Raw genomic sequence first — 55954 nt, 5'->3', positions numbered from 1 at the left:
AAAAAAGAACGCTCTGGAAATTTTAAAAAAAAAAATGCCCAGGGCGGGTGTGAGGCGTTTTTTAGGAAAAAACGCTCCAAAACCCCACGCCGGGTGGTCTAAAATGGAATACATTTGGGGAGTTTGTTTAGAAGGGTGTACGTGTGTTAATGCAGGGTGTACAAGTGAGTGGTGGGAAAAAGGTGTGGAGTTTGGTAATGTGGGTGTGGAAGAAGGAATTAGGCGTATAAAGTAGAAGTCGGTGACACGTAGGTGAAGATGCCGATCTATGATTAGGTGAAATTAGTTGTGGTGTCCCTACCATGATACTCGCCTTAGTGGATGGGTTGTCGGTTTCGACTTTCGATTATTGGTAAGGCTGGCAAATCGTGTCTTAACAGGTTTAACAGGTTTCTGACGGCGCACACAACATAAGTTTCAAACATGATTACGACTCGTTTAACTACTTTCTACCTCATGTTTATAAAACAGTTTTATGTTTTATGTATAAAGATGAATAAGTGATAGATCATAACATTGTAGTTTTAATTATTTTAAAAATTAAAAAAGTCAAAGGGTGTATTTTTCAGTCAAACTGGTCTAATCGTATCTTAACAGGTACCCAATTGCCAACCCTAATTATTGGTTTGGGCTTCACGAATGAGTCTATTCGTTTGGTCCAAAATTCTTGGGCTGCTAAGATACAAACATTAATTTTTTTAAATGCCAAATTTACCTTCATATTAACTGCCCAAATCGATCGCTGTTCGCTACTGTCCAAATTGCTCGCTGTTTGCTTGGCGTTTACTCGAAAAATACTCATTTAATTTTCGGATCGGTTGTAAACGAGTCGACTGGATTGGTTCGGTTTGCATATGAGCCAAGCACGACCAACGCTCTGCTGGGCACAATTTATTTTCTAACTTATTATATATATACAGAAATATAAAGTTATATTTATGTTTATAGATACCACTAATTTGGATTTGGCCTAATATATGCGAACATAGAATTATATTTATACATACTAGCCCAATTAGTTAAATAAAAAAATCACTAAATTTAAAAATAAATCCTTAAGCCAATAAGAGAGAGCTTTTTTATTTCTTTCTCTTATTAGTCACAAGTCGTTAATTGTCTCTCGCTATCACCCTAAGGGTGAAGGGGGTGCACACCTAATAGGTGAGTGCCCTCTCTTACGCCAAACCAATCCCCGTGTGCCACGTCAACTCCCCTCTTAAACTCCCCTAACACCCCCATTTGATGGCGCCACTCCCCTATTAGGTGAATTGGTTTTTTTTTAAAAAAAAAAAAAAAATAAAGAAAAACTGTGATTGGTCCCCTCTCTCCTCTCTCCTCTCTCTCTCCTCCCCTCTCATCGGTGAGCCGCCACCTACCCTCCCTCCTCTCTCTTCCCCGATTTCACCCACCGCATCAATGGCGGCACCCCCCGATCCGGCGAAACCCCTCCCCGATCAAGCATCCCGAAGGTGCCCCGTACCCCCTAAGCCACAATGTGATAAATGTTTCTGCAATCTGCTCATCGCCTCACCGGCCCTTGAGCCAACAATCTATGGAAGTCCAAATCACTCGTCACTCGCTTGGAAAAAGTTTGCGCCCGGAAAGTGCTTGTTCGGTTTTCAGCTCAGTTGTAAATGAGCTAACCGGCTCGGTTTGGTGTGTAAACAAGCCAAGCAAAAATAAAGATACGTTCCGTTCAGTTTGGCTCGACTCCAACTAAATTACATCTATGATTCATAGTTCCTTCATTTTTTTTCTTTATTATTATTATTATTATTATTATTATTATTATTATTATTATTATTATTATTATTATTGTTATTATTATTAACCAAACGAAAATTATTATGGGATGATTTAAATAATAAACCAAGAACTTTTGTTACGTGACACGTTATTAAAGTAAAAAATACACTTCTTCAATTTGGAAACAGAACATTACAATGGAAATTCACCAAGTCCATAAACACACTTTTATTAACTGATCATTTATAATGATCTGTGTTTCACGATTACATTCATCATTCCATAAACACCTTGCTTCAACCCTCATTTCTTGCAAACAATCCCATTTCCTTGGAACAACCCTTTAGCAGAACAATCCAACGTAACCATCTGCTTCTCATTCCCTACAACATTACTCGAATCAAACACGCAGTTTGCGCAATCCGCAGCCAACAACGAGCTAGTTTTATACTTGTCTTCGCCTCCCACAACCGCCATTGCCACCCCAGGTTTCGCCGGGTTCTTGAAATCCGGCTGATACGTCCTCCCCAACACGCCTTCAACGCCGTCAGAAAGTCCAGCAAACCTGAACTGAACTTCCAAATGAGCAAAGCAATCATCGGATGGAACATTGTAACCGTGAATTCGGTCATCTTCAGCGGTCACAGGAACCACATTTGCCAAAATCTCCACAACTCCAGGAATAGTTACCATCACACTGTTCAAACCGGAAGTTCTCTCCACTTTTATTTCTTCCTCACGTGACTTCCACGTGGAAAGCCCGCCGATGGGTAGAGAGATCTCTTCTCCGTCGTATGCGAATTTAAGGTGGTCGATTTCGCCGTCCCATGTGGCGGATTTGGTTGCTTCTAGAGAGAAAGTGTGGGAGTTGAAGAGGAGCCCAAGAGATTGGATCCAGGTGAAGTCCCTGGATCGGCCTGCGGGCCTGTGGCCGATGAATCGGCCGTTGATTTGGAGGTTGGAGTCGGAGATCAAGGCGAAATGCTCGTTGACCTTGCCGTGAAAGTAGAAGACAATGCCGTCTCCACCGATGAATCGTGGGTCGTAGCATGCTGATCCCGGGCTGTTACAGTTTGGTTTGCGGTCTGCGATAAGATATAAGAGAAAAACAAAAAAAATAGTCATAAACTTACTATATACAAATAGATGTGCATAAATCGGGTTCTGGGCCCAAACCGGTTCGGGTTAGGCCAAAGAAGGTCAAATCAGGTTCTGAGCCCAAACCGGTTCGGTTCGGTTCGGGTCTAATTTTTAGGGGAAATGAATCGGTTTGACCAGTTTGAAACTGGGTTTTAACCGGTTCAATTAGGGTTTGATCTGTTTCTAACCGACTTTAATGTATAGAGTTACGAACCGGTCAAACTTGATTTTTTCCCATTGTCAAACATTTTTTAATAACCATAAGAAGCCAGTAAATTAACTCACGGAACCACTAATACGCTGCTAACAGTTAAGTCCTTATAAAGTGTTAAGCCGAAAATTAAAAGGAGATAAAAGAAAGTATTGTTACGTTTGCATTCGGCTTTGCATTTTGGAGAATAGCAGTCGATGCGGCAAACTTTAGCGTCAGGATCATTGGACTCACTAGAGGGGCACTCCGAAGGGCAATAAAGGGTTTGGTGCTCGCAACGGGACCCTATGCCACAGTACGAGCTTGAATAAGCTTTGACTTGTGTGAGTGCACCAGAAATAGCAATTGTTGCCAAAGTGACAAGAAACAAACTTCTTTTGCTTGCCATTTTTTTTTGGTGTTTTTGGGTTAATTTGTTGTAGAAGAGCGTGTTGTAATGCTCTTTTTATAGGACATTCTTTGTACATGACTTGCGAAGTATGTAGGGGGTTCATTCACTTCTTTATGTCAACGTTTTAGCTTGCGAATGCTTGTAACTTTTATCTCAAGATATGGAAAAATTGGTTCTTAATGTTCATTTATTTTATTAGAAAAGATTCATATAATTCTTATCCTTGAAAGTTGCAAAGGAGTCGAACGTTTTTAGTACATGTTTGATCAAAATAATAAATGAATCCAATTATTAAGTTTTTTTTTTTGAGAATTATGTATCAGGTAGGGGCTCTTTAACAACTTCTGAATGGTTAAGTGTTGAACGAGTAAGATGTCTGAACCATTAAGTGTTGAATCGTCTGAACCATTAAAAGCCAGTGTAATGCAGCTTAACCGTTTAGAGTCAAATGTCTGACCAATTCAGATTAGAGTTATTAACAATTTCAATATAATAATGCTTAACCATTCAGAGGCAAATGTTTGAACCGTTCAGACATCTTCTCGCGAAACAAACAGGTTGAACCAGTAAGATGACTGAACCATTAAAAACTTCATTAATAGCTAAACAAATAACCCCTTAGTATTTTTACGTGGAACTCGAGTTGATATTTTTATTAAAGGTAGATTTGATAGATATTTTCAAGCTAGTTGACATCTCCAATTGAACTAGCTTACTTTCTAATGGAATTTTTTTTGCATGATTCAGTCACTAGGGGTTAGCTTTGTCCATCTTCTACAAGGGGGTCGTCGTCACAACAAATGGCGACCGATTTCAAGAATTATAGTCATATTAGAGAATGTGAGTGTAAGAGAATCCGACTCATCTCCATTTGTTGCGACGACGAGTTTAAAAAAATTGAATCTTCTTCATTTATAGTGGCGATGAGTTTTAGATCGTCCTACCTGTCCCCATTTACAGTGGTAATAACGAACACACTCTTACAAGCTTTGACATGGCTATAGTTTTATAAACTCGTCGCCATTTGTAGCAGCGATAACCCTATTGTAAAAGGTGAACAAAGCTAACACCCCTAGTAATGAAGGGGCATTTTCTGCCCCAATCCTGCAAAAAATTGTTACTAATTAATGTTTTTGATGGATATAATCGAATTATTTAAGCTTCTGAATCAAACATTGACTTTCCGGTAGATCAAATGATTGATTCAATAGTGCTTCAAGGTTTTCGTATTATTTTGAATTTTGATTTCTTTGCTTATTGCATGGCTAATTTTTGTGTTTAGCAGGGTAGGATTTGCTATTCAGAAAGGGGTAGCGGCGCAGCTTGTTGCTCGTCTACCTACCATTAGTTTGTAATCGTATTGAGTTTGTTCAATTATAATAAAATTTTATATTGGACTTAAAAAAAAAAATTTAAATTTTTTTTACCTTCAGTTTGATTGTGTTTGGGTTTGTTTAGATGGCTAGGTTTTGTTTGTTTTTTTGTATTGTTTCACACCTCTTTCCCAATGGTTCATGTGGGAAATCAGGGAACCATATATTTAACACATTCTCTTAAGAAATTGGTCTAGTGGTAAATTGGTCTAGTAAAGGCGTATGTTCGATTCTTGCTTGTGCCATTTTCAAGAGACATCTGGGTGAAGGGACGCATCAGGACTTTAATCCCTGGTTCGAACCTGACGGGAGGCGAGGGTTTTTGGATTCCATCTGGTTCCCGCGCATCAAGGGGGCACAGTCTCATGACGGTCGATGAGTCGACCTTGGACATAGCCCCGAACAGGGTGAGTTTACACGTGAGATTCTTTGCCGTTCAAAAAATTATATTTAACACATTAAATATGTCATAAAAATTCAGCTTAGAATGTTAAAAAATACTTAAAAAAAATAAAAGCGGAGCTTTTGCATATAAAAATGTGTAGAAACTATTCTAATAAAGAAAATCATTTTTGTAAAACAAAACCCTTTTAAGAGTTTTTAAGCATTTTTTAATGTTTTTAGTTTTTGAATCTATCTATACTTTCTATAAAAGGAGAAATCTCAATGACATAAGAAAAGCTGATGTGGTAGCCATAGAGGATGTCCAACAATGTTTTTATTATGTTATTACTGCATCATAAAGCTTAATATATAAAATCACTTTAATTTTCAAACCTCTGGCCCACATCCAAATTTCAAACATATGCCCACATACAAAAGCGTAAAGCTCTGCCCACATACAAAAGGGCAAAGCCACACTTTAAACCTCTGCCATCAAAACCTCTGCCCATATTCAAAATTCAAAATCTTGGCTCCAGATTCAAAATTCAAACCTACGTATAAAAAGTTCTTTTTAATTTCTCTGAGCTTTATCAACTCTCAACTCTCTTTCTCTAAAACTCACTTTCTTTCTCTCAAATCCAGACATCTCTCTGCTTTTTCTTTCACTAAACCCTAACGATGATGGGTTATGTGTGTTCTTATCCATAGATAAATGTGTGATGCTTCACAGTTCATGTTCAACTGTTTATTACACTTCCTCCATTCGCCGTCATGAATGCTCAACCTCCGGTACAAGTTGAAGATGAAGATGAATATGCTTCACAGGTACAAGCTGTTTCTCAACTTTGCTTACGTTGGTGAAGAGTTGCCTAATTCAGTAATTTGAGAATATAAACAACATAATTGCTTGTGAATATGAAGGAATCAAGTGTCGGTGAAGTGGATTTTGAAGCTGATTGTAAGAAGGATGATGGAAATGCTAGGGCAACTTCTATACAGCGACTGTAGAAGAATGTGAGATTAACTTTCCTGAACAACAAATCTTGAAACAAATGGATGGTTTATCCCAAAGCCGGTGCTGACCAGGTTTGACTTAATCGATCTACCTAATCCCCTCAAATTCATCTTCTTTATGATATGATTTATGGTAGTCAAACACACTATGTTTGTCTAATTGTTGTGCACACCAACTATTTGTAGAAAGTATAGATTCTATCACGAAGAGAATGAGCAGTGGTTATCGTGAAAAATTCATATGAAGATTCTTCCGTAATAAGTGGGGTTGCTTATAAGCTACCAACAAGCCACAACCTCAACTCTCTCTCTCTCTCTCTCTCTCTCTCTCTCTCTCTCTCTCTCTAAATTCCATATGAAGATGAGAACTAACAACAGCTGAATTTTACAGTCAGTGATGTTTCATCTCCACATATCTCTGATTTACTCAACAGGTTTGTGTACGTGTGTGTCTGTAATTTCTGTAACAAGAGATTGTTCGTATTCTGTCATGTGATAGCGAGAGCATAATAATTGTGCATTGTACTTCGTGTGTTGCTGAAAGTGTGATGAGTTTATGGAACAATTCAGTTTGCTACTGGAATAATTGTTGATTATGCAATTTGTGATCCTGTGTGTTTATTTAATACTGGAGATCTCTCTGTAAAAGTTTTCTAGGGCTCCAAATTGACAGTGAGACTATGGTTTTGTTATTGATGATTGAGTTTTAATTTGTTAGGTTTAGAAGATGAAAGGATGAATATAATCTGAGTTCACTTGTGTAGCTGTGTCTTTGTTCTTTTAGAGGTTAAAGTTGTTGATTTTTAGAAGATACTATAATACATATGTCATATGTGGATCTATTAATTTTGGTAATATTCTGAACTTCAGTTTAGTTTGTATGGGTGTTATACGTACATGGAAATATGTCAAATGCATAAGGTGCCGCCTAGCTCAGATGTTGTATCATGGTTGAAGAAGGTCATATATACTTTGCCACACTGAAAACCTATCTTTTGCGATTAAAACTTTTGTATTTGAAGCCTAACATTTTTCTTTCCTTCTTATTAGGCCATGCTTCAGAAACTCACATTTGTATTTCCTTCTTATTAAGGTGAGGTTTTATTTTCATGATATATTTTTAAACAAAATATAAAGCTACCGTATTCAGGCTCTCAGAGCTTTAATATGCCTTTACACTTGATAGTTTACAAAATTTGATTAATCCTAAGATGATCACATCTTAGGATTTTATAAGTAAATAATTACTTGATTACAGTTAAACAAGTAAATGTGGGTGTAATCTGCTTCTTTGTCTTCTGGTACTTTTGGCCCCCTAAATCTGTTAAATAAGTAATTTTCTGTATCAAAAGAGGGATTTTGTATATTATGGGACAAATTATGTATATATTAGAAGAAATTATGTATTAAATCCTTGCTGCAGATGGCTCCGGAAAGTAATTGGACTACCGCAAAGTTTACTTTACCTGAAGATTGGTTTGTGGAGAAGGTACCACGTAAATCTGGAAATACTATTGGCAAGGTATATGAATTTGCTTTAAAATTATCGTGAGAATAAGGATCTGTTTTAGAGAGAGTAGTTGAGAGTGTATTGAGAAAAATGATACTAGCTGTTGATGAATAATTGGAAATAACATTTAGTTGTAATTAAATTGATATATTTGTAACAATATTTTGCAGTACAATAATGATCTAGAAACGGGACGGAAGTTTCGATCCCTAAAAGATGTCGAGAGATACCTTACAGATGGATCTATACCAACTAGATCAAAAACCAAGAGGCCTATATACTATGAAAAGGTCGTGTTATTCAAGCTTGTGGTTATCCAATTGTCCTACTAACTACTTTAATGATAATGCTTATACTTATTCATAAGCTTGACTAGTCGGCTCAGGTAACGAGTCAATTAACGAGTTTTGAACATAATTCTAATGATTTGTTACAGATGCAATATTTTGAAGAAGATCAAGATAATGAATATCGGTTGATAAATATGAACCCTGGAAGCTTTCTATCTACATTTCCCTTCCTCCCTAAAAGATGGATTGTGAAAGAAGTGCCTCGGAAGACGGGTGACCATTTCGACAAGGTGATTTCTTGAAGTATTTTTTTATAGATGATAAATAAGGTTTTATGTTGTTTTCTATATTGCAGTATTATTATGAGCCTGGAATTGGACACATGTTTAGATCTTTAACGTCTGTTAAGAAACATCTAGCCCAACTTGAAGAAAGTTCGCCTCTATCAGTAGTACTAGAAGAATTTAGAGAAGATGACGTACCTTTTTCCCAGGCTTTTAAGTTAGCCAGTCCCATAAAGGTTTGAATTTACAAATTGACATTGTGTTTGACTGAAAGTCAAAATAGAAACTATGTGACAACTCGTATTTTAGAGATTTTCGCTATGCTTAGATGTAACTTAGAGGTACAATACGTGACTAGTGGATGTGTTAATTCTTAATTGAGTGCTTATGGGTTGTTTATGTAATTGTTTCCTTTGCATGTTGTTATGTGACATAATCTGCGTGAACCTTGTCTAAGGTAACCAATGTGTTGATGAATGATTGAGAACATTCTAGAGTTATGTAAGTTATAAGACGTGACAACCCTGACGAAACATGTTCCTCATTAACTATAGAACTCGACGAAACATGAGCTTTGGACTCGACAAAACATGAGTTTCGTCGTCCATCTTCACGCGACGAAACATAGAGTTTCGCCAAAAAGGGTTTCGGCCTAGTTCTACTTCTCGGCCCAACCCACTAATAGGTGTATACATTCTGTTAGTCATCATTCGCCAACCCTAGTGTCGTGCCCCTTTCTTTTCAACTTGACGGTAGCCTCCCATTCCTACCCCGACGCTTCATCGTTGTTGGCAACCATGTCTCATCATCATACATGGTTAGTGCTTCACTTTGACTTATTTAGTAATGATCGCTGCATGTGCTGGTGGTGATAAATGTTAGACTAATATCAATAATGTTAGTTGCATGAATTCTAGATGTTGATTCTGTTTAGTGATGATTGATGAGGTGACGTGATGATGTGATCATCATGTATAAGCTTTATATTAATCATGCATGATGGTACTTAAGATGTGAACCGATGAACTGTCAACAATTATAATAAATAATTGGCTTGAGTGGGTATTAAATTGTCAAGCAATTGTGATAAATAATTTTCGAAAATTTCTTTCTTGCTTGACTAATGTTATGATCGAGTAATAGCATGTTCGAACCGTAATTCCGAATAGAATGATGATATGTACATATGGAGTTAATTGACAGTGTTTGATTCGATTTGAATAACAACTGTTACTTAATTACTAAGGATATTATGTTGTTGCTGTTTGTTTTATGTGCATGACTCCTAAGTCAACAGCCAACCATTGCCTTCTAAAAACCCAAAGCCCACTATGTCTGCATATTAATCATATTATTGTCTGCATGCTTGTGATGATGATGATCAACGTTATTGACTTTTGATGCCACCAAAAAAATCCTATGTATGCGTGTATATATAGTTGTCTCTAAAAGTCTGCATGTGTGTGTTGATATTGGCCGCCCTTTTGATACCTCCAACTGTTTAATGCATACTTTTATATTTAGAAGATGATGACCATGTGGTTGATTGAATGTGAAAGGGATAATTGTCTTATATGTTTGTGGGTATCTTGTATTGGAAATTGACGTTGGGTTTAGATGAAGGGTACAAGTGTTTAAGCAGGGGGTGCAACTAATTGGAATAATATGTGTTTGAGCGTAAATATTATAAGTTGTTATCCTTGGTATGCTAGTCGCCCAAGTGGTTAAATAGTCGCACACTTGCACTAACCTATGACTGATATGATACCTTGACGATTGTGAATACGGTTATCCTTGGTATAAACTGTTACTTGGTTAATACTTGTACACTAGTTGACATATACGTGTAAGGTGCTATTTGTTTTTGAAGAGGTAAAAGCTCTGCAGTCTGCGGACCACATCTGCAGGCATCTGCAGGAGAAGAGGTGGACCAAAGGTCTGCAGTCTGCAAGGAGAAGAGTGTTTGATTATCCCTCTTTTTAACCAACATCTGCAAACACCTCCATCTCCATCTTCCATCTCTATCTTCATCTTCATCTAGAAGCCACCGCCATAGCACCACCGCCATCACAAAGCCAGATCTAGAAGCCACCGCCATCAAAACCCACCACCGCCGTCGTCCAGAAGCCACCGCCATCGTCCAGAAGCCACCGCCATCTTCAATCTACGGTCTCTCTCTCTCTCTCTCACCGATCTCTCTCTCTTCTTTCTCTCTCTCTCTACGGTCTCTCTCTCTACGGTCTTTCCCTCTCTCTCTCCACCGATGATGATGGTGGTGGACGGTGTAGCTGCGATGATGAAGGTGGTGGTGATGTATCAGGTGGTGGTGGGCTTATGCAGGTCTGTGGAGAGTGGTGGTGGAGATGTGGTGGTGGCGGAGATGTGGGGGTAGAGGTGGTGGCGGAGATGTGGTGGTGGAGGTGGTGGCGGGGATGCAGAGAGTGGCGGTGGAGAGTGGTGATGTAGAGAAGAAGAGTGGAAGAGGTGGGGAAGAGGTTTGAAGACTTGGGTGTATGTCTGCTTGGGGAAGAGGTGGGGAAGAGGTTTTTGGTGAGAAGTTCTTCAAGAAAACAAACAAGTTGCAGGACCCAAAGGTCTGCGCGTGTCTGCGCGACGCAGACATAAGTAGCCAGAAGCTCTTTTATTCAAAAAACAAACAGCACCTAAGATACGTGTAGTCTTTACATGAATATTTAAATAAAGTCCTAACAAGGGGTAACCATAATAGGGTGTGGTTGACCAACTTAACACAAACGCTTTACCTACCGAGCAAAGCAAAGGTGGGTTCACACTCTTTATAAGGCATGGGATCCCGGTGGTTGGGAATGGGTTAAAGAACTAAAACGGAACCTACATATCCTCCTTGGGTAGGATATGTACCTCCATCCTCCATGGGTAGGATGCCAATATTAAACCTGCGTATTCTGTCACACCCCCAAAATCCACCTGCGGAGTATCACCGCTTGGGAGCGTGACTGACCAGGATCAAGCCACCAATCATATAGAACAATATATATATATAAAAGTATTTTGCCATTAAGCCAAATCAAATCCATATGAAAGGTGTTCCAAAACCATACGTAAGTTATCATTGTTTAGCGGAAGCGTATAATTAAAACCAACATAATAATGTATCAAATGTCATAAGGTGTCAAGTAAACAATCACGTTCCAATCCCACAACGACCAGCTTCTCCGTGTGCAAGCTCCATGTACCTAACGACCTGCAAGGCATGTAACAGAGGATCAACAACTAGTTGAGCGAGTTCACAGAAAGTAAATGCGTAATAGTATGTTCATATGTGACATGTGGCTCTACTGGGCCGATAGTATGATCTATTGGTGGGGGCTTCCCATGTTATATATATATCCACTAGACTATGCGTAACCATAAGTGTTCTTCACAACCGAGAACAGTAGCGCGTATGGGGTTTACGTAGGTTTTACGTAAGTATCCTTCGCAACCGAGGATAGGAGTACGCGGGGGTTTACGTAGGCTTTACGTAAGTGCCTGACACAACCGAGGCAGTAAGGAGTATAAGTTCACGTAGGTTTAACGTGAGTATCCTGCACAACCGAGGATAGTAAGTAGCATAAATATACGTAGGTTTTACGTATGCGTCCTGCACAACCGAGGACGATGGTATGGTAGTCTAGTAACAGTGTATCTAGTCAATCTCATTCCTTTAATCCCATTCCCAAGCCCTTGGGAATCCCATGCCTTAGTAAGAGTGTGAACTCACCTTGGTTTGCTCGGTATGCTAGGTTATGCACTCACAAGTAATCAATCAAAGCCTAGAGTATGCACGTGTTCACAGTCAGTTCATGTTTATATGGTTTCGCAAGCAAAGTTCATCACATAGCGTGTGTAACAGTTATCATCAGGATAAACAACAGTTGCATGCTTTACAAATCTGACGATTATGACACAGTTAACACTTAACAGATTCAATCATGCAATAACATGCTTTCAGCTTCTCTTTAACAGCACACAAAGTCAGACAAGGCCTTGCCCTATTCAAAACTCAGACATCCATGTTATGTATATGAAATTGGGACCGTAGGGGTTGTAAAAGTCGGATCATGGGCTTGAAGCCCAAAACTCGGACCACCTTTACAGTTTAAACTCGGGCCATGAATGGTTTTAAAAGTCGGACTAAGTGTCACCACCAAAGACTCAGACAAAGGGTAATACCCTTCACACCGACAACCTATCTGTCCACATGCACACTAACTACATGTAATTAATCAATGCTGACAAGAACTTTCATGCAAACAAGGCTAATAAAACATAAAAGACTTGTCTAAGTCAAGTAATAGCCGACAATTATATGACACACACTATTATCCATAAAGTTTTATTGAAACTATAATCCTGTCACGTGTTCATGCATGAAGTGGATTAGTTGCTGTTGTAAAATAATTGGCCGATAACCTATCCACATGATATCACAATTTATTATATTCGGACCCTACCCCTTTACATAATAGGTTCGGATTTTCACCTTACCACCAAAAAGTCGGTCAACCATATTATCACAAACCTCGGACTAGATCCCTCACTAAAACTCGGTCAAGAAGTGGGGACTTGAACTCGGACCAAGGTCTTGGGGTTAAAACTCGGACCTTTGTTAATTACAAACTTCGAACCTCATGAATTTCACAAAGATCGGACTCCTTGATCCTATGTGAAACTCGGACCCCTTGTGTTTTAATAAAAGTCGGACATGCTTTTAACTCACAAAACTCGGACCATGTGAATTATATAAGAACAATGACAAGCAAAACTCGGAAACATTATCATATATCAAAAGTCGGACTAAGTGGCAACATTACAAAACTCAGACTCTTGGCCACTAAAAAGCTCGGATAATATTTCATGGATTAAAAACTCAGACAATATTCTATATCATAAACCTTAGACAAACAATCAAACTCAGACTTTTGTGACTTCACAAAACTCTAACTGTTAACTCCGAACTTTAACATACGTGATTTCCAAAGCTAATTCACACAATCATTGGAACAGTTACATTCTTACACTAACACGATCAGGAAACCCTAACTTCATACATTTGCATTGCACTGATCAAATCAACAACCAATATTTCTAGCATATCATGCATCTAACACATCAGGCAATTGATTTCACAACCAATCAACATCATTATCTAAATACTCAGAATCAAATCAATAGCACAAAACATCATATGAAGAACTAGGGTTTATAAGGATTACAAGGATCAAGAATTGATAACAATCAAATAATCAACAAACAATAATCATTTACCTTGTGATGATTCTAGAGAAATGTGGAATCAAAAGTGATGATTAGCTTGTCAATGATGATGGTGATGATTGCTAGAGAGCCAAAGAAATGAAAGTACGTGCTTGGATTCTTGTGAGAGGTTTAGTGAATGATTTAGGGTTAAGTATAGCTTAAGTTCACTAATGGCTCTCTACACCCTTAACTAATATATTTTACAATAGTACACCATCTCAAATAGTTTCACAGTTTCACCACCAAGTTTATGCATTTGACAAGTCTATCACAATTAACACATAACCTTGTATAAACACACAATACACTTTATTGAATTAAAACGTATACAATTCCATAGCAATCAATTGTGCAAATAAACAACTAAACAATACAAGAACGTGCAATAATTGCGAAACAGAAATCTTGGAAATTCGAGTTGTCACATTATCCCCAACTTAAAAGAAATTTCGTCCCGAAATTTGGTACGCACTCACTGAGGAAGCTAGGTAAGCTGTAGTGTTCACTGGTTTTCCTGGGGTGTCACATCATCCCCCCATTGATTTGGAATTTCATCCCGAAATTCCGCAGTAGTAGCTTCAGTCTCAGTAGTGGTTGCACGGTTTTCGAATAACTGGGGGTACTTTTCTTTCATTTGGTCTTCGCGTTCCCAGGTGTACTCTGGGCCACGTCGGGAGTTCCAACGAACTCGAACAAGAGGGATTCTCTTGTGTTTGAGGACCTTCACATCCCGGTCCGTGATTTCTACAGGTTCCTCGACGAACTGCAACCGCTCGTCGATAGTGAGTTCTTTGAAAGGAATGATAAGGGTCTCATCTGATAGGCACTTCTTCAGATTCGACACGTGAAAGACATTGTGAACTGCACCGAGTTCAGCTGGTAAGTTCAGTCTGTAGGCTACTGGGCCTATTCTTTCAGTGATTTCGAACGGTCCAACATACCGTGGATTGAGTTTGCCTCGTTTACCAAATCGAACCACACCCTTCCAGGGTGAGACTTTAAGTAAAACCCGATCCCTAACCTGAAATTCCAATGGCCTCTTACGCTTATCCGCGTAGGCTTTCTGACGGTCGCGTGCTGCCGCCATGCGTTGTCGTATCTGTGCAATCTTTTCTGTGGCGTCCACTACAATCTCTGGACCCGTGATCTGACTATCCCCCACCTCTGCCCAACAGAGAGGTGACCGGCATTTACGTCCGTACAATGCCTCGAATGGAGCGGCTTGTATGCTGGTATGATAACTGTTATTGTATGAGAACTCCACCAAAGGGAGATGCTTTTCCCAGCTGTTGCCGAAATCAATGACACATGCCCGAAGCATGTCTTCAAGAGTCTGGATCGTTCGCTCAGACTGCCCATCCGTCTGAGGATGATACGCTTCCTTGGGTAGAATACGTACGTTCGTCCTCCTTGGGTAGGACAACAACCTTAAACTTACTAGACAAAACTCTATCATTAAGTCCCTCATTTTTATATCGACTTAATCGCCGGGCCAATGGCGAGCGGGTCATTAGTTAATAGCGCTATTAGGGTTGACAAGCCTCACACCGTGCCGGTAGGACGGGCGTGTACTAATGGATCTGGGCACTCAGTCAATGATGATAGACATTGACTTAGGGCGCAACTTACTTTCGTCAGTTGTCGATATGGTAACGGTCTAGTGGTTCACATGGGGAAGCCCCCACTGATTATGGATATGGTTTGGGAAACAAAGATACTGGTTAACTCGTGATTTACGAAACAACTTATGGTTTTCAAAACAAACTCTTAAAACTAAACAACCAACTGTGAACTCGCTCAACTTTGTTTTTGATTCGTTGTTACATGCCTTGCAGGTCTTTAGGTGCATATTGTTGGAACTTGTTGTCTGGGAGGCTGGAGTGGTCATGGGTCGAGATACATGGAATCACAACACAAGACTAATGGTTTTTACATGTGGTTTGTAAACACTTAACGAATGAATTATGCTTCCGATGTATACTGTGAATTGTTTGTAACGTTGTAACACTTAATGTTAATAAATGAAAGTTTTATTTAAATACACCTATGAGTTCAATATGATTGGTGGCTAGATCCTGGTCATGTCACGCCTCCTGCGGTGATCTCCGCATGTGGATTTTGGGGGTGTGACAAACTATTACTTTGATTTTGATTTGCTGTTTGTATTTTTTTTCAGAATTACGGTTCATATGATTCGTGGAAGAAAAACACTTCAAATAAAGAGCAAGCCATCATTTTGAAATGTCGTTCCAAGCAGGATAAATTGGGTTATTCCTAGCACTGCAGGAGAAACTTGGAACGCTTTTGTTGGAGATGAACTGGTTCCTGATTTTATGAAGCAAAAATAGGGTAGAAGATTTATGTTGACCATTAATAGCGCCAAACGTAATGAACAGGTATTTAGTGTTATTAATGGATTTCATACCAAAATCAGGAAGTATTTGTAGTAGAGTTTTGAAATGGAATCGTACTACGGAGAGTCGCTTTCAAATGCTATAAATGAACCGAACGTTTAGTGAATAGTTCAATGAATATAGTTCAACGGATGTGGGAAATATTTTATGTTCAATTAACTGATGAAAACAAATGTTTGAAATCATTGTTGGGTTAAAACCGTGTTTTGTGGTGAAAACAACGGTTGCTATTTTTTTTTACAAATAGTGGTTTAACTTTGGTCAAACAGACGTTGGTCAAACAAACTTTGGTCAAAACAGACTTTGGTCAAACAGTGGTTTGACCTTGGTCAAACAGTGGTTTGGTGACAAAAATCATGTGAAAGCTCAGAGGATTGGATTGGATGTTTGTTGTTGCTAATCTTGGTTACGAAATGCAGGTCCTTATACTACCTAATATTTTTTTGCTCTTTTTGGGGTGTTATGTAAATTTGAATATAATTAAATAAATTTCGTTTTTTGTATCTTTGCAGGAGTATAAAAGACTTGACCAAAGATGCATACCGGTTAATAATAGCTGAGTTTCTTGGTAACAAAATAAGTTCTTGCGATTACAGAAGAGTTGTCTTCCCCAAAAATTGCGTCCTCGGGTTCTCTCATTTATATTTTAGAGAGAGTAGTTGAGAGCGTATTGAGAAAAATGATACTAGCTGTTGATTAATCATTGGAAATAACATTTAGTTGTAATTAAATTGCTATATTTGTAACAATATTTTTCAGTACTATCATGATCCAGAAACGGGACGGAAGTTTCGATCCCTAAAAGATGTCGAGAGATACCTTACAGACGGAGAAGTGGTAACTGCGAATGCCATGTTTTCCGGAAAGGCTGAGAAGGATGGTTGGAGAAATGGTGCCCACGACGGCAACAGTGGTAAAGTAGATAAATGCACATGCGAAGACCATGTTTTCAGAATCAAATTACCAGCTGGTAGGTCTGTCTAAGCTTAAGTTTAGCAGGTCATTTTTTTGTTTGTGTAATTCAAGTTTACTTATGCTTTTTACATTGTGTTGTAATAGGCTTTACATGGTTAATGTTTGATATTATTAAACCTTCACTGTCGTAACACGTGGCCCTTAAATATAGCATTTGTATAGTTTATTTGTATATGTTACGTCTTAATATGCTCATAAGAATCATTGTGGTTTTGTCAATTGCTTATCTAGCATGGAGTGACTGTATATTAATCAGTGGTTTGGATTTTGCAAACAATGGTTAAATGCCTGTTCACTTTTGGTGAATCAGATGTTTGTTTTTCCTTTTGTAATCTTTGTTTTTGAAACAGAGGTTAGGATCTCATACAGTGGTATGAGAAACATATGTTTGAAACCTCTGTTTGGTTACAAACAGAGTCTTGAGAAGCAGTGATTTGGCGAAACAGAGATTACCCTTTACAAACAGTGGTTGACTTTAGTCAAACAGAGTTTTAGATACCTCAAACAAATGATACACTCTTTTGAAACCTAAAATCTGTTTATTAATCAGAGGTTTGGTTTTTGAAAACAAAGGTTAAATGTCTGTTCACTTTTGGTCAATCAGATGTTTGTTTTTCCTTTTGTAATCTCTATTTTTGAAATAGAGGTTAGGATTTCAGACAGTGGTATGAGAAACATATGTTTGAAACCTCTGTTTGGTTATAAACAGAGTCTTAAGAAACAGTGATTTGGCGAAACAGAGATTACCCTTTACAAACAGTGGTTGACTTTAGTCAAACAGAGTTTTAGATACCTCAAACAAATGAGCAGGTTCTTAAGAAGGAATTCCCAAAAGGGGTTGATATCGTTTGTGAATCAGTCGGTGATGATATGTTTGATATTTGCATGGTTTTCTAAAAACCACCCGTGTGTGCACGCGGGTCTTACTACTAATACTATATAATAAAAGAAACCAATTAGAGGACACATGTCATTCATTGAAGCCATCTATTTTTTATAAATAATTAATATCAATTAAAAGATAATTATAAAAATTAATTTAATATAAATTTAAACAATTTGTATAGGAGATAATATAATATTTTAAATATTTATCAAATTTCAAAATTATTTATCCTAAAATTAACAAAAGATGTACGCTAAATATAAATTAATATAATGTAAATGGTTTATTTATTTTATTAAACTAAAGTAGTTAAGGGTATAATCTATTTCAAAAATGTTTATAAGGGGTAAACAAAAATATTAATCGATGTTTATTGGTTCTATACTTTTATTTTCGTGTTCAACTCTCAACTCAAATACGGTAATCACTATGTTTACATGACATTTATAAGAACCATCACCGCAATCCCCCCATCCATCGTATATCGAGTATATCCGTTAGTTCTTTTTAAAGATATAAATTTTTATCAGATTCATTCAACCGGTGTAATAAACGAGATTTTTTAAAATATAAGTTTTTTTATTATAAAAAATTACATTTATGTAACTCGTGTAATACACTGGGATTTTAAAAATATAACTTTTTTTTAGTATTTAGTATATAAAATTAGATTTATTTAATCTATATAATACATGGGATTTATAAAGATACAGCTTTTAATTGTTTGGTATATAAAATTACATGTGATCAACCCGTATAACATATGAGGTTCTTAGAAATATAACTTTTTCCATTATTTAATATATAAAATTAATTTACTCAACCTGTACAATACCAGGGTTTTTTAAAATATAACTTTTTATTATTTAATATATGAAATTACATTTATTCAACCCATGTAATAAACGAGATTTTAAATATATATTGTTTTATTATTTGGTATATAAAACTACATTTATTCAACCCGTGTAATAAACAAGATTTTTAAAGATATATATATTTTTTATTATTTGGTATATAAAATTACATTTATTCAACCCGTGTAATACACGAGTTCTAACCTAATTTTTTTTATATAAAAGACTTTTACATATATTTTTATGTTTTGAAAAATTTTTGAAAAAAAAAATTATCATGTTAAATTGATTTTTTATAATATATTTAATATTGAATAAATTATTCTCCCGTTCTTCCCTTTTTTTTTTTCCTAATCAAACCCAACCCTACGAATATATTCCCTATTTGCTTACAGATTAGTTTTCTTTATATTTATCCTCTATTGTATATAATGATCTATTAACATGTGAATACTGTTATTATTAGCAGCGGGAAATAATATCTTCCACATACCAATAGAGGATAAACACAACCAAACATAATCAAATGCACAAGTATAACATACGGTAAACTTTAAATGACAGCTTTATATTTTTTTTAAGTTTGACAGCTTTATATTTTTTTAAGTTTATATCTAATATTTTTTAAACTCTAGATAAATTTATGTTAAAAGATAAAAATTAAAAAGTGAATTAATTAAGTTATGCATAACGTATAACTTGAATGAAACGTTCTGAAAAAGCTACAATTTGGTCTCAAAATAACCATACAAAACCTTAGGCTCATTAAAAGAAAAAAAAGCCACCACTTGAGTACAACCATGTAGCTTAGAATCAAGTCAAAGTTCATGTCATACAAATTCATTGCTTGCATCTAACATAAATTACATGTTCCATTATCTTTCAACAAGAATTATTAAAAGAAAATTCTGTTTTCTTATAAACGCAAAAGTAAAAAAGTAAATGTAGGGGTAAAACAAATAGGTTAAATTGGATTAAAGCACGAGCGGATTCGACTATCTATATTTTTTTCTACTGGATCCGAGCGAGTTCAACTCCTTTATATTTCTCCAACGGTTAGTGGATAAGGCGTTAGTGGCATACGCATCCTGGTAGGTGGTGGTCGCACATAGCGGCATGAATACACGAGGCATTTGCAACCAAAGTTTGAAAAAAAAGAGCTGTTGACAAAATTATTGCCAAATTTGCTACTGAAGCAACACCACTTGCAAATTTTGCAACCGCTTATTTTCTGTCGCAATGTAATTGCAAAAATACAGAAAAAAATATTATAAAAAATTTAATTATAACTGTTGGTCTGAAAAAATGCAACCAACTTTATAGTGTCTCAAAGAAATGAAAATGCTAAATCTAATATTAAAACTAAAAACTCGATGGTAAAATAAGTCTACTAAGCAAACAAAAATTATTCAAATGCAACTATTTTTTAAGAATGGGTCATGAGTAGGGGTAGGGGTGCTCCACTTTCCATCACTTATCACACCTAATTATTGTCCGTCGCGTCATTGAGCTTGATTCCATCACTAGTGATGGATTTTAGTAGGGTGCCCATCACTCACCACATGTGAAGGAGAGAAGGAAGCAGGAGTGAAGGAGAAGAAAGCATGAAGAAATCTTCAACGCGTTGTGGCTACCATGAGTTATGGGGTTCACGCGTTTTGGGCAATAGTGGCGGCGGTGTTCCACGCTAAACAACGTGTGATGGGTTGTCCACCACGTAGCGCCCCGACCCCCTTTGAGAATGGTTACCACGGGTGAAAAGAAAATAGATATATGCAGAAAGCCATCAAATTATGAGGCCCTACCAATCAACAAATGGTGAATTAAAACATGAGAAAAAAAAAGGATAAATGATCACACCTCTTGGCTCCAGTCAGTCCAACGCACATACATTGTCTTTCATGAGCTTTATTTTGTGCCACTACATTTAATTTGTGGCAAAGCCTTGTTCGATACTGGTTCCGACCATGTGAACCACAAAAAATCGATAGACCTACGTGGATAAAAAAACGTAATCATTCACCCGAAACGATTATAAGTACTTCTCATTCAGTTCTCCAAATTCTTCACTATACCTCCATAGTCATATCTTCAACTTTTTCTGACATTTTAACGTAAAACTTGTAACCATGTTGGAAGGTAAAGCTGTAATAGGGGAGACCGATATGCTTCAAACCATGCAAGATGATGCTCTTCAACTCGCTGCCAAAGCGCTTGACTTCTTTGATATAACCGAAGCTACTGAAATAGCACGCGTCGTCAAACAGGTACAAAATCCATCAGTCCGCTTTTGAAAATTAATGGGATGTCATCGAATGAATTTTATTGAATAACGAAAACCCATAAGGTATTGTGTATTATTGATCAACTATTTATACGGATGTATAATTAATTACAAAGGAATTATTGAATAACGAAAGCTAGTAAGGTCTTATGTATTATTGATCAGCTATTTATACGAATGTATAATATTTTTTGAAAAATAATGGGATGTCGAATGAATTTTATTGAATAACGAAAACTCGTAAGGTATTGTGTATCATTGATCAACTATATATTTATACGAATGTATAATTACAAAGGAATTTTATTGAATAACGAAAACTCGTAAGGTATTATGTATTATGGATCAACTATTTACACGAATGTATAATTACAAAGGAATTATGGTTTATTGTGTAATTCTGGTAATGATATAATAATAAACCTTAATATATATTATCTGAAATAAATTTATGTTTGATTGTAGGAATTCGATAGGATGTATGGAGGTGGATGGCAGTGTATTGTAGGTACTAATTTTGGGTCATTTGTGACTCATTCTTGCGGATCCTTCATCCATTTTTCTGTTGGGAGTCTTGCGATTTTGCTATTTAGAGGATCAGCAGCTCAAGAGATTGATGAATTTTCGAGTTTGGATGGTGTGAAAGTGTGATCATATGGGGCCTGGTTTTACTGCATTTTAATGTTCTTATCTTGTAACAAGTTCATTTTGAAAGTTGAAATCAAGAAAAAGGAAAGACAACATATTGCCTTTGTCCAAATTTTGTTTGAAAACAATTACAACTTAACTTAAAAAAATAATCTTATATTGTGTGAAATTAATTGATTTTTATTTATAGATTGTGTATATGGAGAAAATAAGTATACCTAGAGTCTTTTTTTTTTTTTTTTGCTATCTTAATTCTTGTGTATTCAAACTAGCTGACAAGTTCGACTTTAACATGATTGATCATATAGGGAAACCAATTAACATAAAGTTTTTATTTGAATATAGTAATTTGCAGTCACCATGTCGCGTATCTATAAAATCTCATAATGTTTAAAAGTCGAAGTTGTCTTGATTAGGCTTTGGTGAAGTTAATAGAGCCGTGTAAAGCCTTAGATTATCTTCCCCAGGAGATGAACATCTTGACATTGGTCTCCTTGGCCTAATGAACGACAACGAAGTGAGGTCGAGCCTATATTTCCACCTCCTCCAAGCCAACTGAATCGCGACTGTTGCCCAAGTCCTCCATCCCGGCGAATAATATCTTGCACTCATTTTCACCTTTTCATTTACAAACGTGTACCTAAAATGTTGGGTTACATATTTCACATCTTCAGCATCTAGCCCAAAAGCTTCTATGGCCTCCATAGTGACTAACGTCGAGGATGATGGTGGTAGCCGTTCTACAAACGGTCTTTTTAGACACCATGGCAAGAGCTCGTCTCCGATGAAGTTTCCCGGGCCTAACATGCAACAACTTTTCACACCGTCTCGTACAATTTGGTTGCATTGAAGATGCCCACGTACTATGAATAACATTCTTTGTACCGGATCTCCCTCTCTAGTAATCTACTATAAATTAATAACAAGTTAAGTCATTTATCATACTAAATTAATTGAAACTTTGTTTTAATAAGTGTAAGGATTTGAAAGGTTAGAATTTAGAGGGACTTACGGTTTCATTTTTAGTAAACATGAGGGGCGTAACACGATCACATATGTTCTCAAGGACCAAGTTGTCCATGTGTTGAAACAAGGGTACCTAAGTTTAACATTTAACAAAAATAATTAGATTTAATTTAGGTTGTCATATGTACCATGTGTAGCATATAACATGTTAAAACGTTTAGCATATAACATGTTAAACATGTTTAATTATGCATGCCGACCGCTTTAATATTAGATTATAAATTAAACCATTTATTACAACCGTTTACGGCCATATAACACATTTTTAACTTGACTAAAACCTATCTACAACCCACAAACTTGTTTTCAATATGTCAACCACTTGTTTAAATTAATAAGTTAAAAGGTGTAGTGTTCTAATGTTTGAATTATATGATTTTAAGCGTGTCTTGATTAGGATCGATGTCTTTGACATGAATAAATATAAGCATTATGTTTGGATTCATTGATTTAACCCAAAATATGTATTTTACACCGAATTTTGGTTATAAATTTATGATCTCTTGAGTGTTTATGTTTTGGTTAGGTACCTGTCGAACCAAGTCCAAACAAAGATGGTACTTGATGTCCCTTCGAAGGCCATCAGGTAGATCGCGGATCATCTCACACTCGTTTACTCCACGCGTCGCCGCCCAAGTTTGGCGCTCGTAGTTTCGAACTCTTTGTCGAAGTATGTGAGGAAGGTGTTTCCTACTCATCCACCACTCTAAGTTTCTCATTTTTAACTGCATCCCTTGTTTCTTTGATGTTGTTGCATGCAAAAACACCTGTACATATAGACCTACTTTTTAGATAATATAACAAATTAACTCTAATCTAAGGGTGTTTGGGCTATCTTATTTGAAACAGATAATAAACTTACCCGAAAAACACTTTTAATTAAGGCCACACCCACATCGTACCTTGATATTTCCGATTAACATGGTGACCAAAAGGAGTCCCGTTGTAAGAACGAGGAGGATGAAAACTAGTTCCAACCCATCTGTTGTGCTTTCCAAGTTTCCAAATGTACTGATACACACAATATCAACTAAGGTTCTATATATTTGAAATAATATTAACAAAATAGACAAGTTGACCTTTAAAGTTATCAAAATAGATAAGTTGACCTTTAAGTTAACAGAATAGATATGCATATTCAACCTTAGCAAAACAGACAAACAGAAAAAAAAAACTAATCAAACGACGCGAAACGTGATCCTGATCCCTGGCTAAGATGGTTAGGCTTAGTCTACACAAAATTCATGGTAAAGTACAATGGGTTCCACAAAATTAGAACCAATAAAAAGACACACGTAAAGTATAGGCTTAGCTTAATAGCCGGCGAATGAAAAGGTGTAAGCTAAATAGCCGGCAGATGAAAAAGAGTAGGCTAAAGACAAGAGACTAAATTTTATTAGTCGGCAATTTAGCCTATGCTTCCAAGAGCTAAAATATGCATGTCTATTCTGTTACTTAAAGATCAACTTGTCTTTTCTAGTAATTAATTTTCCCAAATCCAAAACTTCTACATACACATGATAATCTTTAACATGCGTCATTTTTGTACCTGAGTGTCATAAGTCCCCAAAAGATGGGGAATAGTATCTTCTCCAACCGATTTTGATTGGCAACGAGTTGTACTGTCCATTTGTAAGCTCCGTAGCTATAACTATCGTCGTCTTGAAGGCAAACAGACCTTACTCTTCTGTTCTCGCACCATGACAATCTCGTGTGGTCTCGAACCAATCTACTTGTTCCATAATTCATGAACTCTTGGCATGTCAATATTCGCAATTTGCAACCATTCGTCTCCATGCACTTCTCCTTCAAGCATTTTGCAGCCCTTTGGGTTCCTAGCAAGTACCAACACGCTCCCACAACCTACACTTGTTGAAACAAAATTATGATCGTACGTTCCAAATTGTTTGGAACACAAAATGTATATTAATTTTGTGACAAAACTGAAATTATGTTACATGAGATGCGACAAAATAGGCGATCAGGTTGAGAGCGATTCCCCACCAAACAGTACCAAAGATGTAGCCGGAGAATCTTTGCATTCGTCGTAAGAGGCGGACAAAGTGATAAATCTTGGGGAGGAATTGGAACAAAAACATGATCAAGAAAACAGTCATTACAAATGTGGATGAACCTTTTTGTAGCAATGCCGGAATCACTACCCATAACACAACCTGCGACGATTACAACTTTAAATTTGAATTAACCATTGCAGGTAGTATTATAACCCATAATACTACATGCGATGGTTAATTAGAATTTTAGATTTGAAGTTTTTAAAAATATTATATTATGCCCTTAAATCTATTCTATGTATGTATCATATATATATAAGCATGTGTTATACATGTGAATAAACCGGATGAAGCTTTATGGGTAACAAACAAAACATATTTGTTTGTGTGTGAAAAAAGAATCACGTGAAGTGTGAGCTATTTTGTGTGGTGTGTTTTAAAATGATATTATTTACACAAACACATTATAAGTATCAATTTTGAAAATTTCCCACTTAGAAAAATCCATTAAATATTCATAGGATTGGATCTTTACATACATAAATGTTTACTACAATTTAAATGCACACACATATGAACCAATATTCACGTGCCATTGTACTTTTGAATATTTCATTTTAGTTCAAGTGATTTGAGGTATCCTTGTGCATACGTCAGGCAGATATAGTGATGTAATTATGAACTACTTATATTTTGTACAAAACAAACATCATGTGTTATTCTTTTTGGCTAAATAAAAAGGTCCATTTCCATACTATATATGCATGACGATGAATACATTATGTAGGGCCGACCCTTAAAAAGGTATGATGGGCGACCACTCGTGATCCACTTTCTAGGAGACCCAAAGAGTTGATTACATTTTTCTTGTTAGTGTGATTGTTTAAAAATAACCATTATATAGTCAATTAGTTTAAAATTAGTCAAAATATTATCAGTATTTTCACTTTTGTAACAATTACATTCCACTCTTACTAATCTCATCCGATTATTCTGTTACTTTATTTAAAATGACCATAACGCCCCTGTTATAATAAAAACATAAATAAATAGTTAATTACGTTTTCCGTCCCCGTGGTTTGTTGAAAATAATTATTACAATTTCCACCTTCAACTCACGAACGGTGGTGGGCAGATTAGGTGATGGTCATCGTTCAGGTATGTGTGGTGAAACTAATGGACTGTAATTGTTTTTTTCAACAAACCAAAAGGACGACAAACGTAATTATCTCGGTATTTATTTATATCTTAATTTTAATAACATGGCTATTATGGTCATTTCAAATAAACTAGCATAATAATTAGATAGGGCGTTAGTGAGAGTGGACTGTAATTGTTATAAAAGTGAAAGCACTAGTACTATTTTAGCAATTTTTAAACTAATTGACTCAAACCACATAAACGAAAAACTTAACCAACTCATAAACAAAAGTTTATAAAATTTAAAACCCAATAATATTTATAACCTCGTATGATCTTGAAATTCATTAACCTATTTAATTCCGACTCATTTAAACTCATTTTTCATTTTACTCAAGTAACCCTTTATAATAGAGTTTATATATATTAGGGTAGGACTTATTACAGTAACAAAAAGCCCAAAATTCTCAATGACGACTTTCACATTACGTGACAAACAATAGAAATATAACAATGTAGATTATTTTGTTCTAAATTATGGACTTAAAAGGAACCTGAGGAATCGGTAGGATGACGAACATATCAAACGAGAACCACTTCATGAGCCGGGCCACCACGTTCCTTACAGTTGTCTGACCGGTGCTGAACCGGTTGATCTTGTGGTGCAACCACAAGTTCAAGACGTGAAACACATCCGTCATGCACCGGAGCACCGTCACTGAAATGGCTAGCCACCCGTCCACGTACACACACATGCATGACTCGCTTATTGAGAGTGTGTAGAAGAAGAGTGGGTCTACAAACAGACCCATGACACACACCAGGAGGAAGACCCGGTTCCATTCATGGACCCATGGAGCTCTAGGGTCCAATGTGGCTCTCCCACGTGCACCACACGGGCCAAGAATGTACTCTTCATCTTCTTCATTGTCTTCATCAGTGGTTTGATCAATATATGCATCTGAAAGTTCATGGCTAATACCATCGGTAGCCATGTGTGTGTGTTCACTGTGTGTTTTGTGTGCGTGTGAGAGAGAGGTTGGAATATATGTACATGACTAAATAGAAGAAGATATAATAAGAGTTTTAACGGTGGAGAGGTAATCTATACTTGTGATAAATGTACTAGCTTATCCTTTAGGCCATTCGTTGTCTTATATATGCATTTTTACTATAAATAAAAAATAATAACTACATAACAAAATGTGTAAATATTAACTCTAAAATTTATGGTGTAAATATTAGTTGTTTTTAGTTCCTTATATATGAATATATATTTTTTTTTTCCTCGTGTGAAGAGTTTTTACAAGTATAAAAGACATTAAAGAGTGTTGTTTGAAAAGATAGTCCTTGTTGGTGTAATTATTTATATAATGATAAAGGTGAAAAGATAGTACTAGTTGGTGTAGTTATTTATTATAATGATAATGATAATGGTAAGTTTATAAAATAGTACTATTTGGTGTAGTTATTTTTTAGTAATTCATGGAGTTACAGCTAATTCATCAGGCAGTTTACGAGTAACAGCTGCAATAACCGGTTACTTAATTCAAGTGGCAGTTAAAAAATGCAGTTTCATCATATCTTCTCAACACATACTAAGGATACACGGTATGGCGCGTCCCCCTCTTGTCCCCACCCGGTGACGGCGTCCACACCATACGCCCCCCCCCCCCCACATCCCCGTCCCCATCCCAGTCCTTTCCGTCAATTCTTAGACGTTGGCGACGGTACATTTGTGGGGCCCAAGTTTGAAAAGTAGCCGTTATAAAAAAAAATAATTTCTAATTTAATTTATTTTTTCAAACGGTATTAATTCAAAAAAACACCCCATTCACTCTCACTTTTATAAATACTCATCTCTTTTACACATTTTTTCACAACTTTTCGCCCACTACAACCTCATATCTCTCTCACATTTTATAACCCCTCTTCCCTTTTTATAAAAACTCATCTATTTTTATACCACTTTTTACCCGCTACCACCCCATCTACCTCTAAAAAATTATCATGTCTTCACCTTCTTCCATTTCTTCAATTTCTTCTATTTCTTCATCATCTTCGTCTACGTGGTATTCTTCAACTTAGGAAGAGGATGCTATTATGCATAACATGGTTATTAACACGGCTCAGGTCATCATGGCGGGTGATGAAGCGTCGTCCCAAAGGCTAACTAGACGAGCAAAATTAAACCGAGACCAAGAAGGTATTTTAGTATTTTTTTTCCTTATGTTTTATATAGATTTGAAAATGTATTTTATAATTAATTTCATTTATGTTTCGTTTTAAATTTATAGTCGCCCACGATAAACTAGTAGCCGATTATTTTGCCGACGAACCCGTGTACCCAGCCGATATTTTTCGACGTCGGTTCCGCATGAGTCGTCCACTGTTTTTACGTATTGCAGGCGACATGACCCAGTCTGATCCGTTTTTTTACACTGCGAAACGACGCTAGGGGCAAAGGGGTTTCAGTAATTTACAAAAATGTACGTTGGCCATTCGACAACTGGCATACGGTTTCGCACCTGATGCATTAGACAAGTATATAAGGATGTCTGAAAGAACCGCACGTCTATGTTTGCACAAGTTTTGTCAATGGGTTATCAAATTGTATAGCAAGCGATACCTGCGGAAGCCGAACGCAAACGACGTTCAAAAGTTATATCAAGCACACGAACAAAGACATGGTTTCCCAGGAATGCTCGGGAGCATTGATTGCATGCACTGGCTGTGGCAGAACTGCCCAGTTTCCTGGCAAGGTCAGTATACTAGGGGAGATCATGGACATCCGATTATTATTCTAGAGGCTGTTGCGTCACAGGATCTCTGGATCTGGCATGCTTTTTTTGGTCTACCTGGTTCTCTCAACGACCTTAACATCATATACCAGTCACAGATATTTGTGGATGTAGTGGCGGGTACAGGTCCAGACACAAGCTTTACGGTTTCGGGTGTGAAATACAGGCGAGGTTACTACCTAGCCGATGGGATATACCCAACGTACTCCACAATTGTTAAAACTATTCCGTACCCGACGGACGATAAAAGAAAAAAGTTTGAGAAGTTTCAAGAGGGTGCGAGGAAAGATATTGAACGGGCTTTTGGTGTTCTACAAAAAATGGCAAATCATTGAACATCCAGCACGTTCGGCTACACCAAAGCGGTTACGAAACATTATGTACGCTTGTATCATCCTTCATAACATGGTCATTGAAGACGAAGGTAGAGCGGTATGCGAGTACGATGAAAACGCGTCTACTGGAAATTCTGTTCCAGTTAGTGGGGAACAACAAGATTTGAACATGTTCGCTCTACGTAACGAGTGCACACATCATAACCTACAAGCGGACTTGGTGGAGTACATTTGGAACAACGCTCAAAACGAACCCGACAACGACATGGAAGACGAAGACTAGTAGCTTATTTTAATATATAAGGATTTAAGTTAACTTTTTTTTAAGTTTATTTTTTTTAAGCTTATGTTTTTTTTATTTTTTTTTTAATTTTTTTTAAGTTTATGTAATTTTTTTTAATATTAATGAAAATATTTTGTTAGTTTATTTGTTAAATGTTAAAAAAAACTAGAAGATTAATAAAAAAAACATAAAAATGGTGGGAGGACTATGACTAGGACCATCCTCTCATACCCTCTAGTTTTGGGGGATGGAGCATCCTTGGGAGGACTATGACGTGGCGCCTACGTGACGGATGGTCCTCCAAGGATGGGATGTCACCATACCCTCTAGCCTAAGAGCCCAAAGTATTAACAGCCTGACTTTCAACGGATTAACAGCCTGACTTTCGACGGCACTGTTGTGTCTGATCCGATTGAACTCAAGAGAAAATTAGGCTATGGTTTAAAAAATTGTTTGCGGAACCCATTCGACGCAGGCCCGATTTTGCCAGTCATGGCCTTCTAACCATCTCGGAACAAATGGGAGCGGCTCTTTGTGACCGCTTCTCGGAGATTGAAGTCCTCTCGGCCATTAAGGGCTGTGATGGGGGGAAAGCGCCGGGCCCAGACAGCTTCTCGCTGAAATTTTTCAAATCCTTTTTGAGCAAAGTTAAACCTCTAGTTATGGAAATGATGCATGAGTTTCATAACACCGGCGCTATCAGTAAGGGGTGTAATTCCTCCTTTATTGCTCTCATTCCAAAAACGAAAGACCCGCAAGAGCTTGCCAATTACCGTCCTATTTCGCTGGTTGGCTCGATTTACAAAATCATTACAAAAGTGTTGGCAAATAGGCTCAAGACTGTTATTGACTTGATTACGTCTCTGAACCAATCGGCTTTTGTGGGGGGTCGCAACATTCTTGACAGCCCTCTCATTGTGAGTGAAGTGGTGGCGTGGGTAAAAAAATCCAAAAATCAATTGCTTATGTTCAAAGTTGATTTCGAGAAAGCTTATGACTCAATTAATTGGAAATTCCTTTTCCGTATGTTGGAGAAGATGGATTCTCCTCAAAAATGGTTGGAGTGGATCAATGGGTGCTTAATGTCGGGTATGGGTTCGGTTCTAGTAAACGGTTCGCCCACCAAAGAATTTAAATTTAAAAGAGGATTGCGCCAAGGTGATCCTCTCTCACCTTTCCTCTTCATCATTGCCATGGAGATTATTAATTTGTTTATGAGAAGGGCGAACAGCTTGGGTCTATTTCACGGGATTCAACTCCCCAACGGAGGCCCGAACATTACGCATTTATGCTACGCGGATGATGTTCTTTTTATTGGGACCTGGTCGGACCACAACATTATTGCTTTAAACCGTCTTCTGAGATGGCTTTATCTTGTCTCGGGCCTCAAAATTAATCGTCAGAAAAGTAAGATTTTTGGCATTGGTGTCTCAGACGCGGAAGTAACTCGCCTTTCTAGCTTGGTCAAGTGTGGGGCCGGCACTCTCCCTTTTGTTCACTTGGGTATTCCTATAGGGGTAAACATGAAAAGAGCCAAGCATTGAAAACCTGTTTTAGACATATTCACTTTTAAACTTTCCAAATGGAAAGCAAATCACCTCTCTTTTGCGGGTCGTATGACTCTTGCTAAGTCTGTTCTCGGCAGTCTTCCGTCCTACTTCCTCTCCTTGTTTGTGGCCCCCAAGTGTGTTATCAACTAACTTGAAAAGATCAGAAGGGACTTTATATGGGGAAAATCGGCTACGGGGCATAAACTTAGGTGGATACGATGGGAGCTTCTGATGAAGGCTAAAAAGTTTGGTGGAATGGGAGTAGGGGGGATACAAGACTTCAATCAAGCTATGCTAGCTAAATGGTGGTGGAGGTTCAAAGCGAATCCAAATCATTTATGGGCCAAAGTGGTGGCTGCGATTCATTACGGTAATAACTCTCCCCTTCTAATCCCTTTGAAAAAGTCGATTCCTGGAGTTTGGAAGGATGTGAGTTCAGTGGAGACCGCTTTAGCAAAAATCGGCATCAACATAAAAGAGTTTTTAGTAAAGGAGGGGGACGTTTGGAGATGGAGGTCCGATCCAAACGGCTCGTTTTCTCTCAAACAGGTTCGGATGGACATCGAGTCGGCCACTGATGGGCCTACGTCTGCTGACAGGTTTGTCTTCGGCTGGAACAGTTGGGCGCCCCCAAAAGTAAATTTCCTGCTTTGGAGGGCTTGTCTCGGAAAAATTGCGTCTAAGGTGGGGCTTATTCATAGGGGAATCCAGATTCAGGATAGCTTTTGTTCTAGATGTGGGATTTCGGATGAAGACCCCGACCATATCTTCGTTAACTGCCTTTGGGCTAGAAGTATATGGTGGAATATTTTGACTTGGATTCGCATTCACTATCCGACAGATATTTGCAACCTAAAAGGTCTTACTTCCTACATCAGTTCCTGTCCGGGAGGTAAGGTTTGGAAGCGCGTTGTATACTCGATTGTCATGGCGACCGTTTGGAGAATTTGGAGTGCTAGGAATGAGAAGGTGTTCAATGATCTTTTCATTCCTATTAGCAAATCGGTGGAGATGATCAAAGAAGACGCGTTCCTTTGGATCTGTAACCGGGCTAACGTCAAGAGGCCATCCTGGGATAATTGGAAGGCTTTCGATCTTTTAGATGTGATGTAATTTTGCTTTTGTTTTGCGGTGTTTTTCTTTTTGTTTGTTCTCTCAGCCTCTTGCTGGCTCTTTATATATATATATATATATATATATATATAAAGTGTGGTTGTCGTTCAAAAAAAACAAGACAACATTAATAGTGTTGGGGAGGTGGGGTCAGGTGCGCCGTTCTCTAGGGTGGGGAATATTGATGATGTTGTGATATCTCAGAGTACGACTTTCAAAGCCCAAAAGAAGTCCAATGAGGATCCCAATACTTTGGGTCTTAATAATAGGCCCAAGGCTAAGAAGTGTAAAAGTAAGCCCAACTCAAACCCTGAGCTTACAAACCTAAGGGCATGTAGTGAAGACCCGTTTCAAGTTGATAACATAATCTGGGAGTCATCCTTACATCGCACACCAATAAAGGAAGAAGGTTGGCAATCACCCATGCTTTTTAAGTGAAAACCTTTTGACTAAAAAAAGACAGAGAATTGATCTTAATAGTCAAGCAGATGAGATTGATTCTTCTGAATTGGTTGATGAGCAATTGGTAGAATACGAAATTCAGGAGCCGACAAACTTAGAAACCCAGTCCAATGTTGACATAGAAATAAAGGTGACAGCCGAGGTGGGTAAATTAGCTGGAATGAGGGTTCAAAAATTCAAGAATCAACTAAGAGCGCTCATTGAAGAAGAAGAAAAAGAGCTACAAGTAATCCAATGAATTATTTATCGCTAAATATAAGAGGAGTTGGGAGGTTGGATAAGGCAGTTTGGGTGAGGGGTCTGAACATAGAGCACAACATCGATTTTTTGTGTTTACAGGAGTCGCAAATGGTAAACGTGGGTGAGGATCATGTGGGAAGATTATGGGGAAATAGGGAGACGGAGTTTGAAACAATTGATGCAAGAGGTCGGTCTGGTGGATTAATTTCCATTTGGGATCCAGAAGTGTTTAATAGCGTGGCGAGTACCAGACATGGTTCTGTGCTGATAACCTCAGGTGTCCTTGTCGGGACACAATTAAAGATTAATGTGGCGAATATCTACTGTCCAAATTAATGATGCGTTGAGAAAAAGAAGTGTGTGGGATTTTTTGTTACATCAGCGATGGCAGATGGATGGGCACTGGATAATGGTGGGAGATTAGAGTCGGAGAGATTGTGGTCTAAGTTTGATGCACACGCAGCAACGGGTCTTTAATAATTTTGTGACAAATGCTGGATTGTTGGAGTATAAAATGGGCAGGGCAAGGTTTACTTTCATGCCAGAAGACAGTTCGCGCCAGAGTAAAATGGACAGGATCAAGGTATGTGATAATTTTATGGTGGAATGGCCTTGCGCTAAATTTGTTGCTTTGCCAAGATTTCTATCGGATCACTGTCCTTTATTGTTAGCATGTTCGGAATTAGATTTCGGTCCAATTCTGTTCAAGTTATATAATAGTTGGATTCGATGCAAAGGTTTTGAGGAGATAGTGAAAAATACAGTGATGGCGCACGATAAGGATGAAAATAGTTTCAGGAGCATTGTGTCGTTGTTAAAAACTCTGAAGTGTAATATAAAAGTTTGGAGAAAAGAGATGAAAATGTTGGAAGTTAAAAAGTACTGGACGCAAAAGCGGAGGCAGAGGCGATTTCTAGCCGAAACAAGGAGACTTACAAGAGGCGAAAAAGAAAAAAGGGCTCTAGCGAGGTGGTGCATTGTCGAAAAGGAATTACAAAAATTGGAGGATGCCAAACAGAAAGCGAAGGTAAAATGGGCAAGCTTAGGTGACAAGAATTCTGCATTTTTCATCAAACGGTTAAGTTTGAACGTGGAAGGAACCGGATAAATTACCTAATAAAGGAAGGGGGGATGATCGTGACTCCGCAAGAAATTAAAGTCGAACTCCTAAGTTCTTTCGATGCTAGATTCAAGGATCCCATGGGGAAAAGGCCATTGATTGTCGCTAAAGATTTCCGTAAATTAACCGATACACAAGCAAAGAAATTGGTGGAACCATTCACAAAGGAGGAGATCAAAGAGGCGGTGTCGGCATGTGGTAGCGACCGGGCGCCAGGGCCGGATGGGTTCTCGTTTAAATTCATAAAAGTTTTTTGGGCATTATTGGAAGACTATTTTGTAGAAGTGATGAATAGTTTTCATTCAGTTCCGTCAATCGAAAAAGGGTGCAATCCATCCTTCATCTCCGTGATTCCAAAGATTCGGGACCCGACATCAATAAGTGACTTTAGACCAATATCTCTTATTGGTGTTGTGTACAGAGTAATTTCTAAGATTCTTGTGCATCGTATAAAACCGGTTATGGGGGAACTAATGGGACCATCACAATCCGCTTTCATTAACGGAAGATCCATTTTGGATGGTCCGTTAATTGTTAGCGAAATAATATCTTGGGCGAAAACAAACAAAAGGGAAATGTTTATTTTTAAAGTAGATTTCGAAAGGCATCCGATTCGGTGAATTGGAAATTTTTATTGTCAAACTTTAAGGCAATGAACTTTCCTTTGCTTTGGAGGAAATGGGTGGGTGCAAGTACTAAGTCCGGTCGATCTTCCATATTGGTAAACGGATCTCCAACTATGGAATTTCAATCGTCGAGAGGGTTGAGGCGAGGTGACCCGCTTCGCCGTTTTTATTCATTCTTGATCTAGAAGCGTTGGATGTTATCATGCAAAAAGTAATTAAAATGGGATCATAGATGGTATTACGATCATAAATGAGGGTCCGGTAATATCGCATCTGTGCTATGCCGATGACGTCATATTCATGGGCGTGTGGTCTGAAAAAAACATTAAGAATCTTCATCGGATTCTTAGATGTTTTTATTTGTGCTACGACTAAAAGGTTAATTTGGTAAAAAGTAACTTGATGGGAATAGGGGTTGATGAACAAAGGGTGTCAAACTTGGCAACTTGGATGAAATGCAAACTGGGAAGTATTCCGTTCACATTCCTCGGTTTGCTAATTGGTGCGAATATGAAGAAAGTAAAGCATTGGAAGCTAATTGTGGATAAGTTCAATACAAAGCTATCAAGTTGGAAGGCGAAATGGCTTTCGTTTGCCGGAAGAGTAACATTGGCAAAAGCGGTGTTGGGGGCCCTTGCTAATTATTATTTTTCATTATTTAAAGCTCCTAAAAAGGTTATACATGACCTCGAATCAATTAGGCGAGATTTCGTGTGGGGTAAGAAGGGCGGAAGATGCAAAATGAGGTGGATAGAGTGGAAAAAATTAGTAATCTCAAAGAAATATGGAGGTGTAGGTATTGAAGACATCCGAACTGCAAACTTGGCTCTCCTAGCCAAGTGGTGGTAGAAGATTAAAGAGCAACCGTCGTCGACGTGGGTGAAAGTTATAAACGCTATACATGTGAAGAAAAGAATGCATCAATCTTTACCTTGTAATAATAGATACCCCGGAATTTGGAAGGATATAATGGGAATTGAGAAGGAGTTTTGTGACATGAATTTATCTCTAAAATCAAATTTGGTGCCGTTGGTTGGAAACGGAGAGCAGACTATTTTTTGGTATGATCTATGGCTTGGAAATCAACCTCTCAAGGATAGATATCCCATATTATTTGCAAAATCAAAATTCAAAATGGCAACAGTGGCTAGTTGTGTGAGTGGTAGTGGGCTGGATATGCGTTGGGGTTGGGAGTGGAGTACTGGACCAAATGGAGAGGAGGAATGGGCTCAGCTCTCTGTTTTGATGCATGATCTTTACAATTTCAAGTTAAAAGCTAATCAAGATGTGTGGAGATGGAAAACTAACATTGAAGAAAATCTAACAGTGGCGAAGATTAGAGATGTGATAACGAAATCTTATGTATCAGATGACGGCGTAGAGTGGCCATACTGGAATAATTGGGTGTCGCCTAAAGTTAACTATTTTTGTTGTAGGGTCGTAAGGAATGGGATCGCAGTAAAGGTTGAACTAAGCAAACGTGGGGCGCCGATCCTTGATACAACCTGCCCGAGATGTGGAATTGAAGAAGAAACGGTCAAACATACTTTGGTGACTTGTTTATTAGCGAAAATGGTATGGTGGAACGTAATGGTGTGGCTGAAACTTCCAAGCAATTACATCGAATCTTGTGAAGGTGTGCTAATCATGGTATCCACTGTAAACGAGTCACAGATGATGAAGAACGATTGGTGCAATCCTCCAAATTACAATGTGGCAGATATGGAAGGTAAGAAACAAGAAGGGGTTTAATAATAATGCCATTCCGGTTACAAAAACGGTGGAAGAAATAAAAGCTCTATCGTTTTTATGGATTAAAGCAAGGTCGAAGGACTTTTTGTGGCAGAGATGGGCGGAGTTTAATATAAGAGATATAATACGTTGATTGTTGTTTGTATTTCGTTTTTTTTTTTTTACTTTTATGGGTTTCACAGCCGATGCTGGCCCTCATTCTATTATCACAGAATTTCTGCCATTCAAAAAAAATATAATATATAAAGAAAATATACCAAACAAAAATAACAACAAATTAAGGTTTAAGTGAGTAGCTAAACCATAAAAACACATTTCACAATCATCTTGTAAGACTACGGGTATGGGGCGTGGGTTGGAGAGAAACGTCTAAGTCACCACCCCGGGTGGGCTTGGGGGCGTTGGGCGGGGCTACCCACATGACATGGTGAAACCTCATTGGTCAAGAGCACTAGCCACGCCACCCCAGCCACGCCCCACCATACCCCTTTGAAATTGGCTTTTGGTCTTGGGTGCCCCGTACTCCACGTGTCGTACCATGCCCCCAACTCATGCCCCACCATACCCCACGTTCTAAAAACATAAAAGTTCATGTAAGAAACCTTTTCTTGGTAATTCTCGGATTGATTTTTAATAACTTTAAGCAAAAATACAAAAAAAAATATATATATATATATCCTCTTGGATTATGAACGTGTTTAACCTGGACTCCTTTTTGTAAGAAAAGAACAAGTATTGGGTTGGGTTTATCTTTTAGCCCAAAGTGTTTTCACTTTGGAGTTTGAACCTTAATCCTTCCTTGCCAACCAAAATGTAATCAAGATCAGCCTATTCCATATTTAATGTTTTCTTTAACATTTTTTATGTGTCAAAGTACCTCCTAAAGCATATGTATTAGATTGCTACATCATCAATAAACGAATTATTCTTATTGAAAAACGTATTAAAACATTGCCAATAATATTATAGAATAATACTAATTTGCAATTGCATACATGTTGCATATCTATATAATGTTATAATGTTTAAAAGTCAAAATCATCTTGATTAGGCTTTGGTGAAGTCAATAGAGCCGTGTAAAGCCTTAGCCTATCTTCCCCAAGCGAAGAACACCTTGACAAAGGTCTCCTTGGCCTAATAAACGACAACGAAGTGAGTGTGAGCCTACGTTTGCACCTCCTCCAAGCCAACTGAATCGCAACTGCTGCCCAAGTCCTCCATCCTGGTGAGTAATATCTTGCACTCATCTTCACTTTTTCATTAACAAATGTGTATCTAAAATGCTGGGTAACATATTTCACATCTTCAGCATCTAGCCCAAAAGCTTCTGTGGCCTCCACAGTGACTAATGTCGAGGATGATGGTGGCAATCGTTCGACAAAAGGCCTCTTTAGACACCATGATAGAAGCTCGTCTCCGATGAAGTTTCCTGGGCCTAACATGCAACAACTTTTCACCCCGTCTCGTAAAATTTGGTTGCTTTGAAGATGTCCACGTACTATGAATAACATTCTTTGTACCGGATCTCCCTCTCTAGTAATCTATTATAATTCAATAACAAGTCAAGTGATTTATCATGAATTTTTATTGGAATGCATGTAAGGAATTTGTAATGCTAGAATTTAGATGAACTCACTGTTTCTTTTTTGGTAAATATGAGAGGCTTAACACGATCACATATGTTCTCAAGGACCAAGCTGTCCATGTGTTGAAACAAGGGTACCTGAGTTTAACAATTACATAGCACGATACAAAGATAACCATGTTTAATTTGGGCTGTCGTGTGTATCTCGTTTAATATATAAACATATCTTGTTCGGGTTCGATTGTTAAACTTGTTTAATTAAACAGGTCAACCCACCAACATGTTTAACCTATTTATTACAATTCATCAACAAGTTTGGGATTATTTTAACATATTTACAACTTGATTACAAACTCTTTGCAACCTGGAATACGATACATCAACATATTTGACTCGTTTAGATAAGCGAGTTAAAGGTTTATAGTATTCTAGTTAAACTTTTGAGACAAATAAATATATGAGTTGTGTTAGGATTCATCAATTAAACCCATATCATTTGAGAGTCTTGTTTCCAAATTATAATTTGTATTTTACATTGAAAATTTATGATATGTTTTGGTTAGGTTACCTGCCGAACCAAGTCCAAACAAAGATGATACTTGATGTCCCTACGAAGGCATTCAGGCAGATCACGGATCATCTCAGACTCATTTACTCCACGCATCGCAGCCCAACTTTGGCGCTCGTGGTTTCGAACTCTTTGTCGAAGAATGTGAGGAAGGTGTTTCCTACTCATCCACCACTCTAGGTTTCTCATTTTCAACTGCATTGCTTGTTTCTTTGATGTTGTTGCATGCAAAAACACCTGTACATAAACACTAACTTTTGCAATCATTTTTATAGACTGTTGTGTTTCCAAATAAACCTATGTACCACAATAACAACAACAATAACAATAATAATAATAATAATAATAATAATAATAATAATAATAATAATAATAATAATAATAATAATAATAATAATAATAATAATAATAATAATAATAATAATAGTTAAATGCCATTTTAGTCCCTGTGTTTTAAGCTATTTTGTCAGTTTAGTCCAAAGATTTCATTTTTCACCTATGGGTCCAAAAAGGTTTCATTGTTGCCATTTTAGTCCACTAGGTAAACTTCATCCGTTTTTTGTTAACAAGAAGGTCAATTCGGTCATTTTATATGTAATTCTGTTAACTAGAAAAGTAATTCGGTCATATAAAATGACTGAATTGCCTTTCTCGTTAACATAAATAATGGATAAAGTTAACACAGTAGACTAAAATGGCAACAGTGAAACCTTTTTGGACCCACATGCAAAAAATGAAACCTTTGGACTAAACAGACAAAATGGCTCAAACTACAGGGACTAAAATGGCATTTAACTCTAATAATAATAATAAAACTTTGTGTACCATTAATAAAATATTTTTACATTTAATCATGAAGAAAACATAATCAAATCATATACTTATTCTAATTATAGTAATGATATATAATAATATAAGCTAACTAAAATATAATTGTCTACAATTAATCGAAACACCTAGTCTTAACTATACCACACAACTTCGTACCTTGATATTTCCAATCAACATGGTGACCAAAAGGAGCCCGGTAGTAAGAACGAGGATGATGAAAACTACTTCCAACCCATCTGTTGTGCTCTCCAAGTTCCCAAATGTACTGATGATACAAAATCAAGGTTTAACTTCATTAAGATACATATGTTTGACAAATTAGACAAAAAAAAGTATTCTTAGAAGAGTTTTATTTTTATTAAAACTTACACGAACTTTAATATGTGTGATTATTTTGCTAATAGAACTCGTATGTTAAAGAAAGTGTCTTCATATTCCCACGTGTAAGGGCCCTGATTTTAAAATATATATTTAATTTTTCTACAAAAGAGCCATGATTTTAAAATCCGTTTTGCTTTTAGGCCTGCAAAATTGTTGAGTCGCCTCTCATAAACACGATAATGTTTGGTGAAATCTATAAACAAATAACATCTTCTGTTCTGTACCTGAGTGTCATAAGTCCCCAAAAAATGGGGAATAGTATCTTCTCCAACCGATTTTCATTGGTAACGAGTTGTACCGTCCATTTGTAAACTCCATAGCCAAAACTATCATCGTCTTCTAGGCATGTAGACCTTACGCTTCTGTTCTCGCCCCACGACAATCTCCTGTGGTCTCGAACCAAACCGTTTGTTCCATAATTCATGAACACTTCGCACGTCAACATTTTCGATTTGCACCCATTTGTCTCCATGCACTTCTCCTTTAAGCATTTTGCAGCCCTTTGGGTTCCTAGTAAATACCAACACGCTCCCACAGCCTACACCATGCATGTTGGAACAAAATTATTGTTGTTTCAAATTGTTTGGAACACAAAATACATATTTTGAGACAAAAATGAAAGAGATCTAGAAATTGTGTTACATGAGACGCGACAAAATAGGCGATCAGGTTGAGAGCAATTCCCCACCAAACGGTACCAAAGATGTAGCCAGAGACGCTTTGCATTTGACGTAGGAGGCGGACAAAGTGATAAATCTTGGGAAGGAATTGAAAGAGAAACATGATCAAGAAAACCGTCATCACAAATGTTGTTGATGAACCTTTTTCTAGCAATGCCGGAATCACTACCCATAACACAACCTGCGACGATTACAACTTTAAATTTGAAGTTTGTAAATATTGCAAAATGCCATTAAAATCTATTAACAACTAATGTGTATTTGTAAATGTGTTACAAACAAAACATACTTGCTTATGCGCGAAAATAGGACAAGTGAAGTGTTTAAATCCGGTATATTTACACGTGTGATAAAGTATAAATTTCGAAAATTTCATACTTCGAAAAATCAATTAATTAAACTTACATAGAATTTTTACATACATACATACATACATATATATATTTACTACAACGTTTAAATACACACATATATGAGCCAACATTCACGTGGTGTATGTACTTTGGAATATGTTAGTTTTATTTTAACTCAAGTGATTGGAGGTATCCCTTTGCATACATCAGACAGATATAGTGATGTAATTATGAACTACTTGTATGTAGTACAAACATCATCTATTATCCGTTTGGTGAATAACATGGTCCCGTTTCCAAACTATATATACAAGACGATAAATAGATTATATGACAAACAATATTAATATATAATTAGCAGTACATATGAAAATATTCCAAAGAAACTGAAAACTGTACTTGTGAATAACATATTCTACATGTTGAATAATTAGAAAAAACCAGATTTCTAATGAAATTACAACGAAAATAATAATGATATAAACTAACAAATAGTGATAAAATAATAAAACATAAATAACTATCATACTATCCAAATTCTAGATATAATAATATGAACAGCTAATAAACAAGTTTACAGATAATAGATGATAAATTCTGCTAAAATTATTTTTGTCTAAATTATCGAAATGGAACCTGAGGAACAGAAGTATAGAATTAAAAGAACTAAAAATATGTGGTTGTGAATAATATTTTCTACATGTTGAACAATTGAAAATCAAGTTCTCTTTATACTACAATAAAAAATATAATAACGATAACAAACGTCAAATAATTAGCTTAGCATTCAAACTTTAGATAGAACACTAACTAACAAACAAGTAAAGCCAAATGAAAACCAAATAATAATAACTATAAGGAAAAGTGTAAAATACAATACGGCTTAACGTATATCACGTACGACAACGTGCGTAATTATATGTATAACGTGCGTGATTAATGTTTTCATCATGCGTGAATAATGTTTTCCAACATGCGTGATTTGGGTTTTTTAGTTTATAACGTGCGTGATATTCAGATGAACGTACGTAATTATCTGTCGTACGCCGTATTGTACGTTAACTGACCTCTAACTATAATTAGATATTAAATTCCGCTAACATTTGTTTTAAATTATGGAAATGGAACCTGAGGAATAGGTAGGATGATGAACATATCAAAAGCGAACCGGTTCGTGATGAGCCGGGTCACCACGTTCTGTATAGTGGTCTGACCGGTGCGCAACCGGAGTTGATGTTTTGCAGAAAATCTCCACCACCTGTTAATCTTGAAATGCAACCACATGTTACAGACGTGAAACACATCCGTCATGCACCGGAGCACCGTCACTAAGATGGCTAACCACCCATCCACGTACACACACATGCATGACTCGCTTATTGAGAGTGTGTAGAAGAAGAGTGGGTCTACAAACAGACCCATAGCACACACTAGAAGGAAGACCCGGTTCCATTCATGGACCCATGGGGCTCTAGGGTCAAGTGTGGCTCGCCCACGTGGACTGCACATGCTTTGAATGTTTCTTTCCTGATTGTACTCTTGTTCTTCTTCTTCTTCATTGTCTTCCTGTTCTTCTTCAGTGGTTTCAGTGTAAGCATCTGAAAGTTCATCAGCCATGTGTGTGTTCACTGTGTGTGATGAGAGAGAGAGAGAGAGATGGAATATATGTACAGATCATGTAAGGAGTAGAAGACATAAATCATATAAAGGTTTTACGGTGGAGAGGTAGTCTATATTGGTGAAGAAAGTACTAGCTTACCTTTATGGTTCTTCATTTTTGTATGTGTTTAAACAATATAAGAGAAATAAATTTGAATTGCAAAAAGTTGGTGAAAGAGTTTATTATGTGTTTGATTCGCGGAATGTTTTGGAATTGGAATTGTATTTTGTATAGGAATTAAAATTTGAAGGAATTGTATTTAGAATTTAAACATTCCAATAGGAATTGAAAATTGTTAGAATTGGAATCTCAATTCCATTTTAGGGGTATGTTTAGCAAAAGTAGCTGGTGGCTGTTGGCTGGAAGCTGTTAGCTGGTGGCTGGAAGCTATTAGCTGGTGACTGAAAGCTGGTAGCTGTTAGTTGTAGTTGGTTGCTAGTAGCTGTAGTTTTTTAGATATATTTGGTGTTTGGGAGAGTAGCTAGAGCTTTTAATAAAATATCTAAAATGACCAAAATTGACATAACTAAAAATTTAAAAAGTTTGTGCATTAAAAAGTTCATTACTTTAGAGGTTAAAATAGTCATGTTTTCCTAAAAGCTTGTAGCTCCTTCTAAACGCTACTAGTAGGAGCGTTCAACCAAAAGCTTCAAGCTCCTTCAACCAAAGGTTTTTTATTGAGTAGGAGCTTTTTCTTAAAAGCTTAAAGCTAAAAGCTCCATACCAAACATACCCTAGGTGTGTTTGATTGTCAAATAAATTGGAATCTATCACCCCGGCCCCCACCACCCCCGGTTCAGATTCAAACGGCGCGGGTCGAAACAGTTCAAGTCAAAACGGTTCAGGTTGAAAATGGTACGTGTTGAAACGATTTGGTCGAAACGGTTCGGGTCAAAACAGTGCCCGTCAAAATGGTACGGGGCGAAAAATGATTCGGGTTGAAACGGTGCGGGTCAAAACGGTTGGATATTCCAATGAATTCACTTGAATTCATTCACATATAGAAAGGATTTTGCATTCCTTTAGTTAAATGAACTTGAAGGAATTCATTTTCAATTCCAATTCCATTGTCTACCAAATGCATGAAGATTGGAACTGAGATTTCTATTCTAGCAAATTTCTCGGAATCAAACCTCTTCTTAGTTGGAATTCAGATTCCAATTCCCTTAAATTCCATTAAATCCCAACGAACTAAACGCCTTCTAAGGGATCGAAATTAGATTATAGATGTTGAAATTAGGACCCCGAGTATTGGGGTAAACGTGGTTTGTCACATGATCCGACCTTGTAAGACGTTTTCATCTGTTGTTTATGGATCGCGTTCAAAAGTAGTGAAATATGTGTCTTTTTAATTGGGTTATTTTTAGATCATTTTTATGTCTAGCTGGTCAATGTATAACTTTGTCCACTCTTAAATCAACTTCGTATCACACGTATACCAGTTTGTGTTGTACAACAAGATGTATTGTATTATTTATATAGTATAAATCTGAAATATGTTTTTTTCATTGTTCTCAAAAGAAGTTATACTTAAAATGGGTGGTTTTCTAAAAGTTTCATCCTCTGCACAATTGGAATCAGTTGCATGTCTTTTAACTTTAACAAGCAAAACGAATATAACTTACAGTACTCTCTCAAACCCACTTTGAATATAAAATCCATCACTAGCTGGTGTAGTTATAAGCTGTTTTCAATTACTAAATTTGTATCAGAATATATTTTTTCTTGTGTTGAAGAGATTTACAGTTATCATATACATCTTAAATAGTAATAGTTTTTTTTAAATATACATACCTTCATACATATATTGACGATATAAAGATTAAATGTAAAAGATATATATTCGGTATGTTCATCGTTAAAACTCGCTTGTTTTGTAGTTGATTGATGCTTACAAAAATTTCTAGTGTCATTTTTCGATATGTAGTGACGAATTCATGTATGTCGGATACATATGTAACATATAAAAACTAAGTATCGAGTACTATATAAAATATACCACACAAACGTAAAAGCATCTTATAGTCTACGCAAGTAGCTAAACCATAAAAACGCATTTAACGATTCTTTCGTACAAACGCAAGTTCAAAAAGAAACTTTGTCATAAAATGGTATGCTTTTACTAATATTCAACCAGGAAATACAAGAACAGGTTGCTTGAAACAACCGATTTGATTTAGACCATGAACCACTCGGCTGTTGAACCAGTCGATGGAACCAAGACAGGAAAGACATAAATCGATATACTTCTACAACACAGATTGAAGAAGGAACGGCCAAAGCATATCACCAAAAGGGCTGAAAAGAATTAGTCCAAATAAGCCAAAGCAAGCAAGCCCAATGACCTTCAAGATCCAACCAAAGCAAACTAAAACCCAAAGAATAAGATACATCTGGATCCGAAAGGTTTGAAATCTTTACCATTTTTATTCGGCTCGTTAACTTTATCTATTTTTCTCTGTTAAATCAGGGGTATTTTCAATTTTTTTTGTTAACTTAAAGGGCAATTCAGTCTTTTTCAAAGGTATTCGATCTTTTTTAGGGGTATTCGGTCTTTTTTACATAAAGGACTTAAATGGCATTTTACCCTAAAATAAAACTTTGGATAATAAATTGAGTCATGTTTAAACAAACTTGTTTTTAGTAATTCTTTTGACTTATTTCTACTTGTTTTTAGTAAATCTTTGACTTATTTCTAACTTTTTTAGGCATAACTAAAAAAAAGGGTCAATCTATGTGGACACCTTATCGGCCTATTTAGACACCCTTTGCCTCGTATAGGCCTCGTATAGGCCTCGTATAGGCCTATACGAGGCGTATAGGGTTACATCAAAATCAGTGCCTGACTCATCTCACTTCTGGTTTGACCCCTTCAAGACGCCTCGTATAGGCCTATACTGGGCGTATAGGACCCTTCTTATAGGCCTCATATGTGACCCTTTGCCCCTTATATGCCTCGTATAGGCCTATACTGGGCGTCTTGAAGGGTTTTTTTTTTTTTTTTTTTTAACAAACATTTTATACAATATTAATCGTTTTAGCAAACTTTTATACAAAAACAAGTTTTTTTATTTTAAATAATTAATATTAGGACCCCTCGTTGGTTTTTTTTTAGTTGAAAAATAGATGTTTTGGTAGGGTAATTTGATTGTTTTTTGAGGGTGATGTTTTTTGAGTAAAGAAACCCTGAGATCAATGTTTTGGTAGGGTAATTTGATTGTTAAAAAACCCTCAGGGTTTCTTTACTCAAAAAACATCACCCTCCAAAAACAATCAAATTACCCTACCAAAACATCCATTTTTCAACTAAAAAAAAAACCAACGAGGGGTCCTAATATTAATTATTTAAAATAAAAAAAACTTGTTTTTGTATAAAAGTTTTGCTAAAACGATTAATATTGTTAAAATGTTTGTTAAAAAAAAACCCCTTATATACGCCTAGTATAGGCCTATACTAGGCATATAAGAGAGGCAAAAAAGACCAATTTACCCCCAGTATAGGCCTAAATCAGGGGCTAAATGGTCTTTTTTCCCCTAGACGCCCAGTATAGGCCTATACGAGGCAAATAAGACAAAATATGACATAATCAGAGATTCTCTTGGAAATTGAAAAAGGCTATACGCCTCGTATAGGTCTATACGAGGCGTCTTGAAGGGTGTCCAAATAGGCAATAAGGTGTGTAAATATGTAGACCCAAAAAAAATGATCATCTTGGCTTTAGGGTGAAGAGAGTGGTTAGACACTTGGAATAGGTAAACTCCCAAATCACCCAATCAAACAGTGCCACGTCATTTTATCTATTTTGTTTACCTATTGCTCAAAAACGTTGGCGGGGGTTAGACATTTGGAATAGGTAAACTATTTTTTTATTTATATTTTTTAAATTATGTGTTAAGATAAAACAAATAAAATATCAAACTTTTATAAATAAAAAAAAACATTACATTAAAATCTAAGTTAAATAATAATAATAATAATAATAATAATAATAATAATAATAATAACAATAATAATAATCATAATAATAATAATAATAAAACAACGCAACAACAAAAAAAACTAAAAATTACAAGGCCAACCATAACTTTTTGCGATCTCGCGTTTTCTAGTGAGTGTGATTTCCAACATCGAAGGGTGAACATTGTCGTGAGGCCGGTTAAACGTCTCCAAGTCCTTGTCGAACATAGTTTGTCGCAACGCCTCGCGTTGCTCTTTCGCCAACGACGTGTATTTTTCCTCTCGTAACCTTTTAATATCCATCAATTCTTTTTTCATGGCCTTGTATTCTTCGAATCTACCGGTTATATCTCTTGGATCTCCGTTTGTTGAAGACGGTCCTTTGTCCTTTGTCCTTTTTCTCCTTTCTCTTTTGTCTTCTTGGCGAGGGATCCTCGTTCATGTCGGGAAGACCGCTCGAGACTTCGGCACTAGATGTATCCGCTTTATAATTTCCCGAATCCGACGACTTTCTTTTTTGACTCGAGACGGAGCTATCTTCACCCACAACGGTACCGGCGACCATTTTTTATTTGTTCTAACGACCTCCCACGCCGCAACAAGAGGAAAGTCATGTTTTTCTTTATTTTTGTAATCTTTAAGCGCTTGCTTCATTACATAAGCATCGTCGCACCCGCTAGGACGTAAACGATCCTAAAATAATAAATTATGATAAAAATTATCCACATACTTAAGTAAAAAATAAACCGTATAAAAATAATATAGTTTACCGCTTGATGATAAAAACCGTTGAATGTGTTCAACTTTGTTTGCGTCGCCATCCATTTCGATCGGACTTGATGGTGGTTTCGGTTGCTTCCTCCAACCGTTTAATTGAAGTGCTTAAGAACTTGGTTCCAAAAACCAACCGACTTTTGTTGATTGCCTTTTCTTTTGTTTAAAGTGCAATGAACATAAGCCTTTGCCAAAGCCTCTTCTTGTTTAGGCGTCCAATTTTCATATTTCGCTTTAGTCTTCTCTCCTTTCGGATCGTTTGCGGCTTCATTTTGGTTCACAAGATCGTCTTGTACGGCAACATCTTCGTCCTCATCATTATGTTGCTCTTGAGTATCGGGCATGAATTCTTCTTCGGAGTCATCTTCTTTATCTCTCGAGCGATAAACCTTCACCGATGCAACCCCTTCCACGAGCGGTAAACACCTTAGGCGGCGATGTTAACGCTCGGTAAACTCATTTACCGACTGAGATTGCCGACCACTCCGTTCATCCTTAAACGTGTTTTACCTGGACTCCCTTTGCGAAAAAAAAAAATTACAAATATTGGGCTCATATCTTATCTCAGAGAGTTATGACTTTGTATCAAATCAGCATCAGCCTTTTTCATTATTTAATGTTTTTCTTTTCTTTGATATCAAATTAAAGTTTTTAGTGTAAACCAGACTTCGTTATAATAGAGCCCGGTTTCTTAGTTCCATACAAAGTAACACTAATTTATTTTTAAGATAACTTATTATAATTTATATTTATAATTATATAAATATCCTCAAATCTGCAATAGCATTAGTAAGTCCTTAATAATTGTTACATTTCACTGGTCTCATGCTAAGTTGTTCTACTGTATAATTACTTATTGATTTTGATTTCTGTAACAACATTTGAATCAAAAACTTGTAGGAAATATTAAGGTAGTGTTCACATAAAGAAATAGATTATGGGTGGAATTAAAATATAGATTTTATTCTTTATGTTAGTTCGTTTTAACAAGAATTTGAATCTTAATACCTTGAAATTATACCAATCAAACACATTTTAATTATACTAACTACACGCATTATGAGATTTCAAGAGAATTATTTAAAATCCAATTTAAGTTCTATTTTCAATTTCAGTTCCATTACATTACATTTCACAAAACGAACACTACCGTAAGTTATAAAAACACAAAATTACAATTTAACTTGTGCTTTTTTAAGTTAAATGATAAAGTACGATTGTTCAAACCTTTTATTTATCAACAAGTATAGTTTATACACATTAAAATGTTTGAGACAATATTTTACAAGTTTGGAGTCTAAATACACATCTCATATAACGACACTTAGATATTACTTAGGTTAGGCGGTGTGAGGTAATGTCTCCAATCATCTCATCTGGGTGGCGCCTCCAACACTTACCCCCCCCCCCCCCCGACCATCAACGGGTGTTAAATATGCCTCTGCCATGCGGCCATGCCCTTAGTGAACGGTAAAGCTATGAAAATGGTGGATCCCTCTCTTTTGACCATTTACCAATGGTAATAATATAAAAAATTGTTTTCAAATTTCCAAATCTTATATATATATATATATATATATATATATATAGGGGTCAGTTAACGTACAATTGGCCTTAACGTACGATGCGTACGTGATTAGAAATCCACATGTTATAAACCTCAAAAGACTTCACAAACCCGGACATGATCATAAAATCGCATGGGACTCACAAACTCGGACTCTCAAATTGGTTGTTCGCATGTTATATCTCAAATCGCATGGCTTCACAAACCCGGACATGTTCATAAACTCGCATGGGACTCACAAACTCGGACTCACAAAAATGTTGTTCGCATGTTATATCTCAAAATCGCATGGTCATAAACTCGGACTCACAAAATCGGACAACCAAAATGTACAAAATTCGCATGTTATATCACTCAATCTGCATGTTATACACCAATCGCGTACGCATCGTATAATTTGGGCGAAACCTACCACAAGATTTTTTATATTCATTCAAAGTGTTGGGAGATCCAAGCAATGTCTAGAAGATTTGAGATAATCTTCAACAAGACGATGAACGGTGAGAAGGTGCTAACGGAGGATGAAGCGATAGAGGCGGCCCATCGCGAGTACCAACGCCTCTACGCGACCCGGAAATTTGCTCACGTTTCAATGTGGTGATTGTGAGAAATCATTACTAGTGAGATAACTATGATAATTAAGCAGTTTTTATTTTGAGTAAATTATTGTTTGGCTCCTGTGGTTTAGCCGGTTTAACCATTTTAGCCTAAAAAAAGATCTTTTAACATATTAGACTCTAATGTTGCCTTTTATAATGGTTTTGACTTGTAACACTAACTTTGTTAAATTTTTTTTTCAGATAAGTGTAAGGTTAATTAGGTCATTATATACCTTATAGGGTTGTTTTTGATAATTACAAAATTCTTTTAATGTTTAAGAGATTATTATTACAATTACTCAAGTTTTTTTATTCTTTCGTTATTTTCACGATTTTTTTTAACAAAATAAGTTTTAAATATACAAATAAGGGTAAATTACACTTTTCGTCCTTTATGTTTGTACCAGATTGCAACGGATAGCCTTTAACTTCAATAATTACAGTCACAGTCCTTTATTTGTAAAACCCATTACACCCTCCGTCCTTTAGCACTAACCGGGTTAAAATTTTCAGTTAAGTATGACATATGCCTTTCACATGAGGGCTTTTGTGTCTTTTAACCTCAATCTATTTAAATTATATAAAAACATTAATATATATCCCTTTACTTATTTAACCCCAATCTTTAAAGATGAAACCCTAGACATTCTCCAACTCACCCGCCATTAAAGCTCTTCTGGAGCTCGAACACGAATCAGACTCCATCCTCTTCAACGATCCTCATCTAACGCTGTTATCCACTCACCTAACCGGCGGTTTTGGAATCAGGATTGCCGGAAACTAGGAAATGAGTGATGCAATTTGCAAGACCTCACCACCGGCTTCCCCGCCAGAGGAGATGCCGGGAGATTTTCGCAACACTTTGGGCCAGACATCGTTGGCTGGTACTCAATCAGGTTCTGCAGTGAGCTGAAACCAGCTCTCATATTTATGGATAGCCATTTTAATGTGTAAGGAAGGGACCGAGCAACCTTAAATTTCATGTGCTTTAAATCATACACGCAAGCTCAGATCTTTCAAATCGATTGCCATAGATGTAGTTGGTTCCACCCACCCGTTATTATAATGTTGATCGTGTTAACTGTTGTTTGTAAACAATAAGCTAGAAACTAATAGATTTATTTACATGAATAGTCGATGACGGGGTGGTGTGAGGGTGGGTAGTGGCAGGTGGTGATGGTGTGAGGGTGGGTAGTGGCAGGAAGAAGGAGATGTGGGTTTTGAAGCTTTGGGAGAGAAGAGAAAGGGGGTTTTATATATATATTTTATATTTTTGTTAAAAATACTTCTAAAATGACTAAACTATCTTATGTGCAATGTACATGTCATATTTAACTGAAAACTATAACCTGGTTAGAGCCAAAGGACGTAGAGTGTAATGAGTTCTTCAAATAAAGGACTGTGACTATAATTATTGAAGTTAAAAGTTATCCATTTCAACCCACTATAAATATAAAGGACGAAAAGTGTAATTTAGCCTACAAATAAATATGTATTTTTTCATCAACCATTTGTTTTTTTAAATGTCATTTTTAAATTCGTTTACTTTTTAAATTTTTTTAAAAGCATCTATCGTTTTTTAAAATGTTTCTTTTTAAACCGCTTCTTTTTTTTTAAATCATTTTTTTAAAGTTGTTTGTTTTTTTAATTTTTTTTAAACAGTTCATATTATATTGTTCTTCTTAAAATCGTCTGTTTTAGAACCATTTTTTAAAATCGTTCATTAAATGTTGTATTCAATTTACTTATAGCCATTAGGGAAAAGGAACTTCAAAAAGCAATGTTTATAAAAAAACCTTACAAAATAAATTAACAAGTGTAATGTATTAAAAAGAGCACAAATTTAATAAACAAAAGGTTAAAAAATAATGAATTTTGAATAAACAAATACTCCAAAGAAATTGAAGATTTGAAAAAAGATAAACCATTCTAAAAGAAGTTTGAAAAATAAACTATCTTTTGCAAGCTTTTTATTAAAACAGTTCATCTTGTTTCAAATCTTCCATTTCTTTTGTTTTTGATAAACGTCATTTTTTTAAATGGTTGACTTAAAAAAGCGAATTATTTAAAAAAGTTTAAAAGACAAACGATTTTAAAAAGAACAGTATAAAATGAAATGTTTAAAAAAACTTTAAAAAGAACGGTTTTAAAAAACAAACGGTTTACAAAGGAATCATTTTAAAAACGATAGACGGATTTAAAAAATATTTAAAAAATGATTTTAAAAATGGCATTTATAAAACACAAATGGTTAAAGAAAAAACCTGTTTATTTGTATAATTAAAAACGTATTTTGTTAAATAATAATTGTGAGAATAAAGAAATAATAAAAAAACGTGAATAATTGTATTAATATCTCTTAAATATTTTAAGAACTTTGTAATTATCAAAAACAACCCCTAAAGTATGTAATGACCCAATTACCCTTACACTTAACTGTAAAAAAGTAACAAATTTAGTGTCAGGGACCAAAACCGTTATAAAATGCAACCTTAGGGTCTGATATGTCAAAAGATTCCTTTTAGGCTGAAACCGTTAAGCTGGCTAAACCACAGGGACCAAAATAGTAATTTACTCTTTTATTTTTAATTACAAACTTTTCATTTCAATTAATCCGTTCTTAAATCTTATTTTAATTAGGTATATTTATTTTTTGGGATGCAATTTTTATTTTAATCATGTATTTTGTTTTAGTTTAATAATGTAATTTTTATTTCAATCATGTACTTTTTATTGTAGTTATGTAATTTTTATTTAAGCAAGTCTTATACTACTAGAAAAGAGGGTTTTGTGATGAAACTTTTGGTCACAAAACAGTAGCAATTTCCCTGTTGTCATCATTTTGCCACCGAAAATGTGGTGACAAAAACATCCGTGTCAATTGCCCTAATGCCACCAAATAGCGACCATTTTTATATTTTGCCACCTTATTTTTGTCACCGGAAAATTGGTCAAAATTATTTGCCACCACTTCTTGTTTGCTACAGTCCGCCTTGTTTGCTACCGAGTTGTGACAGGTTTTTTGCCACCGTTTGATATTGCCACCATTTAGCCACCAACCATTTGCCACCATTTAACCACTATTTTCATTGAAAATCGGTAGCATTTAACGAACCTGTTGAATTATTTGCCACCATTATTTGTTACCATTTTGTGATTGATTGAATATTGGTTTTTGATTATGATTGATTTTCCATTTTTCCCTGCTTTTTTTATAAAAATTATATATCAATAAAATTACAAAATTATATTAAAGTACTCACAAAAACCCAAAATTATATAAAACATCTCCGTATCAAAAGCATATAAAACATTCTAATAGAAATACCAGCTAAAACATCCAATAACTAAAATTATCGTAACATGATAAACATCCAAACATTTAAAACCAAGTGTTTGTAGCCTATCTTCGAATTGTACTTGTTAACATAGCTTCAATTTGTGACATCTTATCGAGCATAATATCTTTATCCACCTTATCCTTTTCTTTGAACATCTCTCTCAAACCAACAATCTCCTCTTCAGACAGGCTTTCGGCTATAACCTGGACCCAAACAACAAGAAAACATTCAAGATTACTTTTGCATAAATCAAATAAAGCATTCGTGTAATTAACCGTTTGTCCTGTTTCTTATGTAAAAATCAAATCTTTTTTGCAAATTTTAACCAGAATATGAACGTACCCGCAAAGCCATTTTCTTTAACTTGTTCATTGCAGAGAACTGCTTCAAACGAGAAAGAACGGCTGGATCCAGTGCTCTATCAGGAGCAACACCGTCTTCACAAATCCAAGGATGACCTATATCATTTAGATAACAAGATAACGTTTAAATGACAGCAAAAACGCACACTACAAAAACGCCGCTAAAAGTAAAATAAAAATCAGTAAAAAATTATAAATTTGAGTCCATAAGCATTGTATGCACCATTACTAAATACAAATGAGCATACTAGTTCCCTCTAAAACATCCAGTAAAGTCTAATGATTTATAAAGCTAAATATATTAAATGAATAGCGATAAATCATGCAGCTAATACATCCTTGTATACTAACCTGTGAGCCTCCTTCACCATTATCCGATGCTTTTCCTGTATGCGAACTATCCAGTATGAACTCTCTTACTTTGCATAGTGACCTCAGCCACTTTTTTTACTTTGGATGTCGATAAGTCTACATGGTGTTTTGTTTTTGGTTACTTACCCTCGTAACAGACAAGTATAAATAAAAAAAAAGTTATAGTAGAGAGGAAGAGTGGTTTACCTTGTCAACTCTATATCTTTCTTTTGTTTCTGTAAGCTTATATTTCTTAACACGATGATATTGGCTCTACCATGATAACGTTGTTTGGGCATTCTCTTCAGTTTTGGGCTTCCTGTACTTGCAACCTTGCGCCCAAGTGCTGTAGTTGTAATGATGCACCTGTTCTCCGATTGAGAACACTTAAAGGTGCCAACCTTGCGGCCAAGTGCAAGATATTGTTTTTCGAAGAATCTTCGTACGTTTTATGCATATTCTTATGCTCGTCAACATCATAGATAAGGTTGTAGATTTTTTCCAAGCGGTTTGCTATTGCTAACTGAATAATATCATACCCACTTTAATCTTTACTCTGAATTAGGGGTGCTAAACGGGTCGTGTTCGCGGGTTAGTGGGTTCAACCCGACCCGAACCCGAAAACAAACATATGAACCCGAACCCGACCCGAATATTCTCAGGCTGACCCGAACCCGACTCGTTCAACCCGAAATTTTTTATTTTTTATTTTTTCAGAAAATTAATATATTAAAATTAACATCTACTAAAAAAAACACAAATTTATATAATAAGATTACATTAAAATCATAAAATCTTACGTCAATTTCCCTTTTTAAGTTACAATTATGACATAAAATTACACACCTAATTAAATTTATGACATAAAACATATTGTAAAAATATAATTTTAATATAAATGGGTTAAACGGGTCAACCCGCCAACCCAACCAGATTGACCCAAACCTGACCTATTCAGCTAAATGGGTTCGTGGGTTCAACCTGAAACTGACCCGAACCCGAAAATTGTGTCATACATATGAACCCGACCCCGACCCGAATATTCTCAGGCTGACCCGAACCCGACTCGTTCAACCCGAAATTTTTTATTTTTTATTTTTTCAGCAAATTAATATATTAAAATTAACATCTACTAAAAAAAAACACAAATTTATATAATAAGATTACATTAAAATCATAAAATCTTACGTCAATTTCCCTTTTTAAGTTATAATTATGACTTAAAATTACACACCTAATTAAATTTATGACATAAAACATATTGTAAAAATATAATTTTAATATAAATGGGTTAAACGGGTCAACCGCCAACCTGACCAGATTGACCCGAACCTGACCTGTTTAGCTGAAACTGACCCGAACCCGTTTAGACTAAACCCGAACCCGCGAATTTCGTGTTAGGTTCGTGTCATGTTTCCGGGTCATGTCAGTAATTCACACCCCTACTCTGAATTGCTTCCGGAGATCTAGATAAAATCTCTTCAACAACATAATAAGCATTTTGACAAGCAGCCTCAAGAATTGGTCGTGTATAAAAGGGGTGATGAGAACATGCATTTGGTCTGTTTCATCACACAACAATGCAAGAAATTTTTTTTCTTCTTCCCCTTCCATAATTTTGTTCTCGATTTTGTTGATGGGCACAACTAAGAGTCATGAAATTATCAGTTAAAAAATATTATCAGTTGTGTTCCGAAGATAAATTATAGAACTAAAATGTCAAGAACTCTTACAAGCTAGTATCTTTGCGCCCTTCCACAAGAGGTAATAAAGCATAAGGAATGGGAAACAAACTATCACTACAAGGAGGCATATAAATGCAAAGGCTGATGCAAGCCTGCAAATTGGTATTGCAATAACAAAAATAAAAAAATACAGTTCAATTTTAGATCAATTATATATTCAATTAATTCTTAAGTTGTGCTTACCTATAGATATTAAGAATCTTATTCCCGCAACAACCTCAAAGAAATAGCCATACGTAGCCGTGTAATCACCGAAACTTCGATGTAAAGTGATTGCAGGGAAGGCAAAAATATACACAGTAACCAAAGTTGTTTTACGGAGCATTTCCAAAACACTTTTTAGAGCTAAAATATAAAACGACAATCAGTAAGACAAAAGAAACAAAAAAAGAACAATAAATGAAACAGTTTATAATATGTTAGAAACATACAAGGATAGAAAAGTTTTTTCCCTGTCGTCTAGCCCACTCGGAAAGGTTTTAGTTAATGCCATGAGTACCTGGTCACTTTTTGAAGCAGCCTTGGGAAACTGTTTCAAAAACTCTGATGCCAAACCTACAAACATACACAACAAAATGCAATGTGTTTATGCTATATATTGCCTACTATACTTACTATATTGTATTGCCTACTATACTTACTGTATTGTTTAGCCGAAATAGCATTAACAATAAGGTTTAATAACGAATTTCGCGTTTACGTTTTAGTTGATTACCGATTGACCCCAACAATTGGTACTAGAGCATAACAATCCGAAGCTGATTCAATTTTGTGTTATTGAAGATCATGGAAGCCGACCGATAAGAAGGTTTGTGGTGTATAACCAAACTGAAAGAAGAACTGATATGGGGAGAATAACCAGATCAAAGGGCAGGCCAATCACTTGATTGAGGGGTGTTTAACCACATCAATTTGATTTTGCGTTCAAGGACGACGTAGAGCAACCAATCAATGCTCTTGCAAACGTAAAGGATCACCAGAACGTAAATTTACAATGCCCAAAGTTAACCACAACCAGCTACTCACAATGGTCTGTGGTGGAACGAACG

At 36.3% G+C, this 55954-nt stretch overlaps 4 protein-coding genes and 1 long non-coding RNA gene across 9 annotated transcripts in view; 1 reads left to right on the top strand and 4 right to left on the bottom strand.

The window, feature by feature from the left end:
- Positions 1–1897: 1897 nt before the first annotated feature.
- On the bottom strand, positions 1898–3522 carry LOC110908574. Its single transcript, XM_022153518.2, has 2 exons — positions 3257–3522; positions 1898–2831 (listed from the first exon to the last, which is right to left on the bottom strand). Exons 1-2 carry the CDS (start codon positions 3483–3485, stop codon positions 2050–2052), a joined length of 1011 nt encoding a protein of 336 aa, XP_022009210.1. The 5' UTR covers positions 3486–3522; the 3' UTR covers positions 1898–2049.
- A 17292-nt stretch (positions 3523–20814) lies between these two features.
- LOC110908602 (dynein light chain LC6, flagellar outer arm) lies at positions 20815–21799 on the top strand. The gene is made up of 2 exons (XM_022153545.2): positions 20815–21022; positions 21505–21799. The coding sequence occupies exons 1-2, from the start codon at positions 20885–20887 to the stop codon at positions 21688–21690; spliced, it is 324 nt and encodes a 107-aa protein (XP_022009237.1). The 5' UTR covers positions 20815–20884; the 3' UTR covers positions 21691–21799.
- Positions 21800–21992: 193 nt separating this feature from the next.
- On the bottom strand, positions 21993–26976 carry LOC110908589 (cyclic nucleotide-gated ion channel 4). 3 transcript variants are annotated; one of them, XM_022153536.2, is made up of 7 exons: positions 26423–26976; positions 24672–24887; positions 24263–24576; positions 23616–23724; positions 23244–23480; positions 22700–22786; positions 21993–22593 (listed from the first exon to the last, which is right to left on the bottom strand). In XM_022153536.2, the coding sequence occupies exons 1-7, from the start codon at positions 26861–26863 to the stop codon at positions 22078–22080; spliced, it is 1920 nt and encodes a 639-aa protein (XP_022009228.1). In that variant the 5' UTR covers positions 26864–26976; the 3' UTR covers positions 21993–22077. The 3 variants fall into 3 exon arrangements, with proteins under 3 accessions (XP_022009228.1, XP_022009233.1, XP_035835558.1); XM_022153541.2 differs by having other exon boundaries at positions 21995–22593; positions 24672–24785; XM_035979665.1 differs by lacking the exon at positions 24672–24887 and having other exon boundaries at positions 21995–22593.
- Positions 26977–37091: 10115 nt separating this feature from the next.
- LOC110908580 (cyclic nucleotide-gated ion channel 4) lies at positions 37092–42323 on the bottom strand. The gene is made up of 7 exons (XM_022153525.2): positions 41677–42323; positions 40158–40376; positions 39740–40053; positions 39291–39399; positions 38304–38540; positions 37787–37873; positions 37092–37691 (listed from the first exon to the last, which is right to left on the bottom strand). The coding sequence occupies exons 1-7, from the start codon at positions 42163–42165 to the stop codon at positions 37176–37178; spliced, it is 1971 nt and encodes a 656-aa protein (XP_022009217.1). The 5' UTR covers positions 42166–42323; the 3' UTR covers positions 37092–37175.
- Positions 42324–52362: 10039 nt separating this feature from the next.
- The window catches only part of LOC110908613, a 4182-nt gene continuing 590 nt past the window's right edge, over positions 52363–55954 (bottom strand). Inside the window, exons 2-9 of one of the 3 annotated variants that reach the window (XR_002574742.2) lie at positions 55337–55460; positions 55089–55250; positions 54894–54997; positions 54498–54806; positions 53368–53683; positions 53161–53277; positions 52790–52905; positions 52363–52650 (exon numbers count right to left, since the gene is read on the bottom strand). This is a non-coding gene — a long non-coding RNA (uncharacterized LOC110908613). Of the gene's footprint in view, positions 52651–52789; positions 52906–53160; positions 53278–53367; positions 54807–54893; positions 54998–55088; positions 55251–55336; positions 55461–55954 lie in introns of all 3 variants that reach the window. The other 2 variants (XR_004872279.1, XR_004872278.1) reach the window with 2 other exon arrangements.

Source organism: Helianthus annuus, chromosome 11 (genome assembly GCF_002127325.2).
Source record: "Helianthus annuus cultivar XRQ/B chromosome 11, HanXRQr2.0-SUNRISE, whole genome shotgun sequence".
NCBI classification, from domain to species: domain Eukaryota; kingdom Viridiplantae; phylum Streptophyta; class Magnoliopsida; order Asterales; family Asteraceae; genus Helianthus; species Helianthus annuus.
Note: the sequence above shows the minus strand (reverse complement) of the source record. Positions and strands in the feature narration are given on the sequence as shown.

Bases quoted from the DNA above. Each gene is read 5' to 3' on its own strand.
- LOC110908580 (XM_022153525.2), bottom strand. From the start codon at position 42,165: ATGGCTGATGAACTTTCAGATGCTTACACTGAAACCACTGAAGAAGAA. The intron at 40,054-40,157 runs GTAACACAATTT...TGCATGGTGTAG, and splicing joins CCTATTTTGTCGCGTCTCAT to GCTGTGGGAGCGTGTTGGTA. The intron at 37,692-37,786 runs GTGAGTTCATCT...GAATTATAATAG, and splicing joins TATTTACCAAAAAAGAAACA to ATTACTAGAGAGGGAGATCC.
- LOC110908589 (XM_022153536.2), bottom strand. From the start codon at position 26,863: ATGGCTACCGATGGTATTAGCCATGAACTTTCAGATGCATATATTGAT. The intron at 24,577-24,671 runs GTAACATAATTT...CAACAAGTGTAG, and splicing joins CCTATTTTGTCGCATCTCAT to GTTGTGGGAGCGTGTTGGTA. The intron at 23,725-24,262 runs GTACAAAAATGA...TGTGTGTATCAG, and splicing joins TGGGGACTTATGACACTCAG to TACATTTGGAAACTTGGAAA.
- LOC110908602 (XM_022153545.2), top strand. From the start codon at position 20,885: ATGTTGGAAGGTAAAGCTGTAATAGGGGAGACCGATATGCTTCAAACC. The intron at 21,023-21,504 runs GTACAAAATCCA...GTTTGATTGTAG, and splicing joins TAGCACGCGTCGTCAAACAG to GAATTCGATAGGATGTATGG.
- LOC110908574 (XM_022153518.2), bottom strand. From the start codon at position 3,485: ATGGCAAGCAAAAGAAGTTTGTTTCTTGTCACTTTGGCAACAATTGCT. The intron at 2,832-3,256 runs GTAACAATACTT...ATCTTATCGCAG, and splicing joins ATGCAAAGCCGAATGCAAAC to ACCGCAAACCAAACTGTAAC.